Source organism: Artemia franciscana, unplaced genomic scaffold (genome assembly GCF_032884065.1).
Source record: "Artemia franciscana unplaced genomic scaffold, ASM3288406v1 Scaffold_253, whole genome shotgun sequence".
In the NCBI taxonomy this organism is placed as follows: domain Eukaryota; kingdom Metazoa; phylum Arthropoda; class Branchiopoda; order Anostraca; family Artemiidae; genus Artemia; species Artemia franciscana.
Window position 1 is genome coordinate 110,054 of NW_027063379.1, and position 72,089 is coordinate 182,142.

At 35.0% G+C, this 72,089-nt stretch overlaps 1 long non-coding RNA gene across 2 annotated transcripts; it reads left to right on the forward strand.

Annotated features, from left to right (window-relative positions):
• The first annotated feature begins 12,501 nt into the window (after positions 1-12,501).
• Positions 12,502-57,244, forward strand: LOC136042949 (uncharacterized). Of its 2 annotated transcripts, none has more exons than XR_010621504.1 (3): positions 12,502-12,814; positions 52,172-52,312; positions 57,042-57,244. It is a non-coding gene; the product is annotated as an uncharacterized LOC136042949 (long non-coding RNA). The 2 variants fall into 2 exon arrangements; XR_010621505.1 differs by lacking the exon at positions 12,502-12,814 and adding an exon at positions 36,051-36,098.
• The last annotated feature ends 14,845 nt before the right edge of the window (positions 57,245-72,089 follow it).

A 72,089-nucleotide genomic window follows, 5' to 3' on the forward strand; every position in this document is an offset into this window, starting at 1 on the left:
AGAGTGCTACAATTTTATGTTTGAAGGACTTAATTGACTTAAGCCTCCTGCCAAAGGTTTGGCGTAAAGAATGACGAGACCAGGCACCTCCAGGTTGACCTATAGCTTGCCAGGTTCGCAGTAGAAGGTTGATGGAAGTTGCCCATAAATCTTGGTGTAACTGAAAGAACTACGTTCTACCAAGAACTACGATCTACTGACGAACTGCCACGATCTATGAATTACCAAAAGATCTACGATCTTCTGGCACCATATAATACTCTGCTGCGCTTTGCATTTGGTCTGATTTTGACCCGTAGTGACGTCTCAGACTACACCAACTTAGAAATTAATACCAAAGACTCTGTAAAGCTTTTGGGTGTTCTTCTGGATAATGATCTTAAGCTTAATTTTCCCATGTCTAAGGTTAATAAACCGACAAGCCTTTTTGTTAAAATCGTTTTGTCAACTTAAAGAACTTAGAATACTGCCGAGTATTTTAAGAAGCTAAGTTTGACTCTCACTTGCATAGACTTGATTTTTCGGCATCCAAGATTCAGTTAAGATCGGCATCTAAAACTGAGGATATTCAAAAAATAACTCTAAAAATTATTATATTAGAAACATTATTATGAAAAGACAGTATTATATTAAAAACACTCTTCTTACACTTCTTATGAAGATGGCCCAAACCAGTTTCATCTGAATTCCTTGGAAATAAATGGACTTAACCTTACAGTTTGGACTGTAAAGGCTACAGTCAGACTTTCAGGGTCCCATTGTCTTTCCCTACTAAGACAACTTAGCAGCTAGATACATACATGAACGCTTTGAAAAATTATTCATCCATACCTAAACACCAGCGTACATACTGCTTAAATGCAGATTACATCATGTTTCATAACCCCCACCCTATACCCTGTGATGGTTAAGGTGAACCTCACAAGTCTGCAAATTTTAAACAATGCTTCATGTTAAAGACATATATTCGCACTTGGTTACCACAAGACAATAAGTTTTTCAAGATAGTAGAGCGACTTCACTATTAATTCTAGCTGCATTTCCAACTATCCTTCCTAAGAAACGACCTGCAATTTTGCAAACGTTTTTCCGAAAATAAAATTATTCCAGCTATTTTCTTCATTGTAAATTTCAATATCTCCAGTTTAATATTTAACTCTTTGCTTACTCCTATCTTTCCCTCCCCTATATATTCGTCTACATAGCAGATGGCACCTGCTCTTATTCTGTTTGATTCTTTCAGTATGGGCATTCCAAGTTTGGGTGAATCAATAGGTATTTTTTTTATAAATGAAAAACTCTAATAGGGACAAATCCTTTTAATAGACAGTGACAAATTGGCAGCTATTCTGCAAACTATAACGAATGCCAGTAGACTTTTTCTTCACGAGAGCTTCACTTTTGCAACAGAAAGATATCGTAGTTCCTTTGTAACAGTATGTTATTGCAGTTTTTCATTGCCTGATAGTTTAAAGCATTTTAATAAAACATTCTATAAGATTTATCTGTATATTGTAAAATTACATCCGCAGTATTTTATCAGAAAAAACAATTTATGCATTGCAATATTTTACGAGTAGTATTTTTATTACTTCACGTTCTCCAAATTGCTTACTGCGCTGGCCTTGAAAAAGTAGTTCTTTCTGCGTTTTTTTTCTTTTTTTTTTACTATTTTCGTAGCTCCTATGTATACTGAATATTCTTTTTTTAATACTAAAATGCTCTTGTTAGCTTAAAGTTATTATAGTGAATATATTTAGTTAGTATTTATTAGAATTTAGAATCGTATTTATATATTTAGCTATCTAGTGATAATCTATTCTACTAAAGATACTGAAATCATCCGGTTTCTTCCTTGTTCGTCATAGTACTCTCAAATTTTTTCAAGGGCTTTGAAAATTGTGCCTAGGTACTATTTTTGGTGCAAAAAGGAAAGTTTAAGTTATAAAATGAATTGAAATTTTGAATTCAATTTTTCTTACCAACAGCCTCGATAGAAGCCTGTTTAAGACAGGAGGACTCAAGTAACATACCCTTCTACTCAAATACAAAAACGTGCAAAATACATTTTTTGTAAACATTTAAAGACCAAAGATTAATGGAAGTAAAGACCGAAGTTTAAATTCAAAATGGACAAAAATTATTGCTTTGCCTGTAAGGGTACGCCAGATATCTAAAATACGAACTCAAATAAACTGACTCGTGATGTTTTCCAATATCTGTAGAGTTCTAAAAACTAGCAATTACTGAAAACATAAAACTGACCCCCAAAATTCTTAGGAGTAAAAACTCTATGACTAGTCTGGAAAAAACAAAGGCTTATTCATAAGTCTCTACATAAATTTTCATCAGTCATGACATTGACTACTTTCAGCATAAAATATTAATTATCTAAAAAAATCAAATAAACTCAGTTTTCAATAAAGCACTATTTTTTGGGGATTCTAAATACATTGGAGAATATCAAGAGCCGGGATATTTGAGCTAAATTTGTAAATAAATCTTGCGTAATCAGCAAAAAAAAATTAGGTTCTTTTTAAGCTTCAACCTTGTTACCTACATTCAGTATGGAAAACCTAGTCTTTTAAATTAATTTTTGTTTACTTCTAGATATGCGCGATAAGGTTTACAAAAAGATCTTTACTTAACCAGGACGATGAAACTACAGAAATCAACAAAGTTCTTTTAAGAATCAAATATGAGGTTTGATTCTGTAACCCAATAAAGTTTCGAAAAAGATATGTCAGACTTAATCACGTAAGTAAATATTTGAAAGTTAAGTCATTACTGCTACATTTAATACATAATAAAATTCAATTTTTTTCACAAAAATGGAAATAAATAAACTACATTTTATTAATTAAATAATTTTTTTCTAAAGCGTGTATTTTTATTTTTCAATTTTTAAGGGTAGGCTATAGGAAATATATGTTTCAATTCTGGTTTCAAGGGCTATAACGCGAGAAAAGATGAAATGGCTAGGACACGTTCTGCTGATAGAGGATGACTGATTGCCAAAGATTGTCCCTGTGGCAAACCGACTAGGGCCAAACAAGACGCAGGTCGTCCTCGCAGGGGATGGATGGATATCGTACGGAGAAATTAAGGGAAATGAAAACTTCCTATGAGGGTGTACAGAGGGATGGTTTGAATAGATCGATATGGTGGAGGAGCGTACGTAGCTGTGTCTGCCTCTCACGGCTTGATGCTGCAGCGAGTTGTTAGTAGCACTAGCTCGTACAAAATTTGCAAACTGTGACAGCATATCGATCGAATATTATAAGTAAAAACACATTTTCAACAACCGTGTGTTGCTTGGAAATGTACTGTAACCGAATTTGGAACTCAGCCGCACTGACCTCTAAGATTAATTCTAACATCGAAGATGGCAATCAACAAGGTTAAGTGATTAAACTGAAAGTAGGAAATTCGACCAGATTATAGGTTGGCGTTCCTCAGCAAGGAACTTTCTTATTTAAGTAAACAATACGTCAATGAAAGTAATCTTCATTAGCATTCTGAGGGTTTCAACCAAGATCTCGATTTTCTTTCTGCAGAATTCTTTCACATCAAATATATTTACAAAAAGGAAAAAAATAACAAAAGAAAAAAATATTGAAACACTCAAGGTAACAAGGGGAACCGCCAAGGTTTCAACTTTGCAAAATCATCAACAAACTGGTTGTGGTCCAATTTTTTACTAAATCCTTCTCTGCAAACATCAAAAGGAGTTGACTGAGACAATCGTTTCCTGTTTTATACCGCAGGTGGTTTTAACTATTTCTAAGTGAGAAAACAAACGCTCATTGCTCGCTGTTGTCACAGGAAGTGTGGCAGCCATACAAGGTACTTTAATTACTTCTGAGTAAGCCACTGGTAATGCCTAAAGATGATTGACAATGTCTAGGAAGTTTTCCAGTTTTTTCTCCTCATCGAGCAAGAAACGCTTGCCAATACCAGCTTGAAATTCGAAAAGAACGTAGTCGATATCCAGCCTGCCATAAAGAGCAGAGAAACGCTTGAGCAACTATGTGTCCATAAATTTTGTCGAGCTTGGATCCACGGCTTCGAGTGTGCTCGGCACTGGCAAGTTATCTGTGAACCTGCTGTCAAATTCGTAGACGATCGAAAGTCTCGGAGTGCTCTCGCTTTATTTCATTTGCCAAAAGTAATAGTACGATTTCCAAATTGTATAAAGTTCTTTCCTAGCGTCAAAGTTGTCACAAATTGTTTCAGATGCTTGATGATTTTTTGAGTTCTAATGCTAATGGCTATTAATACCTTTATATTTATCAAACTGAAAAGTTAATAGGCCTAATGATGTGAAGTCTTCTACTTCTCTCTGTGCTCTCGTCTTTAGAGTCCTATTGTAGCGTTGGCCTACATTCTGGGGTTTGACCAGTAGAGGATATCAAGCGTCTCTAACTTTCACAAGGTTTATGTGCTGAGCATAAAAATGGTTATTTACACATATGACACAGTAAATGTACATAAGACGAGGACAGAAACAGCATAAGAACTGACTCGAGTAATCCAAAACGGTGGCTTTTATTTACTAAAACAAGGAAATAAACATTGAAACATTTGACAGGAACTGACCTATTTTTATACGTCAACTTAGAGAATTTACTTTAAAAGTTCAGAATTTACAATATTAATATAATCTTCTAGGAAATGGGCATTTGACAGAAATCGAGAATTTTATTATGTTTCTAACCTACTTTCGAAGTTTACAATGATTAATAGCAGATAGCGCTATTACCCCAATGCTCTTCAAGTAATTACGCTCTTTGGCTAATAGGCGTGCAGTAATTTCAAATCAATTGCACACAATGGAATATGTTTGACATAATGGATTATTATGGCCGGTAAAGGGCCCTTTGTGGTGGAAGATTGGGCCCCCCGGTAAATCTGGGGTGGGCGTTTGCTCACCCCTGACCCCCCCTCTCAAATAGCGCCTCTGGACTTAAATTGCTAGTTTGCAACACCCTACAAATAACTAGAACTATACACGGGATATTACAACACAGTGACCATATTTTTCTTCTGTTTTCTTAAATTTGTGAACCTTAAACACCACTGATTAGCAACAACAGGGGCATACACATTTCTGGATCTTAGCCTACTCCAATGTGTAAATGAACAATCTGAAACTTTGAATTTTAGCCAGGGTCTTCAGCTTGGGGTGCTCATAAACTTACTTCAACTTATGTAAAGGATGTTGAATTATAGCAAACTAAATTTTCATGAAGGGTATAAGCAAGCTATGCTTTCCTAAAGAACAATACCATAACCCTATAATCCATGCCTATGCAGGCATAAAAGTTCAATAATAAAAATAATTTAATATCCAGGTAGGGATGGTGTATAAATTCTGCTGTAAAAGACACATTATAGGAGAAATTAAAAAGCTTGGGCTAAGGAAACAGTTTTTACAGAACCTCCTCCCTTAAAATTAGACATATCTGTTGATATCCCACTCTGTGCGCGAAGTTACTAACTTCATCCTCCCCCAGGATTTCACCAGAGTACATAGTTTAAGACTTGAGGCTTAAAAGAGTTTATTTAGAAATCGCAAGAGAAGATATATGGGCGAGTTTTCACTTGACATACAAATCTGCTGATAAAAAATATCATCTGGATTCTTATCAAAAATCCATTCAGCCAAAAAATGGTTGTAAGAAATCTATTTACCAATATTTAAAATTGTCTCCATTGTAAGACAAATATCCATAGCAATCCCAAAATCCATTCAATCAAGCATGGAAATAAAGAGTATCTTGTGCCTTGTCCCCTCTTTTGGAATAGTATATGTGGTAATCTGAATTATTATTTTTTGTTTCCCTTTGTTATATATGTTGCAAGAGCAGCACTTTGGCTTTGTCACTTTTTTCCTAGCACCTGATTTCAGCTAATTCCTAGAAAGTAGTGAGGGTCTAACCTATGCGGTTTTTATGGAAAGTGTGGACCTTAGGCTGGATTGATGAATATGACTCTGCATTTTGGTAAGCTTTGTAGAGCTCTTGCCTGGGGCCAAAAAGAATGGTCTTTGCAGGTCCTTGAGCCAGAGCCTATAGTGTACAAACTGACTTGGAGTTTTATAGCCTATGTCAGAGAAAACTAACTAAAGTTATGCAGTCAAGTTTTCATTCCATCAAACCATGTTTCTCCTTTTGAGTGGAAGGCTCTGTTTTAGCAGGCAAGTAGGCAGACATCAGTTTTAAATTGAAGATGGACTAAAATCTATAAGTGTTAAATACTACTACTACTACTAATGATAATTCACTGCAGCACAAAGCTGCCTAGGGTGAACAAAGCTACAAACGCTCCTCTTCCAGCCTAATCTATTTAAAGCCTCCCTCTTTACACCCTCCCAGGAAGTTCCCATTTCCTTTAAATCTTTATCTACGACATCCTCTCAACCCAGACAAGGGCGACCTGCTTTCCGTGTAGCCCCAGATGGTTGGCCAAAAAGGACAATCTTCAATAGTCTGTCATCCTTTATCCGTAGAACGTGGCCTAGCCATCTCAACCTTTCTTTTATTATAGCCCCAGAAAGCGGGATTGAACCACACTTTTCGTACAGCCTACTGTTTGAAATACGGTCAGTCAGCCGGGCACCCAGAACAATCCGTAGGCGATTTCTATGGAAAACATCTAGTATATTTTCATCTGCTTTTCGGAGTGCCCATGCTTCAGAGCCATATTTGACCACTGTCATCACTGTAGCTTCCAATATTCTAATCTTGGTTTGTAGACTTATCTTTCAATTCTTCCAAACTTTTTTTAAATGTGAAAAAAACACCCTGGGCCCTAGCTATTCTACTTTTAACATCTTCACTGTTCCCACCATCTTTACTAATAATACTACCAAGGTAACTGAAGGTCCCAACCTGATCAATCTTTTCGTTACCTAATGTCACCTGTTCATCTTCACTTATTCCTAGTCTTAGTGACTTAGTCTTCTTAACATTAATTTTTAAGCCTATTTTAGCACCCTGAACTCGTAAAACCTCTAAAAAGTCAATCATTTTGCTCACACTTTCATCTAATATGCTTAAGTCATCAGCATAATCTAAGTCCAGAAGCGTTCTTCCTCCCCATTTGGTTCCATGGTCTCTAATTGCCTTTCCTGTGCTCCTTAAGACGAAGTCCATCAAAAAGATCCATATAAAAGGGGGATAGAACACAACCCTGGTTAACTCCTGCTTTAAGACAAAACCAGTTGCTAACCTCATTTCCTACCTTAAAGGCAGCAGTATTATTCTCGTACATAGCGCAAATAACATTAATGTATTTTTTAGGTATACCATATAACGACAAGACCTTTGTTAACGCTGTTCTATCAACAGGATCGAAAGCTTGATCATAATCGATAAAACTGAGGACCAAAGGTGTTTGACAACGAAGGGACTTCTCAATTATTAACCTAAGAGTGAAAACATGGCCGAAACATCCTCTACCTTTTCTAAAACCGCATTGTTCTTCCCTTAAAACTTTGTCTACAGCATGTCTCCGTCTCCCCATTGCACTTCCTGGCTGAAGTGCCAAGAAACGGAGATCATCAGCGCCGAGACGGACTGTAAAGTCTAATGCCGTATCCTTTACCTTTTCCTTTTTTTGTCTCAGTCTAAAAAGTATCATATTACTCAGTAATTTGCTACCTACAGAGACCAGACTAATACCTCGCTAATTAGGACACTCACTCTTGTCACCTTTCTTATACATTGGTTTAATTAAGGTTTTCCTAAAATCCTTGGGTACTTCCCCCTTTTCAAAAATATGTTCATAATTTTCAGTAGCTTATTCCTAACCTCAGAGCTACCATATTTAAGAAACTCATTAATCATACTATCAGCACCTGGGGCCTTATTATTTTTTAATCCTTTTAGTACTGTCGCTAATTCTTCCTCACTAAACAAATCTTCCTCCACATCAAAGTTATCACAAACTTTTTCATTTTCTTTGTATATCTACAGCTTTTCCTGCAACTGTATCTCGGTTTAGCACATTCTCAAAATTTTCCCCCCATCTTTCTTTAACTTTTTCCTTATCACTAATTGTGGCCCCATTTCTATCTTTAACTGGGACTGGTCCGGATTGGCTACTCCCATTAAATTTATTAACATGCCAGTATAATATTTTACTATTATGCCGTCTAGCCGAATCTTCCAGATCCTCAGTAATTTTATCCATCGCCTCCACTTCACATCTCTTAGTTCGTATTATAATGTTTTCTCCACTTTCTTTACATTCCTTTTCTTTTCATACGACTTATCACTCAGACAATTCTTATACAAACCCCTTCTACTCTTTATTAAACCTAAAGCTTTTTTCAATAATATTCCTAGTTGCAGTCTTAGCACTCTTCCCTAGGACACCATCAGCAACTTCACAAATTGTTTTTCAGAAATTATTCCACCCATCTTCCACATTGTCAAATTATAAAATCTCAAGTTTAGTACTCAATTGTTCCTGGAATTTTTTTCTCAAATTTTCATCCTGAAGTCTACCAACATCATAACTTTCCAGGAGGCAGTTACCCTTCCGAAATTTCAGCTTTAAATTAACCTTAGACACTACTTAAGTTCAAGTTCAAGTTCAAGTTCCTTTTATTACCAATATCCATCGATTTATAAACAAAAAAATATCCCAAAAGGCTCAATGGCCCGTTATTTGGGAAAAAAAACAACAAAACAAAACATAAATAACTATTAATTACATTCACACTTAAAATATATTTAGAGTCTACTCACCAATACTCACCCGAGTACAACCGGTCTCCGCACCACCTACTTACAAAAAATAAATAAAAATAAAAAAATATATATACATCGAGGATCCAACACTCACACCACCCAAATCTAAATAAATAAATTCAATCTAAATAATTAAATAAATAAATTAAATCTTGATAACTAGACAATATAAATAACTGATCAATATTATAATTTAATTTTTTTTTTTTCGATTAAAAAATTCTTCAACCGTTTCTTGAAGGATCCTATGGTACAGGACCGTCGAATCCCAACAGGAATGGAATTCCAGGCACGTCCGACAGCAACTATCAGACCAAAGTCCGAGCGCACTGCAGGGGTGGATGGCACTAGCACATCATCCTTGTTTCTAGTTTCATAAGGACTGACATTTCGAACAATTTCAAAGAGCCCGGAAAAACTTGATGGAAGGTCTCCACGGAAATACTGAAACGCAATGAAAGAGAGGTGTAATGTATGAATATCTTTAATCTTCAGAAGTTCAACAGAAATATGGGTGGTAGACTGAAGAACTTTTGCTGCTTTCAGTTGGAGATTATGTAAAGGTGTAAGTACAGATGGAAATGTTGACATCCACACTGACGAGCAGTAGCATAAATAAGGGTAAATAAGAGAGAAATATAATAGACGAAGGATAGAGAAAGGAAAGACTCGCTTCAGCTTTCGAATAATTCCAAGGCCTCGAGAAACCTTTAATCTCATTGACTCAGTATGCCGTTTGAAAGATAGATTTTCATCCAGAAGTATCCCAAGGAATCGAATAAACCGGTCAGCTGGGCGGGATATGGATCCCTTAGATGTTTTAAGCTCTGTCACTGTAGGGCAGCTTTTGCCTATGCGGGAGAATATAAGAAAAAACGATTTTTTTACATTCAAAGCTAACAAATTTGCATCAAACCAACGATATATATTTTCTGCCATCAATTGTAGCTTGAGGATAAGAGATGATTCATCAGGTGCTGCAGCCCCCAGGGTGGTGTCGTCGGCGAATGCAAAGAGTTCTTCATGTTGACCAGGCGTATCCAAGGCTTCAACCACAGCATCTCCTTTCTGGCGCAAATGACAACAGAAATCAGATCGTGGGTTGCTAAATAGTCGATAGAGGTCGTTGACATATATGAGGAAAAGGGATGGCCCAAGAACTGAGCCTTGTGGCACTCCATATTCGACTGGAATATGCTCATCAGAAGCTTCAACTGCAATGGATCGGCCAGTTAGGAATGAAGAAAACCAGGACAGAGCTTCTCCACGAACGCCTTGATGCGACAACTTACCAATAAGTATCTCGTGTGTGAGGCTGTCAAAAGCTTTCTTCACATCAAGGAATATTGCCGCATGTATAAGGCCGAAGTCTAAAGACTGTCGTACAAAATGAAGAAGCATATTACATGCGTGTTCTGTTGAGCACTTCTCCCGAAAACCAAATTGGTGCCGATGAAAAAACTTCTTCGCGTCTAGGAAACTCAGCAAACGCTTTAGCATAGCCTTTTCAAATATTTTAGAAAAGACGGACAGAAGAGATATAGGCCTATAGTTCTCCGGGTCCTCCTGGTCACCTCCTTTAAATAGTGCTATCACTCGTGCCAACTTGAGACGCTGAGGGAATATTCCGAGCTTGAATGACTGGTTAACTAAGTGGCACAGTGGTGTAATAATAGAGGGAAGAATCTGTTTGATTAATTTGGCCGGAATTTGGTCGAATCCAGATGAAGAATTTTTCAATGACGAAATTATTGTTATCAGTTCCTGCTCCGTAACTGACTCAAGAACCATTGACTTTACACAGGAAGGACCGAGGAACTGCTTCTAAGTTCTAGAACTTGAAGAAGGAACCACACCTAACGCCGTTGTTTTCCCAACCTCAGCAAAAAATTTAGTCATCTGATGTCGTACTTGGTCTTCATCCAAGAAAAGCTGATTCTGAACACTAAGTGATTTAGGGAGCTTTCTAGGTCTTGCCGATGGTTGCGTAACTTCCTTAATTACATCCCAAGTTTTCTTAATATTTTTGCCGCAATCCGCAAACCTTCGGGAAAAATATGTAATTTTAGCTTTTCGAATCAGAGTTTTAAGCATTTTCCGGTATAGTTTAAAAGTCTCTAATTTAGCATCACTTGGTCTGTTCCTATACTCTTTCCAAAGGTTCTGTTTTCTCTTTATTGACTTTAGTATTGCAGCTGTAGTCCATGGGGCTATGGGTGTTGATCTCTTAGAAAGACTTGGTTGGGGTGTTCGGCAATGGTGGATAAATTTCTTCTTTACTGTTTCATAAAAAAAATCAAAAGCCTTATTATAATTTTCTAAGCTCACCCTCTCAGGTATTGTAAACTCCCATGACGTAGTGAATAAATCATCTTTGAGCTTTTCGATGTTTGCTGGTGTATATCGGAATCTTGGTTTATTATCAGGGACTATTCGGCGGGCAGACCGGGGGAGTGGAAGTAAAACTACTACTGGAAAATGATCCGATGTATCTGATAGTAGCACTTCATTTTTTACAGAATGTATAGATGAGAACACATTGTCAATTAAGGTTGCAGATTGGTTTGAAATTCGTGTAGGGATATTTATACAGGGAGTTAACCCAGACGAGATTACTAGTGCCAGTATATCACAAGCCTGACTCGATGACATATCCATCATGTCAGCGTTAAAATCACCCATTAAAATTATTTCTGCCTTTTCAGACAATACTTTCCCAAGAACAATCTCTAATATTTCCATAAATTGTTTCATTGATCCGCTTGGAGATCTGTATATTTCGCCAATTATTATCTTTTCATTGGAGCTAGTAGCCAATTCTATGAACAGAGATTCAAATACCCGTTCAATGTTTATAGACAGATCATCTCTTCTTACAACTGCCTGATTACTCAATACATAAAATCTTAGCCCCCCCTTTTTTGCTATCTTTCTATTTAGAAATATTGAATTATATCCGGGTATATCCATAAGTAGCTGGTTCTTTTCATTTAAAAAAGTTTCACATAATCCAATAATTCCAGGGCGAGAATTCTTACATATAAGCTGTATATCATCAAGGGAAGAATTCAGCCCTTGAGCATTCAAATGCACAACCCGGAGGACATCCTCCCACCGACCCCCAACATCCCATAGCCCAAACTCCTCCACAAAATTACTATCAATAATATTACCTAAATTTTCATCAAAATTCATATTCGGTGTTCTTCCTATCGGGTTATTCAAAATTTCATTAAAATTTACTCTACGACTTTCATATTCATCTAATTTCCTTTTCGTGAGATTAGCGTCAGTCCTCGATGAAAACTCAATTTCATACATTACTACTTACCAATATAGGTGATGAATAGAGACCACGCTGTAGTTGAGTGAACACGGGTGACGTAGACATCCTAATGACAGCAAATTCATAAGGCGAAGGCACGAACTTGAATTTTCGCTCTGGAACGGAAAAATATTTACAAGTAAAAAAGTAAAGAAAAGAGTAAATAACATGGAAAGAGAGAAATATAAGAAAATAAATATATAAGAAAAAACATAGATACGCACATTGTAAAAGAAAGCAAAAAAGGGAGTAAATAATATAGTAAATAGAGAAAAGGAAAAATAGGACAATAACTAAAAAAAACACACACAGATACGGACGGTGCAAAAAAAGAGCAGCAAAATTGCATCCCCTCACTTTACTGAGGCGAAAATACTCGATAGTTTACGTCACGCGTCAGAAGCACTATCACTAATAACTGCGGATAAAACCAAGGCGAGGGGGTCATGGCATGCATCACTGAACTTAACCCAGTTTGAGCTAGAAGTTTTTTTTGTTTCTAGCCATAGTTTAGTACCCTGTTGCATGACTTTAGTTTGAGATACTTTCTCAGCGGTTACTTTTGAATTTCGAAGCTTGTAGCGATCTATCAGTAGCGATCTAGGATTCATCAAGGCAAGATCTAGCTTGTAACTGTGAGAGTTTAATAACCGCATCTGGATTTTTCACAATTTTTGCGCTGTTTGTTACGGGGCCCCTTAGATTTTTATGCAGAAAGGGGCCCATGCCTGTAAGTCCCTTTGAAATGTCATTTTGCTAATTTCATTTACGGAGGCGAATTTTTACTGCATAATTAACGATGTCGGTCACAAAAAAGCATTTCGACGAGCGTATGGATGACTTAAAGCAAATGATCGAAAATCTTCGTATAGAGAATTCAGCTCTGAAACAAGAGAATTCGGATTTGAAAAATGCAATTATAGCGGTTAAAGAACAGTGTTTGAGTACAGAATTGTACGTAAAACGCAAAAATCTGCTGATTCACAGAATTCCTAATAAGGATAGTGAGAATATTGAAGAGACAGTCCACGACTTTTTATCAGGAATGCATCAGCATCAGTAGACCTACATCTGAGCATCAGTAATGACCTACCATCTGAACTTGCAAAGCGTCGGAAAGAACTTTTTCTTTCCAAATTTTTTAATGTAATAGATCGCTACTAGATCGCTACTAGATGGTGATCTTCAATTTTAACATCAATATCGGCACTCCTATACACCCTAGTATCTTGTATTGATCCTGCTAGTCTTCTGTTTACAATAACATAATAAATAAGGTTTGCTGTCTTACCATCACGTGAATACCATGTCAACTTATGGGTCATTTTGTGACCAAACACCGTATTGGTTTTAACTAGGTTGTTATACCTACAAAATTGCAAAAGCCTATAGCCATTACTGTTTTCTTTTCCTACACCAAATTTACCCAGGCAAGGATACCATCTATCCCTATTTCTACCAGCCTGGGCATTAAAATCTCTTAGCAAAAACACCATATTTCTACCTGGTACCCTGTTTATTTGCTCCTGTAACTGTAAGTAAAATTCATCTGAGTCACTAGTATCTATATCAGTTGGTTCAATGGGGGCATATACTACTATAACTGATACCCTAAGCTTTTTAGTCATAAAATGAGCAATTAGTGTTTTATTATTAATACCTTCCCAGCCAAAACAAGACTTAGCAGCTTCCTTATTCATCATGAGCCCTGCTCCCTTTCTATGTACCCCATCCTTCCTGCCTGAGTACACAAATTCGATGTCACCTAATTTCATGCTTCCTATCCCCGGGATATATAGCCTATAGCCATTACTGTTTTCTTTTCCTAAACCAAATTTACCTAGGCAAGGATACCATCTATCCCTATTTCTACGAGCCTGGGCATTAAAATCTCCTAGCAAAAACACCATATTTCTACCTGGTACCCTGTGTATTTGCTCCTGTAACTGTAAGTAAAATTCATCTGAGTCACTAGTATCTCCATCAGTTGGTTCAATGGGGGCATATACTACTATAACTGATACCCTAAACTTTTTAGTCATATAATGAGCAATTAGTATTCTATTATTAATACCTTCCCAGCCTAAACAAGACTTAGCAGCTTCCTTATTCAACATGAGCCCTACTCCCTGTCTATGTACCCCATCCTTCCTGCCTGAGTAAACAAATTCGATGTCACCTAATTTCATGCTTCCTATCCCCGGGATATGAGTTTCTGAAACTCCTAATAAATCCAGTTCAAACCGTCTGAATTCGTCAGTCAAAATGTCGATGCGATATTCATTTTTTAACGTCGTAACATTCCAAGTTCCAATTTTCATGTTCTTTAAATCTTTGAAGTTATTTTGGCCTCAAGAAAAGCAGTGATTCCGGTTACCAGTGCAGGATGGGGACCAACATATCTTCTCAAGTCTACACCGAAGCGCTTAAGCCGGCTTGGAACCGGTTAGCAGGAATTCCCTGGGACCTCCAGTAAGTTGGAGGCTTTGTGCAATCCTGGGCCCATCTTGGTCACAAAATGGTTTTCAGCACATGACGATGCTCTTCTATCAACAAGAGTCGAAATCCTGCACAGACAGTCCCAAGCCTATTACCTCCGACTCATTATATAATCATGCCTACAAATATTATGCTACTACGGGGAGGCAGCCCATAGTAGATAAATTAGCTAGGAAGAGGTTTTGCAGCCTGAAAACTCCCATCAAAACAAACCAAGCCCAGAAAAATATCCAATAATCAGAATCCCGTATGAGTGCTGTGTTGTTTACTAGGCTATAATTTCCTCGAGGGGTGCCACTCCTCAAATGGGAAAAATGACCGCAAGTTTCCCAGTCTTGCAGGTACCCCGAAAGAGTCGAGGCAGCCCTTTACAGAGGCCGTTGTCCATAAAACTGGATCTTATACCCTGCCGCAGTTTTCCTCCTATAGAGGATCCTCCGACGATGGTGTTCTGCTTCACCATGCAATTTACCCCATTACTGGTTTAAATATATAGTGTTAAATGTATAGTGTTAAATAGATTTCTTTGCAACAGCAGTCGATAGCTCTTGATGAGCTGATGAAAGTATATCTCATACATTTTCTGGTAGAAAAATTCCTTCATGAGATTTACCAGTTTGAAAGTTAAAGGGGTTGTCAACTTCAATAGTAAGGTACACACTGAAACCAAAAATAGGCCAATACCAATTGTGAATATAGGCCAATACCAATACCAAACTAATTTTATTTGAAATAGTTTAAGGAAACGTGGAATTATCGTTGCTAAAATATGGAAAGCGGCAAAGTAGCCACAAATGGAATCAGCTATAAATTAAGTTTTGAGAACTAAGTTCCGGGCTCCAAATTATTGATTTGACGATCGAATGTAATCAAATTCATTTTATTATCTTTTTTGAAGCTATGCATGAATAGGAAAAATATTGAATAAAAATTAAGGCAGTGTTTTAATAGGATCTTATGAGTATTTTAATACGACTTACTCAAAATAGTTCATTTACCTTCAAAACAAAGGACATTATAAAAAACAAGACCACTTCATCGTTTACTAGCATTTAAAGGAGGATTAAAAATGTTTCGTAAGCTTCTAAAGCCTCTGAATGACAGAATAACGAGCTTTGAGAAAGGCCGCAAAATATTCAGTTCAGGACGTGAAAAAAATGCTGAAACCTCTATAAAAAATCATTTAGAGACCCTAAGCCAAAAGCTTGAACAAAATATTAGTGGGAAGCTGGTATCCGACACCACCCTGGACTAGAATATAACGGTTCAAATAGGGATGATACATTTTTATCAACAGTGAAACAAATATAAAATTTTAAGTTATCTACACCCTGGAGGATTTTGTTATTAAACTAAAAAAAATTGATCGTGCAAAGACTTGCCGAAAAGCTCCATGACAAAGAAACAACAAAAATGCAAAGGCGTATTATAATAATTATAATTATGTTTTGGGATTATGAAGATGGATCTATTGGGTGAGATACTATTAATATTGGGGGGGTCCTAGATTCATACAATCTTGAAGATGAAGGTGTTACAGTTTGGTTTCTTATGTCACGTGGTCTTAGTGATATTAGTAAATTATAGGGTAGTGTTTATTTTAGGATTTTCTTTCTACTTTCATCCCTGTTTTCCTTGCCATGGAGCCTTTCTGGGTGGGGAGGGGGGCTTGATGTGCTTTTTTGCGTATTTTGTAATAGTTTATTGTTGAATAGATGAACTGTGAAATCGAGGTGAAAGGCCACTAAAACAGTTAGGCAACCAGTCAACTAGTTAAATGCCACAACCCAACTTCCTTCTTTACCTTGGTCAGCTGTGTATGGATTAAATATTTATTATCCAGATTAAAAAATAATTTTAATACTGGTGTAATGCCATTTCTACAAATTAGGTATTCGCTGTCAAAAGTTCTTTTTGCCATTTTGAGTAACCAAAAAATTGGAGGGCAAATAGGCCTCCTCCCCCACCCCTCTTTTCTCAGAATCGTCTGGTCAAAACTAAGAGAAAGCCATTTGACCAAAAAACAAGAATTAATATGCAAATTTCATTTTAACAATTTATATGCGGAGAGCCAAAATCAAACATGCATTAATGCAAAAACGTTCAGACATTAAATAAAAAAACTAGTTTCTTTTTTAACTGAAAGTAAGGAGCGACATTAAAACTTAACATAAATAACGAACATAAATAACTATGTGTATGAAAGGGGCTATTACCTTTTCAACGCCCTGCTCTTTACGCTAAAGTTTTTTACTGTTTAATAAAGTAGAATTAACAGATTTGGTGCCAACGTAAATTTTTGTTAACTATTGACATAATCTTAGCTTTTTCTGTCACATAATCAGGTCCTTCCCCCTAAACCAAATTCTGTCTACGCCCATGCTGTAATCACATATTGGATCTCATTTAACGAGACATTAGACCTAACAGTAAAGATTTTTAGTGACAAACAAAATGAAGTAATTGATTAGCCGCAAATGGCAGAGGTATTTAAGCATTAAGTCTTTATTTGGCATTGGCTGAATTTTGTTTCGCTCTGCCTCTGTGTCAAATTTGAATTGTAGAATATCGAGTAGACTGGCTAGTACATGAGTGATCTCTCTTTTAAATTAAATTAAAAAAACTAGCGTTTTTTAATTGAAAGTAAGGAGCGACATTAAAACTTAAAACGAACAGAAATCATTACGTGTATGAAAGGGGCAGTTCCCTTCTCGATGCCCCACTCTTTACGCTAAAGTGTGATTCTTTCTCTCAATTCTACTTTATTAAACAGTAAAAAAAAAACCTTTAGCGTAAAAACCGGGGCGTTGAAGATGGAGCAGCCCCTTTCGTACACGTAGTAAAACTAGTTTTTTCATTTAATTTCTGAACGTTTTTGAATTAATACATGTTTGATTTTGGGTCTCCGCATATAAATTGATAAAATGAAATTTCCATATTAACTCTTTTTTGGTTAAATGGCTTTTGTATTTTTTGGGGTAGGGTACTTAAACCCTTCAATTCTATAAGTTTTAGACCCCGGCCCTTATGTGGTGAACTCTATAGTTCAAACTTAGTGTCTTCCTCTTGGTGGCAGTCTGCCACTTCTTTTACTCTTTCAAAGTACATAATACATCCGGAAATGTCCTCTAGACAATTCAATCTAGTAGAATTTTTGTAGAAAATGGGACAACGCGAATTGACCAGTGTTTTGGCAAGCATCATGAAACTCTGCGCATCAACCATAATACTTTTTAGTGAGTCATTATTGTTTAAACAGTTATTGGTACCAAACTGTAGTAAGGAGATAATGTTGTATATCCAAAAGTTTCACATTGTTAAAATTTAGCACCTTGCCTACGTCTTGCTGTACACGTTTCGGAAAAAAAAATAACGAAGAAATTTAAAATCAAAAAATAAATAAAATAAAAACCAAAAAAGGTAAACAACTAAAAAAACTAAAAAAACAAAAAACAAAAAATCTTTTTAAACTAAAAAGAAAAAAAAAAGAAAAACTAAAAAAAATTAAAAAAAAATTGAAAAATAAGGGATTAAAAGAATTCAAAAACCTTAAAAAAGAAATCTAAAACTTTGAAGCTTAGTAAATATCATTGTTAGGAATTGGATTTGCTTTAATAATCAAATATCTTTGAAAAAACTGTAATAGAACACAAGGGACAATGAGAATCCATATATAGAAGCCTACCACATGCCGTGCTGGGGCCCAGCGGCGAACCCGCCAGGACCCAGCTAGTATATAATAAAAATATAAGAGTATAGAAGTTCGTTAAGTAAGTTAATTCTTAAGTTAAGTATATTTATTACTAATAAAAACTTTCGTTAAAACTTAAAAGTTCTAGTTAACTTTTTAAGTAGCTGAAAAATTGGAGCGCAACTAGGCTCCCCCCCACCTGTCTTTTCTCAAAATCGCTCCCTTCGCAACGCCCTGCTCTTTACACAGTGATAAACAAAATGAAGTAATTGATTAGCCGAAAGTGGCAGAAAGACTTAAGCATTAAGTCTTTATTTGGCATTGGCTGAATTTTGTTTCGCTCCGCCTCTGTATGAAATTAAATTAAAAAACAAGTTTTTTTAACTGTAAGTAAGGAGCGACATTAAAACTTAAAACGAACAGAAATTACTTCGCATATGAAAGAGGCTGCTTCCTCATCAGCGCCCTGCTCTTTACGCTAAAGTTTGACTATGTCTCTCAATTCTTCTTTTTAAAATAGTAAAAAACTTTAGCGTAAAGAGCGGGGCGTTGATGAGGAAGCAGCCTGTTTCATATACGAAGTAATTTCTGTTCGTTTTAAGTTTTAATGGCGCTCCTTACTTTCAGTTAAAAATTTTTTTTTTATTTAATTTCTGAACGTTTTTGAATCAATGCATGTTTTGACTTTGGCTCTCCGCAGAGGAATAATTAAAACGAAATTTGCATTTTTTGATTGATCGAATGATTTTGAGAAAAAAAGAGTGGGGGAGGAAGCCTATTTGCCCTCCAATTTTTTGGTTAATTAAAAAGGCAACTAGAATTTTTAACTTTTTACGAATATTTTTATTAGTAAAAGATTTACGTAACTTATAAATTACCTTACGTAAAGAACTTTTGTATTCTCATATTTTTATTACATATATGAGGGCATTCTCCCCCTTCTCAGATCCTCGCTCTTTACATTAAAGCTTAAATTTTGTCCAAATTCATTAAGAATGACCCGTAGAATAAATAAGCCGTAGAATAAATAGTTGAAATTACTAAAAATACTTTAGCGTAAAGAGCGAGGTATTATGAGGAGGTGAGCCTCTCAGATGGGTAATAATTTCTGTTTGTTTTAAGTTTTAATGCTGCTCCTGACTTCCAGCTGAAAGAACTTTTTCATATTTATTTTTTCATTGTTTTTTTTTTTAAATAGTGCTAGTAAATCCTGCGCTCCCTTCATAGAGATTTTCTTCCCCCCTGACAAATTATCGATGGAAAGCTCCTCCAGCATATCCTCCTCTTCTCAACCCCTCCCCCAAACAAAAAAGTCCTCCTAAAAACACCTGTACACTTCCCAATAACCATTACTATATGTAAGCACTGGTCAAAGTTTGTAACTTGTTGTCCCTCCCACGGGGACTTTGGGGGTGTAAGTCGTCCCCAAAGACATAGTTATAAGGTTTTTTGACTACGCTGAATAAAATGGCTATCTCAGAATTTTGATCCGTTTACTTTGGTAAAATAATTAGCGTGGGAGGGGGACTAGGTTCCCTTCAATTTTTTTGGTCACTTAAAAAGGGAACTAGAGCTTTTTATTTCCGTTAGAATCAGCCCTCTCGCAATATTCTAGGACAACTGGGTTGATACGATCAAAACCTATATTGTTGATCAAACCTATATTGTTTGACCCTATTTTCCAAAACAAGTCACATTTAGGGGGTGTATTTGGAAGGGACTAATTGCCTTTTGATCATTTTGGATATTAAAAAGAGAATTAAAATTTTAAAATTCAAATCAAATAAACCTACTCCAGAGTTTATACGAACACCGCTTCTATATGAGAATTAAATACCCCTGGGATATAACTAAGAAAACTTGTCCTGGCCTCGGAAGTCTTTTATTGACCCTGGAGTTCTGTTAGCCGACCTTTGTACTATTTTGAACAAAGCGGCTATCTCAAAATTTTCTTCAGATGTGTCTGGGAAAAGAAAGAACGGATGGGGTTTAAAATAGTTAACCTCCGATTACTTTTGACTCTTCAAACGGGCAATAGAACTTTCTATTTCCAATGAAATGAGCCCCCTTCGAAGTCTATATGATTATCCCTTCATTAAAATCCTTATATACCCTGGGGCATTACTTACAACACGTGCCCTGGTCTTTGGCGGTTTTTGCCACCCTTGGAGTTTTTTTTATCCGCTTTGGTTATCTTCAGCAAAATTGCTCTCAAAATTTCGGTCAGATGAATTTACATAAAGATTGCGTGGGGAGTCCAGTTGCCCTCCAATAACTGTTGACGCTAGGAAAGCGCACTAGAATTTCCCATTTCAATCGAATGAGCCCCCTCGGAAGTCTATATAATCATCCCTTCTATATGAAGTGCCTCTGGGAAACCAATATATAATAAATAAATAATAATAAGACACTAAAGGCGTATGGCCTATACTCTAGGGAACCCCATAGCTTTGCCTGTAATACATAGCAATATTTTATTTAAAATAATGCAATTGAAACTCAGAAGGGAATAGAGGTAATCCAGTCCAAATTTTTGAAATGAAGTTAAACTTAGTTTATAATATTATTTATTGTAACTACACGAGAAACAACTTTTTTGGGAAATTTTGATTCATTTCTAAGGATTTTTTATTTAGGGACAGGTCGAATACCTCCTTAAGCCTTAAGGCACATTTCTGTTGAGCTAGCAAAATTTTTGCAAACCTGTCCGCTTAGATGATCTTTTGTGTCAAAGCTATTTGCCTGGAGCTACTTTCTTAATTGCCACTAAATTATAGTTTTTTTTAAGCAAAGAATTGAAAATCTATTTCTCCTTTAAAAAAAACAAAACAAAAAGAAATGATACTTTTGATTATTTTTTTCCTCTCTAAACTTATTTTTTTCTTTAATTCTTGTACGGCTTTTCTGTTCAGCTCCTAAATAAGGGTTGAGGTGTCTTATCCTCCCTAGATTACAGATGATTATAAATTATATAATTTTTTTTAACTGAAACTATGGAGATGAATTAAAACTTAAAACGAACAGAAAATTTTCCTTATAAGTAAAACAGATCCTGGCATTGTTGTTGCTAAATTAAATTTTAATAAAAAGCGAGTATTTATTCGTAGAGAAGTTTATTCTGAGAGAAGTAAAGAGCGAAGTGGAAACTTAAAACGAACAATAATTATTATTTTGCTTCCTATCTAACATATAAAAATAAAACTAGTGCAAATAAATCAATTTTACTTTTCTGAAAAAAGTTACCCTTAATCTTTGGACCGGACCACCATGCACCTTGTACATCTCAGCTAAATATTTTCTGACTTCACTTGCAATGGCTTATATTTAGCAAAAAAAATTTCTAATGCATCTTCGCGACACTCTTAGTTTTTGCTTTTTCTTTTTTAAGGTGTCACAGTAAATGGTTCACGAATGATAACTGATTTCAGGCAACTAGAAGTTAGATGGCAACATTGTTTACTAAGAAGTGGTAAATCTTCGAAAGCTCCAGTAGGGGATAATGGTATATGCTTTGAATGATTAAATAAAAAAAACAAGTTTTTTTTAACTGAAAGTAAGGAGCGACATTAAAACTTAAAACGAACAGAAATTACTTCGTATATGAAAGAGGCTGCTTCCTCATCAACGCCCCGCTCTTTACGCTAAAGTTTGACTCTGTCTATCAATTCTTCTTTTTAAAGTTCTTCTTTTAAACAGTTCGTTACCACGAACTGTTTGAAATGAAAATGTCAGTCAAATTATAATCGTCTAAATATAAAAAAAACGGTTTTATCTGACGGTGGCTGGTTGGTTACCGCATGGTTGGAGGAAACATCCCTTTGAGTATAGTTTAAGGTTTTCTCCAGTGCTTTACAGTTTGGAATGTATCACCGCGAAAGGACGAAAAAAACCTTCCCCCTCTTTTGTAGACCAGGGTAAGTCGAGGGGTTATTTACTCCATCAACAACAGCCCTTATCAGATAAATATTTTAAATTGATGCTAAACGTATCTGATTTTCTTTACAGAACATATAAGATAGTGGAGGAGAAAAGTCACAATGAATTTAATGTTATCGAGATAGGCTTTTAGCTACTATAATTTTTTTTAAACATAGCCAGAGCTTACTCTGATAACACTTAAAACGAGTTGGGTATACAAGACAAAGGTTGGATGATTAGCTTACATTAAATGAATTAAAAAAACGTAAGTTAACTGACTACAGAACAATATAGCCCTTCCTCTCAACCCCTTCTGTTTCTCTTTTCCTCTCTATAATTAAAAAAAAAAGCATAAGTTAGCTGACTACAGAACTAAATCTCTCCTCCTTCCAACCCCGTCTCTTTCTGTTTTCCTCTGTACCTCTGTTTATTTTTTTTTCTCTTATGTCCTAGAATAGACTATTAGATCACCGTTTCTATATCTTTGAAGTATCGTGCACGATACTTCACTCGTTTCCAAGAATTGGAGCGTCCAGTCCACTCCGATACTCAGGAGTATCGACAAGTTGGATATATTTTCAGTTCAATTCAATTTATTTATAACCCCCCTAGAAAATAAAAGAGGGTGAAACGCCCATAAGATGGAGTAAAAGGAGAAAAAGAAAAAGAGCAAAAAGAAATAACCAAAATAGTTATTTGGTTTTTCGAATCTATTTTAACTGCAAGTTAAAATAGTTTAACTTGCTATTCTTAATAGCAATTTTTTTAACTTCAAGTAAGGAGCGATATTAAAACTTAAAACGAACAGAAATTATTCCGTATATAAAAGGGGTTGACCCCTCCTCAACGCTTGGCTCTTTACGCTAAAGCTTGACTCTTTCTAACACTTTAGTTTTTAAAAACAATAAAAAACTGTAGCGTAAAGACCGAGGCGTTGAGGAGGGGTCAGCCCCTTTTATATACGGCATAATTTCTGTTCGTTTTAAGTTTTAATGTCGATCCTTACTTGCAGTTAAAAAAATTGTTTTTTTTTAAATTTATTTTCAGAACGGTTTTTAATTAATATATGTTTTGATGTTGGCTCACTTCAGATGAATAATCAAAACGGAATTTACATATTATTTTTTGGGCTAAATAGTGTTCTCATAGTTTTGATCGGAGGATTTTGATAAGAAAAAGGAGGGTGGACGAGGAGGCCTAGTTGCCCTCCAATTTTTGTTTGCTAAGAAATGCAACTAGATTTTTTTATTTTTTACGAGCATTTTTGTTAGTAATAAACACACGTACCTTACGAAATAACTTACTTAACGAACTTGTATATTTGTGTATTTTATTACATATAATATGAAGGGGTTTGCTCCTTGTCAATACCTGGTCCATTACATTAAAGCTTGAATTTTGTCCCAAATTTTTAAGAATGACCCCTGAATCACAAAGGCCTTAGAATAAATAGTTGAAATTACTAAAAAATACTTTAGCACAAAGAGCAAGGTATTGTGGAGGAGACGAGCCCCCTTATATACGAAAGATGTTATGTTCTTTTTAAGTTTTAATGCTGCTCATTACTAACAGTAAAAAAAATTATTTATTTTCTCATTGTTTTTTCTTTACTAATGGTAGAAAATCTTGCTCCCCCGTCATGGAAATTCTCTTCCCTCATGAAAAATTCCACCAAGGAAATATCATCCCAAGTAACAACCGCCCCACGACCCATTCCACCCCAACGAAAAAAATTCCCCCTAAAAACGTCTGTACACTTCATAATTAACAATTACTATATTTAAACAATGGTCAAAGTTTGTTACTTGCAGCCCCTCCCTCGGGGACTGGGGGGATTGAGTCATCCCCAAAGATATAGTTATCAGGTTTTCGACTAAGCTGAACACATTGGCTATCTCAAAATTTTGATCCAGTAACTTTGGGGGGAATATATTTGTGGGAGGGGGTCTAGGCACCCTTCAATTATTTTGTCACGTAAAGAGGGCACTAGTAATAACGTGAGAGGGCTCATTGGAACGGAAGTCAAAAGTTCTAGTGCCCTTTTTAAGTGAACAAAGTGATGGAGGGCAACCTGGCCCCTCACCCACCCTTTTTTCCAAAAGTCGTCAGACAAACATTTTGAGGCCATTTTGCTCATCATAGTGGACATGCCCAATACCTATAACTATGATTATAAGAAGAAACTCCCACAACCCTGGGGGAAAAATCTTTAAGCATTAAAAATTGCCCGTTTTTTTACAGATAGTATTTATCATTGTGTAGTATATATACATTTTCGGGCTTGGGACAAATTTTTTGCTGGGGGTTTTTACACCGGGAAATTTTCTTTCCCGATGATGAGAAAGCAAATGAGAAAGCAAGAACTTTTTACGAGTGATTTTCATTTTTGAAACTTTGATATAAGAAATTAACTTGAATATGCGCAACGGTAGATCGGACAATAAGCAACGAACAACCGAATAGTGCAATAGTGTTGCCAACCCATCTCTGGGGGGGGAAAACCGGCCATTTTGACGCGTCTTCCCCTTGACGCGTTATATTGTTTTTGTTTTTTTGTTTTTTTTTGCATTAGTAGTAAACTAGTCTTGATTTGATAAATCTTAGTGACTTCAAATCTTTGAATTTGGAATAATCTTTAGGACAAATCTTTGGATTAATCTTTGTGATTTGGGGTAAGTTTTGGTAAAATTCTAGTTAATTGACTTCTTGTTATATCGGAAAGAGTTTAGGCTAAAAAAATGAATGTTTCAGGGGTGGGCCTACAGGCTAAATTATGTCCCGGGAAGGTATTTTAAAGTACCCACCTCCACTCCTTTTCCCTCTAGAGGGCCCTGAAATTTGCCTACATGACAGGTTTATATGCCTATTGAAATTTTGACAAAACAGCATTTTAACTTAAATTTCAGTTACTAGTTGTTTTTCCCCTGCCTATATTTCTGAGAATGTAATTCCTGTTATTTGAGTAGAATTTTAGCCATATCAATGCTTTTTTCAAAATTTAAGAAATGTATTTTCATGTCTTTAAAACCTTATAAAATGGAATTGAGCAAAGTTATGAAGCTGAAAATAATTTGTTTGTACTTCAATTAAGCAGACAATCTATTTTGCCAGGTTTCATATTTTTAAAGGTCATTAAAGGTCAGGGTCCTCTAGAGGGAGAAGGAGTGGAGGTATTTGCTTCAAAATACCTTCCTGGGACATACTTTAGTATATAGATTCATCCCTGAAAGTTTCATTTTCCTAACCTAAACCCTTTCTGAAATAGCAAGAAGTCAATTAACTAGAATTTTACCGTAAGTTTTTTTGTTCAAGCATTCTTGTGAGTTTTTCAATCTTCAATTCAAAAAAAGGGGTTTTGAGCTTAATTCTTTAATCAAAATTTGAAAATATATATATAAATATAAATTTTGTAATATGTGATAAATTTGTAAAATTGTAAAAATATGTAAAGACTGTAACTTGCATCAAGCTTTTATCAAATTCTCTTTAAGCAAGATGATCACACGTCAGGATTTGACAAGCTTTGATGTTATTTTTAACCACTTTTTAACCCTGTCTGGTTAGTCAATTTAACCCCTCTGGCAATAAAAAAATATTTGGAAATGAACAAACAAAGTTATAATCCTTATATAACATAATTCATAGTAATTCAAAGCTTAAAATAATAATAATAAAAAAAATTCCAGACAATAAAAGTTTAGAAAACTAAATATACAATTTTTATATTTTGTATAAATAACAAGGACTCAAAAATAATACAAAATAGTAATTGTATAGGGGGTGGCAAGAAGGGGATGCTACAGAAAAAGGGGATATTCAAGCGGTAGTGAAGAAAAGATCTATTTAACAAATACTCTACTTGGTAAATTAAAAAAAAAAAATATACAATGCACCACAAGCAATAGACTTACATAAGGCAATCATGAATATAATTGCCGGTACTCGACTTCTAATAAAGTTGTCAGCAATGAGCTGCTACAGACGACAGTAGTATAGGGTAAACAAACATTTGGGTAGACGAAGTTGAATGCTTTTATGTTTTAGCCAGATTCACCGCTAATGCTGTATTAGATGTCCCCCCTCCACTTCTCCCAATCCACACGCCCAGCACATGATGCTAGACCTCATAATTGAACCAAGATCTATTCTAATAGGCCTGTGTATCGTGCTATTCATTTGCTACTAATTTTCAATGGATTTTGACTCTGTAAGATTTAATTTGTTGTACTGGGCTTATGATATACGTGATTTATTGAAATGATGTTTATGATTTTTTAGTGAATTGATTTGTTTGTGGGTTCGCCAATTTATTTTAATAAATATCATTGATATCAGCGGGCCAAAGCAGAAACAAAAATTATAGGCATCGCAGTAGCGTTGTCTGAGTAAAGATAAGTCAAAGTATTAACACAGATTGTGAAACATTATATTGTGACATATTACCCACATTTAAATAATGGCTGCATTTTAAATTTAGAAGTATTCAAACATAGAACTAGAATAATTAACTTATCCGTTAGGAATTGTTTGAGAAAGAACATTCAGAAGATCTGAACAATTCTTGGCATCATTGCGACAGAAATCTTAAATTCATTAAAAATTGTCAGGGATACCAATTGGAAGGGACAACTGACTCTTAGAGTTTGAAATTATTTTCCCCTTTGTATCTCTGTTTAAAGAAAAACGAACTCTATATAAATTACACAAAAAATTCATCTTTTTTAAATCAGGATGTAGGGGGCTCACATTTCCGGAGGGACAAGTACAATTTGAAAAAAAAAACTGTTTCTATCTTTAAGTGTCAAGTGCAAACTATGATGAGAAAACGACAGAGACATTAGACACTGTTCATATAGTCTGTCTACCATAGAACGAGGAATAACCAAATAAGCCTTAGAACAGGTCCACGCAAAAATTGCAGCTTAAGGTCATTTATCAAGCCAATATCGCGTTCCTTTGCAAATATGATTAATTTAAAAAAACTTTTTCCACAAGATAAGTTTTTCAAATAAAAATTAAAAACTCCAGTAAACCAAGAAGGAGCAAAAACCAAGTCAAATTTACTTTCCAAGCGTAAAACTAATCTAAAATCTGGTCTGAGTTAAAATTCTAATAAATCTGTTGAAATTAATATGATGCAGAAATATTGATACAAAAACGATATTTAATATTTTCTGCATACTTTTTTGCCTCTGTACTTCTGACCACTATAGCTTTTTATTAGTATTTCCTCTTCTATGCATCCTAAAATGTTCGAATAAAGACCAAAATCGACATAAAAATATGAACTCTAACAAAGATGCATGTAGGTATATGCTTCAAACTGAGTATATGAGTTGTATTTGATAGGTTTTCTGGGTTTCAATTCAATTCAAATGTTTAAATCTCGATATATCGGTTGAGCAGAAAAATACAAATTGGAAATTCTTTTAACATTAAGTAAGAAAATTGTCCTGTAAAGATTTTGATTTTCTAACAACCATTCATGGAAACCTGATTGGATGGCATGTATCAAAATAAGTATAACTATCCTAAGCTGTATATATAGAAGTTTATTCATTTTTATGGACAAATATATGCAACTCCTATGCAAAAACATAGCTATATATTGTGACTGGTTGTTATTGAAAAGGCGATAAATTCTGAAATAATACTCTCGTTGCATGCCGTTTCTATGGTCAACTCAAGAGGTGTGAATTTCCACCTTTTTCCATCATTTCGTTTGTAAATGTTAGTACAAATGTAAGTGTAAATTTTTCACAGTTCATATAATTACCAATAAAATGAACATACCCCTCGATGCCATATTTATAATAATCGCTTCGATGCCATTATAATATAATAATCGCTTCTACTGCAAATTCCAATTAAAGCACTTTTTAACCTAGCCTAAACTAAACTTATTATAAATAATTTTTGCACTGAGCAAAACTTAGTATTATTTTGCCGAAAACAACAGATAGCTCGTACTTTAATTGAAAATTCGTCATTTCTATAGAGCTCAAAAATTTGTGGCAAAAGTGATTATACGATTGATTATATTATAGTGATAAAGTGATATATTATAGTGATTATATTAAAGTGATTAAAGTAGATTATATATAACATGAAAAAGACATCGAGTGGTATTTTCGCTTTATTGGCAAGTTAATCATATGAACTACAAAAAATCCGTTAATATACATTTAGAACCCTTTTAATTTTTGTTAGAATGAGCCCTCTTGCGATGTTTTAGGAACGATTAGTCGATCCGATCACCCCTGGAAAAAAACAAACAAACAAATAAACACGCACCCGTGATCGGTCTTCTGGCAAAAAATACTAAGTTCCACATTGTTTTAGATAAGAGCTTGAAACTTCTACATTAGGGTTCTCTGATACGCTGAATGCAATGGTGTGATTTTTGTTAAGATCCTATAGTATTAAGGGGGTGTTTCCCCCTATTTTACAAAACAACTCACATTTAGGGGGTGTATTTGGGAGGGACTAATTACCTTTTGATCATTTTGGATATTAAAAAGAGAATTAGAATTTTCTAATTCCAATCAAATAAACCTACTCCAGAATTTATACGAATACTGCTTCTATATGAGCATTAAATACCCCTGCGATATAACTAACAAAACTTGTCCTGGGCTGGGTAGTCTTTTATTGACCCTGGAGTTCTGTTAGCCGACCATTGTACTATTTTGAACAAAGTGGCTATCTCAAAATTTTCTTCAGATGTTTCTGGGAAAAGAAGGCACGGAGGGGGTTTGAGATAGTTTACCTCCGATCACTTTTGACTCTTCAAACGGGCACTAGAACTTTCTATTTCCAATGAAATGAGCCCCCTTCGAAGTTTATGTGATTATCCCTTTATTAAAATCCTTATTTACCCTCAGGGCATTACTTACAACACTTGCCCTGGTCTTTGGCGGTTTTTGCCACCCTTGGATTTTTTTTTATCCGCTTTGGTTATTTTCAGCAAAATTGCTCTCAAAATTTCGGTCGGATGAATTTACAGAAAAGTTGACGAGGGGAGTCCAGTTACCCTCTTCGTCTTTTCGGTCTTTTCTTTTCTTTTCTTTTTTTATTTTCTTTCTCGTAGTCACCCCCTTTTTTCTCTTTTTTTTTCTTTTTTGATAAATCCAGTTGATTCGTTGTTTCTGTTAGTTGATTGTTTAATTATTCTTTAGTTAAGTTTCTTCCCTAGTCAAGCACTTTTGTGCTTTCCTGGCAGATTATGTACATGGAATTATGTGTTTTTATTTAAATATATATGATTGAATTGAATTGAAGAATTCCTGAAACAAAACTCTAGCACAGCTTGCATCCAACAATAAGTGCGTAATTGGTAATTTGATGTGTGTGTGTAGACTTGTTCCTTTGTTTGCGTATGTTCGTGTGTTTTTGTGCTCCTCAATCTCATACTGCTAAGACTAATCCGCCATTCCATCATAAATTTACTATGAAAAAGTTGCATATAAACAGAATTAATGGAAACAAAACTAATTTATTAGGAAGATAACAAGAGGAAAAGTTTGTGTAAACGAATAACTCAATGCATACCCGTACTAATGAACTTATTTTGGAAGAAATATAGCCTCTCAGGCGCATACGGGTTAAAGCACATAAAAAAGAATTTTTATTGAAATAGAAGAAAAGCGATAACAGTAAAAAGTTCGGGATTTCCCAGAAGGAATTTAAAAACCCTCGTCCATCCTATCTGCCCCCATTAAAATACAACAACGAAAACAAACAGTCCGCACATGCAAAAGTAAACTACCCAAAGAAAAAGGATGAATGTTTCAGAGGTTTTTCACTCTCAGAAATCATATACCTCAGGTGGCTAGCACCAAGCTTGGCAGAAGTGTGCAAAGCATAGCGGAACTGTGAGAACAGTACTAAGAGTGAATGATCTGTGCCAAGCATGACATAAGTATCCCAAGCATGGCAGATGTGTGCTAAGTCTGGTACAAGATCGTGGTTTCATAGCAATCTGGGAATGCACATTATACAATTAGGCTAGTGAGTTAAGTAATCGAAAATTAAAGAGCCATTTGAAACAGACGGACAGAAAATAAAATCCTTCAATGATCTAAATGTGAAACGGTCAAACATTACTGTCTATGCATAATTGACTGAAAATGAACAGAAATAAAAATAAATAATTATACCAAACATAAAAGAAATGGATACTTCTAAATACAAATAATTAAATCCTAAACGATTGAAAATTGAAATGAGTGCTAAAGTTAAACAAAAAAGGACACAAATTATTGCCCATAGGAGTTGGGCTAGAGTTCCCCTTCTAACCGTAAACAAAAAAAAAATTATCGCTAAATAGAATCTATAAATTTAATTGTTGATGCTCCCTGTAATTAGTCTATTAAACACTAAATAATTATACATTACACATTAAGTTCATTTTCAATATCTTCCCAGTCACCTTTATTTTTATAGGGATTTTTTTTGTCAGTATTTTGGAATTAACAAGATGAAAGCTATTTTCCTTGTAATAAGATTAGGGCATACCTAATACCTAACCTAACGTTATTTTGTGTTAGGGCGAGATGCACAAGATTTTCGGAAAGAAACTTAATGACGCTTTAATTAAATACCAAAAATGAACGAATTGTACAGAAAACGTAATAATTGTAGGAAAAACTATAAAAATCACAACTATTAAGCCCAAGTAACATACAAGAAATTTATAAAAACTAAAATTGTTTGTATTGAATATATTTAATATACTTCAGACCAGATAAGAAACTTCATTATTTTGGACATTGACGAAGAATGAGCCAGAAATTTATGGAGGAAAAAAGAATTTTCCTTACCAACATTTTTAAACACATTTTTTCTTATCAAACATGAATATTTATCTATTCCAAATCAGACCAAATTATTTCTTCAAAATCACTGTTTTCATGCACAGAGTTCCTGGTAAATTCACTGTTCTCCCCCGATCCCTTCTGTGCATTTTTTTTCTTGCTGTTCACTTCAACTCGACTCAACCTTCTTTTTTTTCCTCTTTTTATTTCTTGAAACAAGCTTGAGTCCTTCGGTTGGTGGGCTTTTGTACATTTTACATACACAGGTTCTCTGATTTCCATATTCCTTGCAACCCTTGAGTCTAAAATTTCAGGAAGTAAGGATTCATTCCAGAATTCTTCAAGCTTCGGAAATATTTGTCCCCCATTATTCTTTCGATCAGTGAACTGTAATTATTTCCCAATCCCCAATAGAGTTATAAACTATTAAGTGGCATACCATTTTATCCAGTATCTCGAGTTGGATAATTCAAGAAAAAATACTTTAACTAAATTTTTTGACTGGGCCACATCATAAATGGTTTTGAACTCTGGTTAGTGGTTAGTTATCTGGTTAGTTATTATTCTAATAAAAGAGTGGTGAATGTACTATACGCACAGATTTCATCTCTATAGGTGTGCCATTAGGGAGCAGTCCATCTACAGATGCAGCAAGACACTGATACCGTGGATGCACACTGAGTCCTATTTGATCTCCCTTTACGACTTTTAAGTTGAATTTGTTTTCATATGCTTCTAGTGCCACTACTTTTGATCTAAGCCCTTTTTCATTGGGGCAGAGCAGAAACTAGGTCCCAAGTTTCGAATTTGCTTAACAATTGGGGAAACTCTGGTGCTGTTTTTTCTGGTTGCAATTCTGTGGAAGTAACTACTAGTTATACTCTTAGATCTTTTTTCAACCCAAGTGTCATTTTTGGATTGGCCCCTGGTACAGTTGAACAAATAGTTTATACTGGCAAAATCCAATTTTAAATACTCGTCAGTATATTTTTGTATGGCCAAATTCATTTCATGAGAAGTCATGTCTGGCTTATTGCAATTTGGTCCATAGTCACGATTACCATAGTTATAGTTTCTATTTTTTTAACTTAGCAACGTGTTTTCCTCCAAGAGTACTATAATAACTGGTCAAATTACGTTTAGATCTTACACGGAGTTTAGCCGTTTTATTTTTTTGTTACGCTAGAAGGGCTAAGACCAAAAATATTTTTCCAAGCTAATTGATGCCATTTTGGACCTAAATTATAAGCAAGACTTGCTCCATGAGCTCTTGCATGATATGAACCTCGTTTAGACCGGCTTATTTGCTTTCCTTCGATGAATTTAGCAACAACTGACATGTAGCTTTCAGATAAGTTTGTAGCTGCGTCATTTCGAAGCTGCTCTGCTTTTCGACACACAATATTGACCTCTGTCATAAAATCTTCAAACACGTACAGGGGAAAAGTATTCCACAGAACTTCTATTTTACTATTCACGGTCAATTCAGCAATCTTAGGACAGCCAGAATCACATTTTGTGTGATTTCCGAAAACATGGTACGGACCACTTTTTAACAAGATTTTCAATTCTTCTTCTGTTCCATTATTTTCAGAATTTATTTTTATCGCACCCCTTAAATTTTTTGTCAGTTGCTGGATAATTCCTCGGGGAAGACATTTTGTGTACAAGCCTTTTTTTTATTTTCGCACAAATTATATAGATGGGCTGTAGACTGTATAGTTTTTTGTGACGTGACTTGCACATTCATGTTTCCATATGTCGGAATCGTAGGAAACACTTTGTTTTAGCTTATAAAAAATACTAGAATCACCGTCACCGATAAACTCTAAAAGCTGTAATCCGTGCATCTCCTCACTGGAACGAAAGCCTTCAACTAGAATATCTGTTTACATGCTCCTTGAATTTCCGTTATAATTCAGAAAGCATAATTGATCTTTGGGAATTACTTTGGCCTTTGCAGAAGAAAAATATATATAACAGTATTTATTTTTTATGCCAACATATAACAGTTTTTTTCGTAAATGCATCTATGATAACTGCTACACATCCTTTGGCCGAATAATCGTGTCCTTTGCTACGCTTATTCCAGCCTCTATCACACATCACTTTTGCCCAGTATGAGTCCTCCTTATACCTATCATCATGAATGGCTGATTTTAAGGCCTCTCGTCCGTTTTCTAGCAAAATTTCCGATAAACTATTCATCCAAGCATTACCAAGCTGCCTTTCAATACGGGAATAAACTATTTGTGACATTGGTTTCACTCCAAGTACTCTGAAGAATTCACACAGTGTAGAATACCCTCCTCCACTACCCATGGCTCCCCAAACAGCCTTCGAATTCAAACAGCCTTTAAGACTTGATGTTTTTTTTCGGAAAAAGCAACCTGTGTCTGGTCCATAAAACTCGAAAGATATTCTTTTAAGCTTGTTGGTGGACATTCTGGTTCACCTTTAATCCTCTTTTCCCAGTTACACTTATTACACTCAACTTTCAGTTCAGTTTTCAGGCCTTTCTTTTCCTATTGCTTTACAATCAATTTTCCTTGATCGCAAATGATTGTGTGTCTGAATGCTGAAATTACTTCAGTAAGGAAATACCTTAGATTCACAATGCAGTTTCCATCTGGAATTCCAGATAAGTCTATCTCAGTATTCGTATCGGGGCAATCAACACCGTAAGAACCACCACCCTTTCCCAATTTATTTGAATCGTCTATGAGAGGATTCGCTGAAAATTCTTCTGAAATTTTTGATCCATTTGACAAATTATCTTTATATTGTTCTCCAAGCAGGACCTTCCTAAAAAAAAAATGAAAAGAACCATAGAGAAAAAGCAGCGACCCGTCTCAATAGTAAACGAAAGTCTAAAAAACGGAATTTTGATACTAATAAATACGTCAAAAAATCGGATTTTAATTAAATTTATTCCTACCCATCAAAAGATAGAAGCCTGAGAAAATATTTCTTATTTTGGAAAATAGGGGAAAACACGCCCTATAAGTCATAGAATTTTTTGCCAGAAGACTGATCAAGGGTGCGTGTTTACTTGTTTTTGTATTCTTTTTCCCATGGGTGATCGTATCGACCCATTGGTCCTAGGGTGTCGCAAGAGGGCTCATTTTAATGAAAATAAAAAGTTCCAGTGCCCTTTTAAGTGACCAAAAAATTGGAGGGCACCTAGGCCCCCTCCCACTTTCATTTTTTCTCAAAGTCAACAGATCAAAATTTTGAGAAAGCCATTTTCTTAAGCATAGTCGAAAAACATAACAAGATGTTTTTGGGGACGACTTACTCTCCCATAGTTCCCTGGGGAGGGCTACAAGTTATAAACTTTGACCAGTGTTTACCTTGACCTGATGCCCACTTAATTGGACAATCTGTCTTGGCTTTTTCTACAATTGGCCATGACTTGACTTTTCCCAAAACTATTCCCTTTTTTAATTAAAAGTCAACAGTTGAGGGGTTTTGGGTGAGGAGGGGGGTTGAGGGGAGGGAGCTACGTTGAAAGATTGTTACTTAGAGGAATTTGTCACGGGGGAAAAGAAATTCAATGAAGGGGCATAGGATTTAAAAAAAAAACACACTGAAAAAATAATAATGAAGAAGTTTTTCAATTTTTAATAAAAATTATTACGCATATGAGGAGTTTACCTCCTCGTTATACCTCACTCTTTCCGCTAAAGTATTTTTAGTAATTTCAGCTATTTATTCTACGGTCTTTGTGATTCTGAGCTTATTCTTAAGAAATTGAGACATAATTTAAGCTTTAGGGTAATGAGCAAGGTATCGACGAGGGTTGAACTCCCTCATACACGCTATAAAAACATACGAAATAGAAGTTCGTTACGTAAATTAATTCGTAAGTTCCGTATATTTCTTACTAAAGAAAACGTTTGTAAAAAAAATTTAAAGTTCTAGTTGCTTTTTTAAGTAATCAAAAAATTGGAGGGCAACTAGGCCTCCTCCCTCTCTGCTTTTTCCTCAATATCTTCCGATTAATTGTAATTGAGTAATAGGCAAATTTCTTTTTTATTATTTATGTGCAGAGAGCCAAGATCAAAACGTGCATAAATTCAAAAACGTCCAGAAATTAAATAAAAAAACAAATTTTTAAATGAAAGTAAGGAGCAACGTTAAAATTAAAAACGAACAGAAATTACTCCGTATATGAAAGGGGCTTTTCCTCATCAACAACCCGCTCTTTACGCTAAAGTTTCTTGCTATTTTAAAAATAGAGTTAAGAGAAAGAGTCAAACTTTAGCGTAAAGAGCGGAGTGTTGAGGAGACAAAAAGCTCCTTTCATATACGAAGTAATTTCTGTCCGTTTCAAGTTTTATTGTTGCTCCTTACTTTCATTTAAGAAACTTAATTAAAAACTTTTTTTATTTAATTTAAGGCTAATGGTCTTAATTTGTGTCCAATGCTGTTTTTCCTATGATAGAAAATCTTGAATAACTTCTGCGATTTAAGCGATTTTTTTTTTTGATGAATCTCGAGTTAAAAAGGAAAAAAATGTTGGTTTCCCTTTTTCTGTATATGCTTTACCTTTTGTGCAAAAAAAGAAATCAAGTTATTTTAGTTTGGTGAATAAAAATTTAGTGGATGGGAAATGACAGTTTTTTTTTTTTTTTAGTTCATTTTGCCAATATTTAAAAAAAATGTTGGTTGCAGAATCGTTATATTTTTATTTTTAACGGTGCAAAAACTTATTTTAATTTTCAACATTTTTCTTGCTAGAAGGTATGAAATTGGCTCCAGAGGGTAGAATTTTGGATTGTAGGTAGATTTTATAATCTACAACCATTACAGAAAATTTCTGATGCAAAATTTTTGAAAGCAAAATCAGAAAAATACAATTTCAAAATTTGCCTACTTTTTACTTATTTTATCCCTGTTTCCGGTTTAATAGTGTTGTTCATCAGCCAATAGAAAAAAAGGTTGGATTCTTATCCAATTTTAGGCATTATGCCTAAAAGGCATTTTGTCTCTGATTAAAACTGTTGACTTGTCAACTGAAGTCAATAAGACATTTGAGCTATGAGGAAGAAAATTATCAACAAAAGCTGGCTGAATTTAAAATACCGGTAAGTAAAAGTTACATATACAAGTTTCATTCCCTCTTGTCCATTAAATAATAAAACAAGTTTTTTTAACTGCAGGTAAGGAGCGACATTAAAACGAACAAAAATTATTCCGTTTATGAAAGGGGTAGCCCCCTCCTTAACGTCCACTCTCTATGCTAAAGTTTGACTCTTTCTCACAACTATACTTATTAAAACAATAAGAAACTTTAGCGTAAAGAGCGAGGCGTTAAGGTGGGGACTACCCCTTTCATATACGGAATAGTTTCTGTTCGTTTTAAGTTTTAATGTCGCTCTTTACTTGAAGTTAAAAAAACTTCTTTTTTTATGTAATTTCTGAACGTTTTTAAATTAGCGCATGTTTTGATTTTGGCTCACCGCACAACGAAATTTGCATGTTTTTTTTTGTCCAAATGGCTTTCTCATTTTTTTTCTTACGATTTTGATATAAAATGGGGTGGGGGAGGAGGCCTAGTCGCCCTCCAATTTTTGGTAACTTATAAAAGCACCTAGAAAGTTTTAGTTGTTTTTTTACGAACATTTTGTTAGTAATAAATATAAGTAAATTACAAATTAACTTGTGTAACGAACTTCTATATTTGTATATTTTTATTCAATATATAAGGGGGTTTGCCCCTTCGTCAATACCTTGCTCTTTACACTAGAGCTTAAATTTTGTCCCGGTTCTTTAAGAATGACATTAGAATCACCGATTCCGTAGAATATATAGTTGAAATTACTTTAGCGGAAAGAGCGAGGTATTTAGGAGGACATGAACCCCTCATATGCGTAATAATTTCTGTTCGTTTTAAGTTTTAATGCTGCTCCGTACTTTCAGTAGAAAAACGTTTCATATTTATTTTTTCATTGTTTTTTCAAATAATGGGGGCAGGAAAAATCCTGCCCCCCCTTCATTGAAATTCTCATCCCCCATGACAAGTTTCTCCGTGGAAATATCCTCCCACCAACCCCCCCCTCATATCTCCCCCCGAAACAAAAAGATCACCCTGAAAACGTATGTAAACTTCCTAGTAACCATTACTACATGTAAACTTAGGTCAAAGTTTGTAACTTGCAGCCCCTCCCATGGGGACTGCGGGGGAGTAAGTCGTCCCTAAAGACATAGTTATTAGGTTTTTTGACTATGGTGAATAAAATGGCTATCTCAGAATTTTGATCTGGTGACTTTGGGGAAAAATTAGCGTAGGAGGGGGGCTAGGTGCCCTCCAATTTTTTGTGTCACTTAAAAGGGGCACTAGAACTTCTAATTTCCGTTAAAACTAGCCTATTGTGGCATTCTAGGACCACTCAGTCGATAAGATCACTCCTGGGGAGAAAAAACCCCAAAAAACAACAAAAACAAATAAACACGCATCCGTGATCTGTCTTCTGACAAAAAATGCGAAATTCTACACTTTTGTAGATAGGAGCTTGAAACTTCTACAACACGGTTCTCTGATACGCTCAATCTGATGTTGTGATTTTCGTTAAGGAAATCACACCATAGGGGGTGTATCCCCCTATTTTCTAAAATGAAGCAAATTTTCTCAGGCTCGTAACTTTTGATGGGTAATTTAAGATATATATATTATATATTTAAAATCAAAATTATAATGCGATTCTTTTGATGTAACTATTGCTATCAAAATTCCATTTTTTTTAGAGTTTTGGTTACTATTGAGCCGGGCTGCTCCTTACCACAGTTCGTTACCACGAACTGTTTGCTATATCGCTCTTTATGATAAATATTTAGATAAATATTTATTGCAACAAAAGCCGCTTAGGGGCCATGGCAAAAAGTAACAAATGCTACAAAATAGTACCACGTGATACTAACATAACAATATATGTAATAATAACTATGAAAAAGAATAACCATTGTAAAAAGAAAACAAAAATAAAAGGGCATATAATCCTATAAAACTTACACTTACACAAAATGTCACATATATGATCTTTAATGTTAAATATTTAACTCTGATACGTATTCGTTAAGGGGGGGGGGGGTAATTTTAATTATTCTTTTGGCAGGTTTTTCATTGAAGGGAATTGGGAATTTCCGGCGGCTTCTCGTTATGCAAATAAAAGGAATATTTTTTAGAATGGGATATTTTCATATTCTTGTAGCATGTTCAAGAGTCGGTAAACCTGACAAATCTATTAAAAAGCAGAGACAATGGGACAGCGAAGTTTTACGTAGTTAAAAACTTATATATATATATATATATATATATATATATATATATATATATATATATATATATATATATATATATATATATATATATATATATATATATCACAGGTGGGACACAGGGACGCAACTGCAATGGCGCGTAACAAATATGGTGCGTAACGACTTACTTAGCCTAAATTTATGTTAAAGTCATTGTAGAGCAAAAGTTTTTTAGCCTGATGCCCTAATCTTACGCTTCACATTTCCATAGTATGGAAAGTTTCATCAAATTTAGTCTCTTCCCTCCTCAAATCCTCGGCTTAAAACGAACAGAAATTACACCGTATATAAAAGGGGCTCTTCCCTCCTCAACACCCCGCTCTTTACGCTAAAGGTTGTCAATATTTTAAAAAGTATTTTTGAGAGAAACCGTCAAGTGCAAACAGTTTAGTGTAAAGAGTGGGGGTTTGAAGAGGGAACAGCCCTTTCATTGACGGAGTAATTTCTGTTCGTTTTAAGTTTTAATGTCGCTCCGTACTTTCAGTTAAAAAGAACTTGTTTTTTAATTTAACTAATTAGCACATGTGTACGCATAACTTTTACACCATTTATTTAAATATTGATAAATAAATCATATTTCTTGTCAATTTACCCTAAAACCTTGATTAAAGCACCGTAAATGGTCGAATACATTGGTTCACTTCATCAACCTATATTTTGAATTGTCAAATTATAGCTAAGGGATGGTTAGGAAACCCGCAATGCGGCAAACCTTCAGCCAATCAGCAGCCACCTTTTAGAGGTGGTCATTAAAACTTAAAACGAACAGAAATTACCCCGTATATGAAAGGGGCTGCTCCTTCTTCAACGCCTTGCTCTTTGCACTAAAGTTTGACTCTTTCTCTACTCTACTTTTTAAAACAGTATAAACTTTAGCGTAAAGAGCAGGGCGTTGATGAAGGAGCAGCCCCTTTCATATACGGGGTAATTTCTGTTCTTTTTAAGTTTTAATGTCGCTCCTTACTTTCAGTTAAAAAAACTTGTTTTTTATTTGATTTCTGAATGTTTTTTAGTTAATCCATGTTTTGATTTCGGCTCTCCGCAAATGAATAATTAAAGCGAAATTTGCCTATTTATTTATTGGGCTAAATGGCTTTCCCATAATTTTGATCGAATGATTTTGCAAAAAAAGGAGGGGAAGGAGGCTCTCCAATGTTTTGGATACTTAAAAAGGCAACTAGAACTTTTAGTTTTTACGAACGTTTTCATTAGTAAAAGATATACGTAACATACGAATTAGCTTACGTAACAAACTTCTATTTTCGTATGGTTTTATTACGTATATAAGAAGGTTCGCCCACTCGTCAATACCTCGTCAATAACTCTTTGCATTACGGCTCAAATTTTGTCCCCTGAATCACAAAGGCCGTAGAATAAATAGTTGAAATTACTAAGAATCTTTTAGCGTAAAGAGTGAGGTATTAGGAGGAGGTAAACCCCTTATATGCGTAATATTTTCTGTTTATTTTAAGTTTTAATGCTACTCCATACTTTCAGTTAAAAAAAAACTTTTTCATATTTATTTTCTCATTGTTTTTTTAAATATTGCCAGAAAATGCTACGCCCCCTTTATGGAAATCTTCTTCCCCCATGACCAATTCCTCCATGGAAAATTTCCCCCACATAACCCCCTCTTCTCAACCCCCCTCCCAACCAAAAAATCCCATTGAAAACGTCTCTACACTTCCCAATAACCTTTAATATATGCAAACACTGGTCAAAATTTGCAACTTGCAGCCCCTCCCACGGGGACTGTGGGGGAATAAGTCGTCCCCAAAGACATAGTTATAAAGTTTTTCGACTGTGTTGAAAAAAATGGCTATCTTAGAATTTTAATCCGACTACTTTGGGAAAAAAATGAGCGTGGTAGGGGGCCTACGTGCCCTCCGATTTTTTTGGTCACTTAAATAAGGCACTAGAACTTTTCATTACCGTTCGAATGAACCCTCTTGCAAAATTCTAGGAAAACTTGGTTGCTACGATCACCCCTGGAAAAAAGAAAAAAAAAACAAAACAAACAAACAAATAAACACGCATCCGTTATTTGTCTTCTGGCAAAAAATAAAAAATTCTACACTTTTGTAGATAAGATATTGGAACTTATACAATAGGGTTCTCTGATACGCTGAATCTAATGGTGTGATTTTCATTCAGATGCTATGACTTTTAGAGGGTGATTCACCCTATTTTCTAAAATAGGGCAGATTTTCTCAGGCTCGTAACTTTTGATGGGTAAGACTAAACTTGATGAAAGTTATATATTTAAAATCAACACTAAAATGTTGGTATCATTTTATACCAACTATTGGTATCAAAACTCCACTTTTAGAGTTTTGGTTACTATTGAGATGGGTCGCTCCTTACTACAGTTCGTTACCACGAACTGTTTGATATTGTATATCTAAGCAGTGCGCAACACTCGTAGCTAACAAAAAACACAACTGTGATTTTGTGATTGAAAGAAATAATATTTGCTAAAAGGAGAGCCACAATTAAGGAAAGTGACGAAAAAAGGCAATTTGTGGCAAAAAAGGACAGTTTTCTAGCAAACGGGGGGGGGGGGAAGTTGAGCTTGCTCTGCACATAAAAATGGCCAGCCTTTTCCTTCTATATGATTGTTTTCTTCCATTTTCTCGTTCCTTTTTCCAAAAATACGCTATTAAGTTGATATACTATCTGTTCGTTGCCTCATCATGCCTTAATCCGTTGCTTTCATTAAAATTATCTATTTAATGTTATTGTCATTTAATTTTCCTAAGATTTGTAATAAGGATAACTGATTATATTTACCTATTAATTTTACTTGTAAGCAGATTGAAGATATTAATTTACCAGAAATTTTAAATCAGCGGCATGTGAAACAGGCCCTTCCTAGTAATTTGAATTATAATGATAGTCCAGTTTTAACTTATAAATTTCCAAAAACTATTGGGCAAATCATTTTTAATTATAATTTAATACTTAAAAGATTAGATAGTGATATAAATTGGAAACCGGTTTGTAATTGTAAGCAACTTGGCCCATTTGTAAATCCTACTTTCAAACATGTTATAACAGGGGACTTATCAATAATAAAGCAAGATGATCTTCAAATTATAATGAATAAAGGGGCTAATTTCCGTCTTTCTCATCATCTGAGACCATCGAGTGTTCTTGATGGCTTGGAAATTGATTTTGATTTATTTATGGATAACTGGTGTAAGAAAGAGAATAAAAATAAGGAGAGTTTTCAAAGTTGGAAGAATTTAATTATTAGTAGAATAAGAAATAAAATATATTCTTACTTAAAAAATAGTAACACTAAATCATTATTTTATAATGCGAAGATTAAACAAGCAATTCCTAATCTACAGAATGAATTTGTAATTGTGCCAGTGGATAAAGCTAATAATAATTTTGCCATAATTTGTCAGAAGCTGTATTGTAATATCTTAAAAATGGAGTTATACACAACTAATGTTTACGAAAAGGTAAATTTAGAGGATGAGAATTTAATTGAAAAGACTGAAGAAATACTTTTTAAAAATTTTAATATTAAAATAAATGACAATGATAAAAAGTTTTCTTTCCTATATTGGACTGTAAAATTTCATAAGAATCCCCCTAAACCACGGTTTATTGCTGGAGCAGCTAAATGTCCAACCCGCATTCCTGCTACTGAACTTTCTTTAATTTTAAAGGAAATTGTAAATAAACTTAAAACCTATTGTTCTGGTATTAAAAATTTTTCGAATTTTAATCCATATTGGAGTATTAATAATTCACTGTAGGTGATAGATTCTTTAACATTGGTTTTAGCTAAAAGAATTGAGTCTTTCGATTTTGCGACAATGTATACTAATTTATCACTTAATGTAGTGTTAGATAATTTAAAAACTGTTATCAAGAAATCTTTCCTCTTATCTAGTAAAAGGTTCTTAAAAATAGACAATTATAATAAAAAAGCTATATGGACAAATTGCTTTAATACCACAGTTAACTTGAGATGTTACCGCTTGGCTATGATTTTTGAGTTATTAGAATTAGTTTTATACAATACTTATATAAGATTTGGTGGTGATTTGTACAAGCAAATCGTGGGAATTCCCATGGGGGGGGGGAATGCCAGACCATTTATAGCTGACTTGTTTTTTAGTCAACTAAAATATAAATATATGATGGATAAGAATAATCCAAATAATTTAAAACATGTTTTGTCAAATAATAAAAGATATTTAGATGATATTTTGGTCTTAAATTGTAGGATTTCATTGATGTTTCTAAAAATATATATCTATCAGAGCTTACTCTTGAACCTAGTCATGGCGCTGGTCATGAAGATCATTCCTTAGATTTAAATATTAATATTTGCGATAATAATAAATTAAGTTTTAAAATGTATAATAAAATGGATGATTTTGATTTTGAAAGTATTAGTTTCCCATTCCCTGAAAGTAATATACACTCAAATATCACATATTTGGCGTTTTTCTCACAGTTATTGCGTTATGCAAGGATTTGTAGTAATTATACTGATCTTAAAAATAGATGTAAAATCTTAAGCCAAAAATTGATATTAAGAGGTTTTTCTGCAAATAAATTAACTTGGTAATTCAAAAAATTTAGTTTTCATTATAACGAACTTTTAAATAAATATCAAAAGAATTATCTGGAAATACTTAAAGAAATTTTCAACTAATTTTGGAGGTTCGACAAATGATGATGCAGCGCCATTTATTTTGAATTGTGTTTCTAATAGAGGGATTTTTTTTTAAATAGCCACATGGTAAAGCTGAATTCTATAATTGTTTAGTTCATTAATTTTTTTTTTGCAATGTGTTAATATTTGTGATTTGGTAAAATTTATCATATTTAGTTTACCTATTGTTGCTAAAACCTATATATATATATATATATATATATATATATATATATATATATATATATATATATATATATATATATATATATATATATATACCATGTTTTGATTTTATACCGGCAAAGTAAAATTTACCTCTTTCATAACAGGACAGTTCTAACCCTGAATTTAAATCCCTTATATAGTCAGACATTTAAAAAACTAGAATAGCAAAAAAAAAAGAATTTCCCCCACATAATCCCCTCTTCTCAACCCCCCTCCCAACCAAAAAATCCCCCTGAAAACGTCTCTACATTTCCCAATAACCATTAATATATGCAAACACTGGTCAAAATTTGCGACTTGCAGCCCCTCCCACGGGGACTGTCGGGGAGTAAGTCGTCCCCAAAGACATAGTTATAACGTTTTTCGACTATGCTGAATAAAATGGCTATCTCAGAATTTTGATCCGACTACTTTGGGAAAAAAATAAGCGTGAGAAGGGGCCTAGGTCCCTCCGATTTTTTTTTGTCACTTAAAAAGGACACTAGAAATTTTCATTTCCGTTCGAATGAGTCCTCTCGCAAAATTCCAGGAGGACTGGGTCGATACGATTACCCCTGGGGAAAAAAATAAACACACATCCGTGATTTGTCTTTTGGAAAAAAATACAAAATTCCACATTTTTGTAGATAGGATATTAGAACTTGTACAATAGGGTTTTCTGATACTCTGAATCTGATGGTGTGATTTTCATTAAGATGCTATGACTCTTAGGGGGTGTTTCACCCTATTTTCTAAAATAGGGCAGATATTCTCAGGCTCGTAACTTTTGATGGGTAAGACTAAACTTGATGAAACTTATATTTTTAAAATCAGCATTAAAATGCAATTCTTTTGATGTAACTATTGGTATCAAAACTTCTTTTTTTTTAGAGTTTTGGTTACTATTGAGCCGGGTCGCTCCTTACTACAGTTCGTTACATATTGTATATCTAAGGTGTGCGCAACACTCGTAGGTAACAAAAAACACAACAGTGATTTTGTAATTGAAAGAAATAATATTTGCTACCTCTTTCATAACAGGACAGTTCTAACCTTGAACTTAAATCCCTTGTATAGTCAGACATTTAAAAAATTAGAATAGCAAAAAAAAGAATTTAATCTTAACTATCCAGCTATTCAATTAAATCAAATGAACAGGAACCTTTAATATCTGTTCAAATGAGCCCTCCCGTGATATCTTAGGACCACTGAGTCGATACGATCACTCTTGGAAAAAAAAAGTTATGATAAACACGCATCCCTGTGTCTTCTGGCAAAAAATTCAAAATTCCACATTTTTGCAGAAAGGAGCTTGAAACATTTACATCAGGGTTCCTTGATAGGCTGAATTTGATTGTGTGATTTTCGTTAAGATTCGATGACTTTAAGAGGGTGTTATCCCCCATTTTCTAAAATAAAGCAAACATTTTCAGGCTCGTAACTTTTGATGGGTAAGATTAAACTTGATGAAACTTGTATATTTAAAATAAGCATTAAAATGTAATTCTTTTGGTGCAACTATTTGTATCAAAATTCCATTTTTTTTAGTTTCGGTTACTATTGGGTTTCCCTACTTTAGAAGCAATTATAGAGTTCCCTACTTTATAAGCAAACTTGGGCTATAGATTTGTACATTGAGGAGGGGGATTAAAGTATAGCAGGTCTGCATTTAAAATGTCTTAGGTGGAATTATGCTCCATATTATGAATGGAGATGACCATATTGGTCTTTTTTAAGAGGTCAAAAAGTGCTTAAATCGGAATTTCCGATAGAAGCGATTATTATATTTGTAAAGACCATAAAAAAAGACATCAAGGGGTATATTCATTTTACACAAAAGCCAGTAATACTGTTTCCTATAAATTTACCCACATTTTATTTCTTCAAAGAGTAGGAATACTCCAAACTTTCCAACTGTTTAAAAATTTTAATTTTTACTTAAAAATAAAAATAGGTTTAAAAAATATGTTGACTAGAAAAAGCGTTTTTCTCAGAATGGACGAATATGTTTTCTGGTGTACTAAGGCGTCTGCAATTGCCTTTTTGGGACCTGATTTGCCACTGATATGACTGAGCTACCTACTACATGAAAGAATTCTGCTTCACAGATGAAATCAGTTGGCGCACTGGAGTTGTCTTACTCGGCCTGTCCATAAAATTGAGGAATTGTAACTGATTAGGGACCTGTTGTAATTAAAAGTAATAGTTATCAAATAAAACTTTCAAAATTATTCCTCATTTTCTTCTTCCGAGAATTTCAAATGGGGCAAGGTCAGACTCCCTGCATGCCTTCATAGTTCCGCGGCAGCAGCATAAGCTGCAGCATCCTTTCATTTTGAGCAGGTATAGTCTTTCCTGCATATTCCACTTTTGCATGTGAAGCAAGATTCAAGGCTTGATGCTTCTTTACAGCTTGAGACGACTACCTCTACTCCCCCTTCAGCCATCTTTCATCCATAGAGGAGTGAATCTGGAATACTCGGCCGAGCCTGTATTGACGACAAGATTATCCATGTAGCGAATATGGCTCGAATGTATCGTCAGAAGATGGCAGTCTTCTCACATCTCGTTTCTGGCACCAAATATAAGCCCTTACACTGGCCGGTGAATTGAATCCGGCCTGTTTACCGTACATTTCAATGACCTGGGATTTTGATTGGTCTTAAACTTCTCTAAACCCGTCGAGTGAAAACTTCCTTACTGCATCCTTGATCCGCTCCGTCACAGACACCATTTTTGAGGCAAAAGTTGGAGACACCGCAGTGCTTAAGAGATAAGCTTTTCCGACGCAGAAGAAAATGTTTGTTGTGTCACATCCTGACAGACAGTGCATGAAAAGTAGCATAGTTTGCTCCTCTTTGGACAAGTGGACTCCACCCGCCAGCTCGTGCACTAGGATAATGTAAGTCGGGAACTTCAAGAAAAGTTTGCTTAGTCCTTCCACTTGAACCTCTTCAAAAAAATGAACACAGGCAATTGCCACGTTTGTGTCGTTGGCATGCACAACGATGCTTCAAGCGTAACGGCTAGCGTACCTGGCATGTGTCATACGGCGTTGGTCAGCCTCTTCGTGGCTGGAGGACAAGCATTCCTCGTAGTCACAGTGTTCTGGTAAAGTTGGACTGTAGCCACCCTTGACCAGAGACACTTTAAATTTCTCCTTGTACCCACCTGAGAGAAAAAAGTTGAGTGCGTTCGGAAGCTGATCACTCATATGCTCCCAGGTTTCATACAAAATTTCGAGGAGCCGGCTTTTAGACGCCGAGCTTGCAAGTACGGCATCCCACTCTTCCATTGTGCTAAAAGCGGAGATCTGGAGGTTTTTCCCTTTCCCTTTTCACAGTCTGTATGCTGATTTCAAGAATATCGACTCTCCTGTGTCCGTGAGCTTCCCAAACGGCCCGTCTTTCTGATCTGCGACAATGTGGACTTCAGGAATACCCACCGGAAGATTATTTAGCAACGATAGAAGCAATCTTTCCGCGAAGGATTTGACTGTTTCAAACCTGGTGGGCTGATATGACCTTATCTTGGACATTAGGTCAATGATGTGTACTGTAGCTGATGATGTTTCTTTGGATTTGAAAGTCGTAGGCCAAGCTGCAAGTCCTCCTTTTTTTCCTTAGCCTGTTCAACAGCACAGATTTGTTCCCGGTCCTCATTTTCCAGCCAGAGGATGTCTTGGTTGATTGTTGTGTAAGATATTCAAAAATAGATGTGGGAAAGGAAGAATCTCTTTTGTGAGGATCTTTGCAACTACTTTCTCCTTTTCTTCGCCGTAGCTCAACTGAGCAGTAATGATTCTCTTCAAGGCTGTTACTTCAGAGTTCAGGAGATCGATTCTAGGGATAACCTTCATTTTCTGAGTCTTTCTCTCTGAAAGGAAAGTTCGACGCGCAAGCTTTTTCACATCGTCTTTCCTGTTGCACAGAAAGTCCTCAACCACCTCTTTTCCTTTTGTGGCTACGCAAGTAATATCAGAAACAATCTTCTCATCATCCACAACGTCTGACGTCACAATATTCACTAGGTCGAAGTCCACTCTGCTGAACGGATTACCACATGTAGTGAAAATGACTCGAACCCTATGTTGCAAAAGTTGTAATCACGTTGTTGTCGACTGATTGTCTTCGTGATGTATCAATGTCTCTGTGGATACGTTGACTACTTGCAGGAAACCATTGCTGATGGCAGCAGAAATCGGTAAGGTAAGAATCCAAGCTTCAGTCTGTCTCTCATCCTTTTGTTCTCCTATTATTCTGGCCATCATCTTTGCATCCTTGTTCACTACACATTCCAGTATCGGATCGGACCAGTTGGCCGTGCACCTGGTGTGCGTTCTCTTCAATGCGAATTATCCTTTCATGAACTTCCTGTGTACATCAGGAAAGGTTTGTGGTAAACTTCGCGTGTCTGATAGGTACTGTTTGAGACATCTTGTATACTGAGTATGGTCAGCCGCCGCCAAGTATGGCAACATCCGAGCAATTGCTGTCAAATGAGACTCCCAATCACAGTCTCGTTCAGCATGAATGAATTGCATCGCTATTTCAAGTATTTCCAAGAACTGCCGCCAGAAAACAAACTTAGGCGACGCATTTCACAGGGTTTCAAAGGCATTTGTTATGGGAGCCAAAGTGATTAAGGTATTGTTTGCCTCCTGAAGTGCAGTTTGCGCGTCAGCACCGTTTGTCAATGAAGTCCTGAATAACTCAATGGTACTACCCAGATGGTCTAGACGGGATAAGTCTTCTTGTGCTTCGGAGTAATAGTCTTCCAAGGACTTCCATTAGAGGGCTAGTAAGGGCTTGAGATAGTTGAGCAGGAGGTGGAAGCTCCCATCCGTAGTACTATGTTTTTGAAGTCATCTGGGTATTTACTTTTCGCTCTTTGTGCTAGCTGATAAATGAAGTGATCTTGCGTGACCACCATATCGTCCCATCCGACAGCTTTACATATCGCCATGGACATTCGCAGAGATTTTTAGACTGTTACATGGTTCCTTGGTGCTTCATGAAGGAAAGGTAAGTAAAACATGTTGCTTTTAGGAACATTTTCCTTCGAGACTTTACTGCAAATCGTTCGATAGCTTGGTAACTACGGGGGACTTTCTTTTGTCGCCACAAGCTGTGTTGGGCATTCTCTAGCCAGCATTATTGCTTTGTACTGGTGTCTAATTTCATCAGAATCACATGTTGAATCAGGCTCAAGTAACTGTTTTTTTTTTATCTTGGTCTACCTGACTCACTTTTTTTTCATGTTCTGCTTATCAATTTCTTCTGCTTAGTTTATCAATCAAATTTCCGCTAGGTAGCAGGCTACTAAACAAAATTCCTATTATTATTATTATTTTTATTATTATTATTATTATTATTATTATTATTATTATTATTATTATTAATATTATTAATAATTTATTACGCGTCAAAAACGAAAAACACGGAGTATACAAAATAAAAAGAAAAAAAAGCCCAAAAATTTAAATACTCTTCCACTACAAATATTATAAAATAACACTAGTCCAGGGGTGGTTGGCTCTTAAAACATTGGTACTGAATTTGCATATTCATCTCTCTATGGCCATGGTAGGGTTGGTGACCTTATATATCCTAGAGATGTCGCCATTGCTATGCCACAAAGGGAGACGCTGGAGAAACATATCTGTAGAATGCGCTGCAAATGGCTTTCTTTTCAGTAGCTTTTTTATTTTCCAGAAGGGAACCAGAGCAAGCAGAGGGGGGGGGGTAGTAAAAGCATTGTATAGCCGGGCAAGGAGAGGACTCGCAAAAAAGGTGGAAACCCCCCAGATACAATAATTTAAACTTTTTTCTTTGCTCAATTTCAGTTCAGTTCATTCGGGTTTATTAGAAAAAATTACAACAGTCATAACATACATAATCTCTCATCTCTATGCAAAAACTGCATGCTGAGTCCCATATCACCTCAAAAATAAATACGGACTATGGGTCTCCCTCCACTTCTGGATACAACCATGGCCCCTACAAAAAAACATCCTTACAGGTCCCCACCTCTTCATCCAGGAGCAAACCACTCCAACCCCCACGAAAAGACTCAATAATAACTAAAATCACTATTCTAATTGGATTCTTTATTCAAATTAAACTAATTTAAAACAAGATAATTTTTTATTCCAAGGGACCAAGGGAGCTCCTACCTCTCAGTTCAAGTGGTAGGGTATTGTAAGCCTTAGCACAGACGATGTCAGGCAAAAAATCCGACCTCACTGTTGGCGTATGTCGAATATGTATCTGTGCAGATAGTCCTTGTAATTGGAAGACTCTGTTCGGATACCAAACAGAATAGATTCCTAAAAGGCGGTGGAAATGTGTTCTACCGCCAATGTGTTCGGAATTGAAGGGGCTTTCTTTTTCAATACAAAAAAAGCTTAATTTTAATATGTAATGAAGGTATAAAAGCTATTAAGTATAAGTATGGATGTAAATCCAATCAAGGCACTAAGGCCAATGGACATTAAAAAAAAAAATTGGCCTTTTCTACCCTTAATTGCTGGCACATATCTGTCATGATAATTGCAGCTCCACCATGCCTAGGGCTCGTGGCTCGTTCCACCTCCCAACTATGCTGAAATCTCTTGCTTGGGTCTTTTCTCTTGCTTGCGGACAGCAGAGATACTTACAAGCAAGTTTTGCTAGTCTTTGAAACAAATTCTGCTTCTTCACCATCATTCTAACGGACGGTCTTTTTTTATTCTTTTTTTTCTGTCAATGACATCCTCACTCAGATATCTTTTTAGTCTCTGATAAATATTATCTGCTGAATCTTCTTCATCACTTGTCGAAATTACAAGTCTGTTAGAAACCATGCTGTCAATCAAACCTGCTGTGCCTCCTCTCCTTCGTTTGGATACAGGAGTGCAGCTAGCATTATAAGTTTGAAGATTGGATTTCAACATTGTCTCGAAAAAATCGTCAAACATGTTGACAAATTTCAACACACAAGCTAGATTTCCAAAAATAAATGGTTACATTTTTATCCCCATTTAGCGACATCCCCTCTGTTAGCTGCGGCCCTGACTGGATGTCATGGTTTGAATTGATTGATTCTTGGATTTCTTACCCACGCATGTGAACATTCTTTAAATCAAAATTTATGGTTTATTTTATTCTTTTTAGTTCTTTTGGTAAAAGTTGTACGTTCTTGAACTCAACATGCATTTCAAATATTGATGCACCACTTATAATTTGACAAGTAGGTGTGTATTGACAAGTATTTAAAACAAATATGCTTTGACTTCATTTGACGCATTTCTGCTGATCTCTCCAACATGGTCAGACTTAGCTGGTTGCTTCATTTCCAAGGAGTGGACAAGCAAAACCATAAGAAATCGGACACCATTTTCTTGATTAGTTGCGCATGAAAAAAAAATCGGCTGATATCTGGTATTTTTTTATTTTTTGCTGATCTTCGATTATGACACTGACCCCAACATCGGTATGATGTACCGGTCAGCCGTTATATAGGTCGGGCTCTAAACCCTTTAGTAGACCCTACGTTCTCCTTAAATATCCGCTTAAGTAGCGAAAAGTATCTCCCAGACATGTAGATAGGTTTTAAATATTGTGTGGACAAAATCGTCCAACATGCTGAAAAATTTTGACTCACAAGCTAGATTTCCTAGCAAGTTTCTGACCCATAATGAAGACTTGCAACTTCTTTGATCTGAAGTTGTCTTTTCTGAATTTTCAAATCAACTAAATGACCTAAATTACTTCTCAACGGGATATTTATTTGTCTATTACCCTTTCAATTACAATCCTCTACGTGCTTAGTCATTCCCATTAGCGTACTGACTTTGCACCCAAATAAACAGGTTATTGATCAACCTCTAACATTTGTCCTTCAAAATTAGCATTAGTCCCAGATGAAACCTCTGATTTATTCCTAAACTAAATGAAAAAACATGTTTATCTACTGAAAGTAAGTAGCACCCTTAAGATTCAAAACGAACACAAAGCAATCCGTATGTGAAGGGGTTACCCCTCTCTTCCTTAATATCTTGCTCTTTGAGCTGAAGTTTGACCGTTTTTTTTTTCATTTTTTTTAAACGACTGAACACAATGGCAGTTTAAATAGAACACGAAGCTTTTTCTAAAAATACTAAAAACTTTACCATGAAGATTGAAGGGTGTTGAGGAAGGGGATGGAGGAAACCCCTTCATATACGGAATAATTTGTGTTCGCTTTGAGTTTTGAGGTTAGTCCTTATTTTCAGTCGGAAAAATTTTGCTGTTGGTATTATTTAATGATAACAAGGACCTACTACGTCGTGACGCATATCTGAAAAAGTGCACATTCTGTCAAAAATATGGCTTCTTAGGCATGTAGTATCTATTCATATTTAATTTAAATAATTTTTTCACAACAATTCAAATAATGACAAGCAGGACAATGTTAAGGATATATCTAAAGCAACAACAAAAAATGACAGTTCAGCGTAAAAATTTCAATTCTGTGACCTTTTACGTCTTAATCACCTCAAAATCATTTTTTTTCGTTTTTGTTTTTTGTCTTGATAAACTTCATTTTTTCAGGGTGCAACGAAAAAAAAATCCTTTTTAATTTAGAGCCCGTTTAGACATAAGAATGTTTTAAGTTTTTCGTTACTATTTTTCTTTAGTTCAGTACGCTAGTCATGATCGACCTGTGCTTCTAATGATAAAGAGAAAGAAAATACAAAAGAGCCTGCCGTTTAGATCAATTTTTAGAGGTTGTTATCGTTTATTAGAGCAGCTAGTTATTAGGGTCAATGTAAGGACAATACTTTGAAATGTTTAATGCCTCGTAAAAAATGATAATAAAACAGAAGCTCGTGAACATTATCATTCTAATATCTGTTTCCAGTATTAATGTTCAAATTCTTATTTCTTATTTCTACCTTCATCATGTCATATGTATAGGTTTTTTTTGTTTCAGCTTCACTTCTGGTTTGATCCTCCTTTGTTTTCATGGATTGCTAAATTTTTAGCCATTATACCTCCATTTTATCGCCAATCTCCTATTCACTAGCATGTCTTGGAAAATATTGTTCATGGTTCTTTCAAGGAGTTTCGCAAAGTAAGTGTTTTCAATCTGATAAGATATTGTTTCTTCTTTCATCTAACAGTTTATCTGAGCCAGTTATTTACGAAAATAATATGACCACGCGCATGGCCACACTTGAATTGTTAAAAGTTGGAAGGAGTGGCGCTGAAACAAAATACTTAGAAAAAAAGTTTCTGAGCTATTTGTCATATCTCCATCCTTATAAATTATGATTTGGACTGCGTATATGCTATTCTTTGAATTTGACGAAAATATGTAAAACCTCAATAATAATTTGCCGAAACGGATTGTAAGGAAAAAAGAGTTAATTTTTCCCCCTGGCTTTGATTGTTGCTAATTTCCAAATAAAATATAACTTCTTATTTAAAATAAAATTTATTAGCTGTTTTAAGAATATTATTGACTTAAGAATATGGTATATTAGCTTTAAAATATTATATAGACAATAATTCTTTTACCAACTTGTCTGCTAAAAGTGACAATAAATCAGTCGAACATAAGAGATTCTACAATCAGTTAATTATACCAACACGATGAGCAAATTGGATATTTAGCTCCATGCATCTGTTGAAGTTGGATCCCTTTTACTACAAGTTTATAGGCTTTAAAAAAAATTGATATGGAGCAATTTAAAAAAAAATGAAAAATCCCAGCCCTTTAATCAGCGTTTTATTGCTTGCCACATGTATAGCTAATTTATTTGACTTGTTAAATAAACTGGACTTGTTGTTAAATTTGACAAAAATAATTTGAGATACTTTACCAGGTTTGAATTCTTCTACCTACAGTCCTGGTTCTTTATGGATTAAATAAAAAAAACAAGTTTTTTGAAACGAAAGTAAGGAGCGACATTAAAACTTAAAACGAACAGAAATTATTCCGTATATAAAAGAGGCTTTTCCTCCTCGACGCCCCGCTCTTTACGCTAAAGGTTTTTATTGTTTTAAAAAGTAGAGTTGCGAGAAAGAATCAAACTTTAGCGCAAGGAGCGGAATGTTAAATCAAACTTGAGAATTGTTTGATTGCATACCTTCAAGGGACAGACATTATTACAAAAATATGCCCTAGGTGATAAGAAAAATGTTAAGTGTTGTTGGATATATGATAAATAAAGTATATTTTACTGAAAAAAAATCTAGTTTTACCCAAAGATAGTATTTATAATACATAAAAGGTTTTGAAGAATAAATTTACTTATAAAAGCAATTGTTCAGCAAAAAAGGTCCGAAAGTAAGCAAAGAGTGATTTCCCTTATTATATATTTTGCAAAGCCGTAAGGCGTCCTGTATCCCTCACAAGGTTTGAAAATTAAAAATTTCCAGATTTTATGCTAAATCTGATTACTTTTACATATTTAGAACTAAAAAAAGAAACAATTGTCAAGGATGCAACGAAATTGTTCTAGGAATTATAGAATAAATACTTGGAAAATCTGTGTTGCTTCTTATCAACCTAAGAAAGAAAAACAAATAGAAATTTGTCTTGACAATTACTAGTTTTTAGTATTTTTTGACTCCCTTGTCATTTATCCAAAAATGTAAAAATTGTATGTTTAGTTTTCTAAACTTTTATTTTCTGGATTTTTTTTTATTATTGTTTTAAGCTTTGAATTACTATGAATCATGTTATATAAGGATTATAACTTTGTTTGTTCATTTTCACACATTTTTTTATTGCCTGAGGGGTTAATATGACTACCCAGCCAGGGTTAATAAGTGGTTAAAAATAACATCGAAGCTGGTCATATCCTGACCTGTGATTATCTTGCTGAAACAAATGAATTTCATATTTGACTGCCATATTAAATTTTGTCGCAAAAAAGGGTTCCATAATAATGGTATTTTGTTGCAAACCAGTATAGACAAAAAGTAATTTTTGATCCATCCCCTTACCTCTTATGCCCGACCACACTATCGTCAAACTTTTTGATGAGAAAAACCAAGATTTTTTTTATGAATTTTTCAATAATTCGGTTCAAAGTCTCTTACATAAAATAATATCGAGTGGTTCTTTGTGTAGCTACTAGGAGCGAAATAGGTAAAAACGTATGTAAAGTTATAAAAAGTTAAAAACTCGATGAAATTGTCTTAAAAACTTAATTTGTAAAAAAAAAAATTGTCATTAAATAAAAAAAAAAAAACTTTTTCAACTGAATATAAGGAGCGACATTAAAACTTTAAAAGAGCAGAAATTACTCCTTATATAAAAAATGGTGTCCCCTCTTCAACACCCTGCTTTTTACGCTAAAATTCAACTCTTTCTCACAGCTCTACTTTTTAAAACAATAAACAAACTTTAGCGTAAAGAGTGGGGCTTTGAGGAGCGAACAGCCCTCTTCATATACGGAGTAATTTTCCGTCCGTTTTAAGTTTTGATGTCGCTCCATACTTTCAGTTGAAAAAACTTTTGTTTTTATTTAGTTTCTGAACGTTTTAGAATTAATACAGGGTTTGATTTTGGCTCTCCAAACATAAATAGCTAAAACAAAACTTGCGATAAAAGGATGGGGGAGGAGGTCAAGCTGCCCTTCAATTTTTTTGGCTACTTAAAAAGACAACTAAAGAACCTTTAAATGTTTTACAAACGTTTTTACTATTAATAGATATGACTATGCATAACTTACCAATTAGCTTAAAATATTTTGGCTATTCAAAAAGGCAACTAGGACTTTTAGTTTTTTTTTACGAACGTTTTTATTTGTAATAAATATGACTATACGTAACATACAAATTAACATACAATTAAGTAAAGCTTAAATTTGTATCCTAATTCTTTAAGAATGACGCGTGAATCCCTAAGGCCGTAGAATAAATAGTTGGAATTACTATAAAAAATGTAGTGTAAAAAGCAGATATTTAGGAAGAGATGAGCCTCCACATATGTGTAATAATTTATGTTTGTTTTAAGTTTTAATGCTGTGTTAAGATACTATGGCTTTTAGGGGGGGTTTCTCCCTATTTTCCAAAATAAGGCACATTTTCTCAGGCTTTTAATTTTTACTGGGTAGTACTAAATTTGATGAAACTTTTGAGCCAGGTCGCTCCTTACTACAGTTCGTTGCCACGAACTGTTTGATTAGTTGAAAAACAAAACACAAATGACCGTGGATTGTCAGTTTAATTTTCATGAACTGATATTTATTCCTTAAAGTTTTAATAATTTTATATTTATTACAGTAAAAATTGACAACATTTAAAACGTATTCTTTTTTCATTTAAGTGCAAATTGTGCTCTGGTATTGAGAGTAGGTAGGAGAGTTATCAGCCTTATGTTAATATTGGCTGGTTTTTAGTTTCACTTGGCCATTTATTGTAATATCTGTTTGTTTCGAGTTTCATTATTTATTGATTTTTGAACAAATGTTTATCTCAAAATTTCTATTGGGCACATTTGGGGAAAACACGACGTGGGGAGGGTGGCTACCCTCTGATCACTTTAACTCTTAAAATGGGTACTGAAACTTATGATTTCTAATTCAATGAGCCCCCTCTAAAGCTTATATGATCACTTTCCATAAAAACCTTTAACGTTTGCTGTTGGCTCTTGGGGGGAGGGTTCCATCCTTAAATGCATAATTGCCAGACCATTCATCTATGCTGAACAAATTGGGTATCTCTACATTTAATTTGAATGTTTTTGTATCATGGCCGTGCGGTAGGGGGAAGGGGTTCCCCCGAAGGACTTTTGACTATCAAAAGGGGCACTAGCTCTGACAATTTTAAATCGAATAAACCCTTTTGGAAATTTCTACGACAACAAATGGTCATATCAAAATTTCTACCAAATGTATTTTGGGAAAATTCGACGCTTAGGGAGGCGATGCGATATCTGTCCTCTGATCACTTTGAATTTTAAAAAGGGCAATATAACTTCTGACTACTAATCCAATAAGCCCCTCCTGCGACCACCCTTTGTATAAGAGACATAACACAGCCTTCTTAAGATCTAATTGGTTTTAAAACTACCTGTGTAAAATCTTTAGCCAATCTAAAAAAAAATAAGCTCTCTCTCTCTCTCTCTCTCTCTCTCTCTCTCTCTCTCTCTCTCTCTCTCTCTCTCGCTCGCTCTCTCTCTCTGCCTCTCTCTCTGCCTCTATCTCTTTCTCTTCCTTGTTTTATCCATTATAATGAATATATAGGATGCTTATAATGCATTTAACAATAAGCAGTGGCTATTGATACAGAGCAAATATTAAAATAGAACATGTTTGTTATAAAAGCCCCTGAAGTAGTCATTTTACTTTCAACATGTTAAAACGGAAGAATAAATGGATTTTAGATTATCCTAGGTAAAGAGAGATGGCGTTTTTTTTCTTCTAATAGATAAACTTCAGTTTTGAGTCTTAATGTCTTCTATGCCCTCCTCGTATTTGTGCTAAGATATATTCATTTTAAGTTTTGTTTCATAATTCATTATGTTTTGTATTGGTATTACTCTTCATGCACTTACTAATGTATTTTTTTCCAAATCGTGATGATATGCGTAATCAGCCAGAGGTTCCCTAAGGCCTGGGGGGGGGGGGTTAAAAGAGACGTACGAGAGGTATAGCTGGGGCAAATTTATCCCAAATCCTAAATTTCTTGGCACTTGCAGAAAATAGTCCGGGTACTATTATAAAATTTTAGGTGTTTCTATTGTCACCCCCACCCCAGAAAAAATCCTGTGTATGTCTCATTATGGTAGATGTGTAACATATAACAAACTCTTTTTGGTTGACTTTTTTAGCTGATTTTTTTTTTAGTCCCTTAAATCAAAATTGAAAGAGACAGTACAAAGTTGCAGTACGTGTTGCACACGGAAGAAGGTGCTGCAAGAAGGTGAATATTCCACGGAAAATGGTGTTTCAGGAGGAACCGAGTCGGGTGTGTAACGTAGTAATTTATTGGATTCGTTTGAATATGCAAATTTTTGTACTTGGTTTTTAAAATTGTATGAATATAGTGATTCAATTGTGGTGCATGATTTAAATCACAACCTCAAATAGTGCATGGTATCTTATTATAAGCTAATGATGATCCGTGTCAATAATAATCAATCACACAAAGATGCTATTAAGCGCAAAAAGAGAATATTCATTTTATTGGGATTCTAAGTAACTAAGGTTCATTGAAAGGGCACGAGGCTGAAAGCCGGAGAGAAGTCATTCATCCCCAGAAGTAAATTTTTATGTGCGAGACTTTTATAACGAAAGAATGTTTTTCTTCCTTTTTTCTCTCATCGGACTCTACAAAGTCAGAGACTCACCATAGAATCTACGAAGAGGTCTATTTCAACCCCTCGTAAGATCAGAGTAGGGCTAAATGGGAAACTCTCCCGTTGTTGAGGAAATCGTTATTTCCATACGAATGGTCGGTGAAGATGGATTCAACTGACATTGTCATGAAGATGAGCTGTTAGATCTTAAAATAAAATTTGAAATACAGTTTTTTTATCGAATCTGCTTTGAAAATCCTGTAAACACCTGATTTCTCCAACTAAGATACCACTACAAAATGAGAACATTTCCATAAACCGGACTTTCTATAAAACGAAAGGTTTTTGCTGCTGTGGTTTTGGTGGCTTTGAAAATGTTCTTCGGATTTGTTTTTTGAATGGATTAAATTTTTTCTGTCTCTTCTCGGAGGATTTAAGGACGTCAAACTGAGCAAGAATATTGTAAATACGAGTAGACAAGGGAAATATAGTTCCTTAAAGAATGGAAAAGAAGATGCTAACTTTGTTTAGGAACGTAAAGATGGAAATAGACACATTAGCCTTTATAATAAGAATCTATACCTGCACACATTACGCAGGTCACAATAAAATCGGACTGCACTTACAGTAGAGTCTGGATACGGTTACAGAGTTCTTATGTATGTGCTCTAGCTATTAAGTGAGCTAGTGTATATTTTTGTGTGAGAGGGGGTGCCTGAAGCTTCAAAAAGTGCATTTTTAGGACGAAAGATTTCAACTTTTCTAAAGAGGTCATTCAGATCAAGGGACACATAATGTTTGGATGTGTTATTTTGCAAAAGTCAGCCTTTACCGTGTAAAATAGTTCTATGTATGAGATATGGTTCATAGTAAGTAGTAATAGTTCATAGAAATATAGTAAATAGTTCTATGTTAATTGTTAGGATAGTGTTTTTAGGTTTCTTTTACGCAAAACTATTCCTCCGCCATCTAAAAACAATAATTTATCTGTCTGTCTTATATATGCAAAACTTAGTAGAACTTCCCATTTCCCACTTGCATCTCATAACTGCAGTAATAACTGCAAACTAGTAAAAAAAACAACCGAGGCTCATAGTAGCCAAGAGCTTAAAAACACGCTTAAAAAGTCTCTCTCTTGTAACATAATTTTGGCGTTATTTAATTTAGATTAATTTTTAGATTAATTCGGCGCATTAAGATGGGGTTGAATTAGATGGAGATATAGCTGAACGAAGATTCAGCAGGATCCCTCTCATCCGTTGTGGTTAAACCTATATCACACAGAATAAGTTCACATAAGGACAAATCAGAAAAAAATTGTGAATTGATGCATTGTTTTATTTCAGAGACGACGAGTCATTCGTCGTCAGATTCCACAGATTCGTCTTCGGACCAAACTATTCTGGATGATTTTTTGCAGATTTCTTGCATGTGGAAACAAATAATAGAAGATGGGAATAAAAGAGAATTTAAGTTTTATTATTTTTTAAATAGTGTAGATATAATAAAATGGTTATGCCTACTGTATAGTAATATAATTATAGCATAAGTATATATTACTATTTTAGCTCAGCTGCGGAAATACAGAAGACTTTAGTTGAAGATTTGTTTCAAGTTGACATTTATTTCATACGTCTCAATATACTGAGTTCTGAGTTCTCTATTTAACATTAAAATCCATACACAAAAAAAATTACTTCAAGAAAATCTCCCCCATAAGGCTCCATGGCCGGGAAGAACAGGGGAGAAAAAAATACCAACAACAAAAAAATATAAACAAAAACCAAAAATTGAGTCGCCCACCTTAATAATCTCCAAAAAATGACAAGCTAGGCAGGGAGTAGTACATGATTTCACCAACTCAATTAAATATCCAACTCAATCCAGAGACATCAACTCCAAGGGAAACCGGAATAAAAAATAAAGACAAAAAAAGAAACAACAAACAAACAAAATTATTTACTAGCTAGAAAATCTCTAACATAATTTTTGAACATACCAAACGAGTGGCAGCTTCGTACGAACTCTGGGAGCGTGTTCCAGATCCTGTTGCAAGCTGTCAGAGGGTTGAAGTCAGACCTCACTGACGGTGTGTGAAGAACCAGTAAATTGTTGGAACTGCGGAGATGATAAGTCGATTGATCAGAAACAAAAGATATATTATTACATAGAACAGCAGGAAGGTGGCCGTACAACTGTAAAAAAACGAAAGATGAACAAGAACGAAAATAGAGAGACTTCAAATCAAGCAAGGGTATAAGTGAAAAACGGCTAGTTTCCTGAATAAGAGTCCTTGCTTTATCATAAAGTTTTGAAAGTGGCTTCAGAGACGAGGGAAAAGTTGACATCCAAATAACAGAACAATATGAAACATAAGACTGAACTAGGCTGCAGAACAAGAGTCTAAGAATCGACCCTGGAAATATATATTTGAGCTTTCTAAGGATTCCAAGACTCCTGGAGACTTTCATTTTAATCAGGTCAATATGATACTTGAACGAAAGATTTTCGTCAAACAAGATGCATAGGAATCGAACGCAACGATCCTTAGGTCTACTTAGAGAACCTCTTGATACATTTATTTCATTTAAATCAGGGCAAGCCTTTGAGACTCTGGAGAAAATGAGAAAACATGACTTTTCGACATTTAAGGCAAGATAATTCACATCAAACCACTCGATAACTCTTTCAAAAAGGGCTATCATCCTTGAACGAAGATCAGACTCAGTTCTACAAGTTGTGCCAAGAGTACTGCCATCAGCAAAAGCAATAAGTGTATCCGGTTAGGACAAACTCTTGTCACAGCCAGCAACGGATACTGGTTGACAAAGACGACAGCAAATGGTAGGTTTTAAATTTTTAACCGCATTAATAAGATCATTGACGTAGATTAAAAAGAGTATTGGCCCAATGACAGATCCTTGTGGAACACCAAACTCTATTCCAGAAGGATTAGAAAAGTCCGGATGAACCGAGATGATTCGACCTGATAAATATGATAGAAACCATGAATAAGCATTCCCTCTTATTCCAATATGGGACATTTTCAGAAGAAGAATCTTGTGTGTTAATGAGTCAAACGCTTTTCGAACATCAAGAAAAAGAGCAGCAGGCATCAAACCAGAATCAAGAGCTGAGTTTAAATAATTCAAGAGAGTTGCACATGCATGCTCAGTTGAATGTTTGGCCCTAAAACCAAACTGAAAATCATGAAAAAAGCGTTTAGAATTAAGAAAATCAAGAAGTCGAGAGAGCATAGCTTTTTCAAAAATTTTACTAAACACTGATAAAAGAGATATGGGATGATAATTTGCAGGATCATTCCTTGATTCACCTTTAAAAAGGATGATAACACGAGCACGCTTTAGAGCACTTGGGAAGACACCATTTTCAAAAGAAAGATTGACAAGTCTCGTGAGGGCACACACAATGACAGGAAGAATGAACTTGACAACCTTTGTCGGAATACGGTCTGGGCCAGAGGATGAAGAACCCCTCAAACAATTGACAATTCTGGCTATTTCAGCTTCAGAGACATGTTCCAGTGCCATTGATTTAGGACAAGGTGGTTCTAGATAAGACCTAAAATCAGGTAGAGAAGAAGAAGGACTTACAGAAGAGGCTGTAGTTTTGCCGATATTAGAAAAATAGGAAGTAAACGCATCTTGAACTTTTAGCTCACCCTCTACATTTTTCCCGTTAATCACAACACTTGAAGGGACAGAAGGAGGCAGAAAAGATGGCCTGATAACAGAATTGATTACTTGCCATGTCTTCCTAATGTCTTTACCCCACGCAGAGAATTTTCTATGATAAAATAACGATTTAGCCCTTCGGCAAAGCGAATTGTAAACTCTTCTATAAGCTTTGAAAAGTTGAAGCCGACAATCACGCGAAAATGGCTTAGAGCACCTGTAAGCCTTCCAAAGATAATTTTTCTTCCTCCAACTTTTAAGAAGTCCAGGGGTCATCCAAGGATTCAAAGGGGTTGTTCTTTTCGATGCTGGATTCGACTGGGGTGCATTACATGTATCAAAGATAACTTCTTTCAAAGAATCATAAAACGAATTAAACAAAGAATCTATGTCAGATCCATTTTTAGAAATACTCCACGAACGACCTGCCAACCGTGACCTAAGAATATGCAAGCCCTGATCATTAAAATTTAAAGAGGAAAAACCAGCTTCTTGGCTCCTCCTTGGCAACGAATCGGAAAAATCATACATTGAAAAAACAGGAAAATGGTCTGAGATATCACTCATCAATATAGAATTTAGCATGAACGTCAAAGATGAAAAAATATTATCAAGCAAAGAAGCGGTAGTGTTAGTTATGCGAGTTGGAATGCATGCAGAAGGTAGTGTTCCACAAGCGAGAATTGTCGAAAGAAAATCCAAGGATAAAGATGACCTCCGGTCACACAAATTAAGGTTGAAGTCGCCCATAATTACAAGTTTACATGAATGAAGTTGGATTATTTCCAAGACCTCATCAAGAATCTGAAGGAAGAGGGAACAGACCCACTAGGAGACCAGTATATATTACCAACAATCAAAGCTTTAGCTTGGGTTTTAATCTTAATAAATATGGATTCAAAAATTCCTTCTTCATTTCTTGACAGGTCATGTCTAACAGAGTACGGAAGACATAAACATAAATAAATTTCTCTTATCTATTATGTTCTCTTATCTCCATTTCTTATTGTGTTACCTAGATTTTGTGAGATCTTTGGTTTGTCTCTAATGTACCATGCATTAATTTCCACTTTGCTGCCTAGCCATAGCCTAGGTTCCCACCCATAACGCGTTCCTGTCTTCCCCATCGAAGATTTTTGGGATGTAACATATGTTGTGTATTTATCCTTGATTCTACTTTCGAGCGTGCGCAATGACGAATCTATGTATTTTCGCTCTGCTTTGAAAGGTGTTTGAAAATTTCTCAGTAGTTCAGTCCCCTGACCACCGTACATTTGTGGTGCTGTTATCTGTCTCGTTTTTGAAATAAACTCGTATGACCTAAAGTGGGCTGCATAACTTTGAAAATCCTGCTTTTGATACTAGAACTGTTCTAACCGTGTCTTAATGGAAAAATCAGACGCTAACGCTAAAAGATCAGCAATTCAGATTCATGTTTTAGTTTCTTTCCTTCCCTGTGAAGGTCTGTCTTAGTTCCTTTTGAATTATTGCAGTGCTTTTAGTTCTCTAGGGATCTAGAGCTCTTGGAAATAGGGTATATATTCCTTCGGAACTCTCCTAATAAGATTCCAAACCTTATAAAAACATAACTTAATCTGCATCATTAAACAAATTTATTCCACATATATTTCTTTTAATTTTATGGAAGCAATTTGATTAATACTATAAATGCTTGCCAACAAATAAAATAGATTTTATTCTGTTTTGTTTCGTTTAGTCGTTGTCATAACAATTTAGTTTTAGATATTGTTTATGCTTAAGTTTCTGATGGGCTTTAACTCGCTAAGCATCTGGATGATATTCGTTAATTCCGTGTGCTCTAATTCCGTTGGTGAAGTGCTTTCTCACATAACATATATCCACCTTGTTGTTCTAAAAAAAGAGCGCATACTTTATTTAAAAGCTTTTGTTATATCTTGTATCTTTTTTTACCAACTACCTGACAGACCCTCATCTTTAGCATTCAGTCCAGTTAATTTGTACAAGCTCAAAGAATTTCGCTTTTCCGACGATTTTAGGAACTTCGTTGAAGTTCTTTCTGTTGTTTTTGAAGCATGTCACCTTTTTGCTAAATATTATATTGCTATTACTAGTACTACTACAACTCAATGCAGCATTAGATTATATTCAAATGGTATAAGCTGTTAGACTCCTTATCCTCGAACCCGTTATTAGTATTAGCTTACAGATTTACTTGAGTGTCTTAACTATAATAAATTAATAGTAATAATAAAAATAAATAGCTTCCAATAGAAAAAAACCTTTGATGCCAGAAGAGACAAAACCGAGCGGTAAAAATCCTCGTCTACTGGGTGACTCAGGTAACTTAAAGCAGTCTGTTTATTTTTGTCAATGGCAAAACAGTTTTGGCAATTTTAAGTTATCAATTGTTATTTTTGGAAGTTGTTTAATATGCCCCTTCATATGCGAAAAAAGTAAACTATACTGAACTTGATCATTTTTGATAGGTAACACAACGGACTTTTGAAATAAGATTCGGGCCAAAGATTATCACAAAAAGAATATATTCAGGCTCGAAAACAGACGTGAGTAGTAACTGGTCGAAATAATCCATTTTATTTTTGTTCTGTCAATATTGTCTAATGTTCACCTTTGTATCACCAATCACCACTTTCCGGCTATTCTAAGCGTGAAAATCGTATTTCAAGCCGTAACTTAGGCAAATTCATAAATGAAATTTCATTTGAGGATTTTATGCAACTCCCCCTTCCGCCAGTGAAAATCACTCTGCCCCGAACAAAATTTTAGAAACGCCTTACCACAGGCTATATTGCCTAAAATCTAAAGGAAATTTCATTTAACCCTAATGATTTATCACAGCTACTTAAGATGTGTGCTCTTTCCTAATATTTAGGGGTCATTACTTAGTGAGATGTGGATAAAGGAACTAGGAGAATTGATTCCTCAATTACTTTCCTAAATTCAGGTCATGTTTTTATAAGCCCAGGTCTTGGGTAAGCAACACGTTTTTACCAGTTAGATGTCTGTTGTTTTGTTTTTTCCCTCAATCTAACTAATATTTCAGTTATGAAACTTCTTAAACCAAACTGGCCAGACATGACAACAAACAACAAAGAGAGATAGACTCCACAAAAGAAGAAAAAAAACCTCCAACGCGACTGCGGCCAGTATAGAGAAACAAGATGAAAGATTAAAATTACGCGGATATTTCCCCTGTATCTAAACTAGGCGTCCTCAGCACTCGATAAAAGAAAAAGAAAAAACACTAAACTAAAAACAAGTAAACCATCACCAACAATAATAAATACAATTGTCGCTATCAAAATAAAGATAATATTCATGTGTAGAGGTGAATTTTACAAACAGGTGTTTGTCAAACATCTCTCTCTCTCCTTTGTTGGCAAATATATTCATGGACTCTATTGAAACCTCGATTTCCAATCAGTGAGACCCTTAGGTATTTTCCCTTAATTCTGGGAAGGGTTTAACCCGGGGAGAGTTAGTTAGTGGGGTGATAATAATTCCTTGTTCTTGTAAGAAGTTATATATTGGTAGAACTCACCAACAATTTATTGAAAGTTTTATTGAGCATCGCGACTCAATAGAAAATACCCTACAATTAAGAAAGCCTCCTGAAACTTTTGTTTCGGGTCTGGCTGAACATACATTCTTTCATCCTGAACATTTTATCCAATATGATGAATCTGTAGCTATTTCTGACATGAGGCTATAGCTATTGACAAAAGCTGTTTGCATAGAGTAATTTTGTTAATAGTCCTAATAAAAGGGTAAATTCAAACCTAGTGCCTTTTTTCCATTTAAATCTGACGACCAGAAATGTTTTAACGCAAATCTACAGATGTTGCCATAGTGAGTGGTTGCAATTTCAAAGTATTGGTTATAATTTCTCCTGTTTAAGAAAGTTAGTGTAGATCTTCCAAACCATTCATGTGGCTGCACTACTTTGGTAGTTACTTCTGTGCCTTTTGCTTCTATTTTTGTATTTTTTTTCGGATTCATTTTCTTTTTTTCGAATTAACCTTAGTGTGTGGCATGAGCACGCAGCACCTAACCTTGGGAGCTTTAATGCATGTGATGTCACTAATCTGTCTTGATAATACAGCTTTTCTGAACAGTTTTTGTGTAATTTTCAAAATTTGTCAAAAAACACGAAAAAAATCTTGATCAAAAGATTTTGAGTGTTGTTGTTTGTGTCAGGTTTTCTTCGAATTTATTTTTGCCATCACTAATAGGAGCCCTCAGACTCTTAAAGGGCTCTAGCAGACACATCTGCTTGATCATATTTAAACGTTACGCTTCTAGGGGGGATGTGTGTGAAAAGATTTGAAATTCCTTTCTAATAAAAAAAAATTGCCGTCAGCCACCTTCACACTCCCACGCTCCCAAAAAATCAGCTTTTCACCGCCGCAAAGAAAACTAAGATGGTATTGGGTCTAGACAAGGGATAGGATAATGACCCGGTGCCTGGATCTTTTCAGGCCCTCTAATCACAGGCAAGGAAATTTCTGTTTGAAAGACTAATATGCATATTCACAAATTTTAAAAGATTTGATTAATGTATTTTTACCCCCCCACCCCCCTTTAAACCCCCTTACAGACATTGATATCCTCATTTTGCTAAGTTGGGTTCTGATGTATTTAAATCAAAGGAATGTCACTCACTGCACTGTTCGCCAGCATATGTTGGAGTGCATATGCTTTGGACATCCCATGAAGCTTTGGACTTTTATGGAATTTCTTAAAGTTCGAATACGACAATTTATTGAGCACCTAAGCACCATGTTCATCTCCTGAATGTTATCTGCTAGGCTTTCGTGTTGGTAATGCTCTCGATTCCTCACATATAAATTGTAACCAGGGATATCTAGTAAATGCGAGGTATTATCTTTTAGCCACGTTTCAGTTAAAGCAATCACCTGAAATACATAAGTATTTATTAATTTCGATAAAAAATTATGCGCAGAATGCGGTCCCTTGCAACCCAAACGAAAAATATTAAGGCCAAAGCGGTCCTTATTATAATGCAAGGGTAGTATCACTGGTAAGCTACTCGTACGTAACTCAGTAAAGATACATTTAGGATGATCTTCATCCTAAAAAAGAATGCATTCCATGCAACCACATTATTTTTGTTAGGCTGATACTCTGAAGCCGTAAGCTTATCAGACATATACATTTTTTTTTCTTTCAGAAATAAAGAAAAATGAAGTATCTTTCAGGTACTTCATGTTTTACTGCGGATCAAAATTATCATTTCTAACAAAGAAACATTATTATCAACACCATTTACACAAGACCTTATCCCGGAGAATTCAGACCGTAAGGCTATTTGCTCAAAATCAATTGCTTTTATTCAATTTTCTACTACAATAAATTGCTTTACAATTGATTTGATGATTTGACTGAGCTGCGAGTTTCACTAAAAATGTCCATCATTTTCGCAAAGTCTTCTAATAGTGCCAGTAACAAAACCTGAGTTGTCACTGGCTTCCGAATATTCGGGTTTCCTGAAGTATTTGGGGTGTTATAGCAATATCCTAGCTAGAATTAATATCTGGACAATTGCTTTTACTTTTTTTCTTGCTCATCTTAACATACTAATAGCTAAAATTGACTTAGTGGAAAAAAAAGATACTACCAGTCCTTTAGCAGTTCTCATTTTCACTGTTTCTTTTTTCCACTGTACTGTTACTTTAATCTCATGTCAAGAATAGTTTCAGCTTTAAATCACTTTTGAGGAATAATAAATATTGATTTCTGTTCTTGAGCTTCGTTTGGGAAAAGGCTTGTATTTTCAGAATAGCTTTTTCAGCTTATATAAAGTATTCGTGGTATCACGGCATGCAAACAATTTTGTAATGATCAAATTTAATTCATGTCATTACGTCATTCATACAGAAGGCAGTAGCAAGCACAACGGTTTGAACCAGTTGAGAATGAATCATGATTGAATTGGATGACATCATGAAATCGGTTGAACATGACGGGTGACGCAGAAAACATGGCATATCGAATAGTTATGTTGAATAGGCTATTTCACCTTTTTCACAATTTTTTTTTACTGATGTCGCTCGTCTGTTTTGCAGATGAAGGATGACAAATTGCAAAATATCATCCTTTTCGGCCATCCATCTATGGTCAAACGAAAAGCAGGTTTGTCTCCAGACTCGAAAAGATATAAAAAGGATATTAAAACAATATGATATACATAGCTCTAAAACATGGTTTTATTACTTCTAACTGATTTTTTTTTAATTGATGATGTGCTTAGTATCCTAAAATACTTTATTCTTGAATCAAAATTACTGGTGATTTGACTTTTTTTTTTTTTTTTTTGTTAACTTGATGGAAAGTATCTTACGTTACTTCTAAGGATTCTTGGAGGATTTTATAAGCGACCATAATTCAAATTCTGTTCTAAAAGAACATGAACTAGGGATTCAATGTGAAAAATTATCCTTAATCCTTAATCTAGGGGGCTTTTGTTCTATGAACTCAAACTAGTGTAATGAATATATGCTAATTCTGGTGTGTTCAAAGCTACTGCCAAACCTAAGGCATTGCATCGAGAAACACTGGTGTACGCAGGTCCCAGTAATGGAGGCTATTCGAAGATTTATCTTTTCTAATGGAAAGAATGGTTGAAAACGCTAAGAAATATATTTTTAGCTCACAATTTTTTCAGTGTTTCTGAGGAGAAGTACCACCCTCCCTATTTTTACTCAATATACTGGTAAATTACAAGTCCTTGTATATCACTGAGTCCCATCACTGAGTAAGCCACTGAGTATGGATATACAAGTTCCTGTATATCCTATTTATATAGTCTTGACTAGAATTGTTTTACTGGTTGTTTCAGAGACGAATGAGCTAACCTTAATTTGAGTCTTCTGTCTGTTGCTTCGATCTGAGCGTAATAGAGATTTGTTCTATTGGATTCTTTAAGCCAAATACCAATCGATAATATGCCAATATAAAGTAATTTTAACGAAACCAAAGAAAAAAGAAGAAGAACAGGAGGAAGCCATGGAGAAAGTGTATGTTGTCCCATTGTTGGCTGCCTGCTAATAGATTTTGACCCTAAATAAGGCAAATTTAAGCTCTGCTTTGTGAGAGAGTGACCCCTTTCCAGTTTTGGACAATCATGTTTCCTATATGATTTGGTTGAAGCAACACAAAAAAAATCTATTCCTTCATGGTAATCAATGGTAAATAAATAACGATACTTGTCAATAGCGAAAGTGTAATAGCCTAACTATTGATAACATTCAATCAAAGAATCAGCTTTTTATGGTGACCCTAAATATGTATTTGTTTATTAGTATTAGTAATTTGTTTATTAGTGCAGTTATTTAGTAGACAAAAAAGTTCGTAAAATTAAGATGAACACAAGGAAAATAACTTAATAAGGGGCAATTTTGGTAAAAATATGCCGTCAATCTTTGCTTGCCTTGTAAGAGTACCCATAAGCTGATATATGAAACCACTATAATCAAAAATATTTCTCCTGAACGGAAGGCTGGGATTTTTTTTTTATTTTCCCCCTGAACAGATACGTTTTTTTTGTTTTTTTTTATAATCATTTTTTTTTCAGGACTGATTGTATTTATCTAGCTGTTACTTTAAAAAATGTTTAATTTCTTACAGTTATGAAGTATAAAGTCGTCGAATATTTTGTTTTTTAGTATTCAAAACTGCATTAAAAATATTTAATTAAAAATTTTTATTTTATTTTTTAAATTTTAGTTTTAATGGTTTACTTTGAACAAAGTACTTGCATAATGCGTCGCTTTTTATCAACAATTGAATCCAAAGGCATTAAATATTTTGGTGTTTGATAACCAAGTTCAAAACTGTCGACATTGTTAAAAAAAATAATCTGATCTTTACTTTCGTTTGAAAAGTTCTTTTATTTAATTTCTGATTGGTTTCCAAATCATACCCAGACCTAGCCATGATATTATTTAAGGTACTGGTCCCTTATATCCCTGGCTAATTGCTTTTGAAATATATGAATAATAATTGTACGTTGATTAGTACCTTACTACGTTTCAGTTTACAATTTCAATTTTGGATAAAATTTGAATATACTTAAAAAAGTGGTGAATAGTAACTTCGGTAAAAGGTGATTTTTAATATTACTTCTCAAGAATTTTGGTTGAATAAATAAGGAATTGGGTTGGATGAAATTGGTAATGACACTTGTAAGGAGTATTATTGTTTATATGGATGGAAAATCTGTGAGATTTTTGGTTTTCTATATAACTGAAGCCATCACAACCTCTACAATAGGATTTTCTTGTCGATAAATACATTACTTGTATTTCTTTAAATACATTAAAGTACTTCATATAAATAGAAAAAGAAAATAACACCATTTAGAATTGCTGAAAACTAAGTTCCTAACAGCATTTGCCATCCCCAAGAAGTTTCCTGGCGGGGTGATGATGACCTGCCTTGCCTTTTTCACCTCTGTGCTGGTAAACATAGAAATGTAACATTTTAGCTGTATAGAGAAACAATTTAATTAATTCCTACTCCTACCGTACCTCTTTCGACATTTATGGGAAACAGCATGAAGAGTAAGCAGTTTGTCCATTAAAATGTACTCTTTGGGAATCTACCCTACCCAATCTAAACAATGACTCCCCCCCTCCCCCCCTCATTATAGCTGATACGTTATTACAGATTATTAAACGTAGCCTAATTTCATTATAAATAAAGCGAATTAACTTGGTTGAATCCAGTACTGCCTCCGTGTGGCATTACTTCTTTTGCAACTGGGAAGCCTAAAATATATTTATTGATACTTTTAAATCAATTACTTCATCAGAATTTGAAATTGATTGCAAATTCCTCCTCTTTGGGGTAAAGTCATAGTTTGATACCCTAAAATAACAAAAAAACAAGACTTTCCCCCGACGCAATCTGTATGGTCGCTTGAAGAAGAGCTTTAAATTTACGTTTGAATGAGCTTCCTCCCAATATCTTGGACCTTTGGTTTGATACACCTCGGATAAAAAACAAATAAATATGTATGGACGATGTTTCTTCTAAAAAAATCCGAAATATCCACATTTTGAAGATTGGAGCTTGAAACCTCTAGGGTAGGGTTCTCTGATATGATGGATCAAATAAAGGGATTTTTAGTAAGATCGCTCGCTTTTTGGGGGTGTTACCCCTTTTTTAAAAATCGGGCAAATTTTTTAAAATTTTTGGTTTTGGATGGGTAACAATAAACTGAAAGAATTTTATATATTTAAATTCAACACAAAAAGCCAATACTGCCAATATAGCAATAGTCAGGAGAATTATATTTTCAGTTTTGGTGTAATATTGGTACTTGTCACTTTTTACTTCCAGTTTTTTAATCACAAACTATTTGACAAGTTTCTCTGGTGACAAAAATTTTTTTGAAGCTGTTCATTTTATTTAGTTGATTATGACAGTAAAAAGAAAGAGGGTTAATTTGGGAACTGGATGGTAAGTTAAAATTTGTTTCTCTTTCGCTAAGCCATTTGTTTACTGTCTGACTATGTAAGGGATTTAGGTTTGAGGGGGAGCATTGTCCTGTTATGAAAGAGGTAGGGAAGAGTGGTATATGCGGGGACGGATTTTGGAAAACCTCCAAAATGTATGGTTAACATTGTAGTAGAAAAATGGTTTATGGCTTAAATTAAAGCCCCAGAACTGCCCCATAAACTGTGATTTTTCCAGATTTTTCATGTATAGCTAGAAGGAAAACAAGGGGGGTTGTCCCAGCTTATACAATTATCCCACTAAGTACCGGGGGTGGTATATCCTGGGATATGAGGTGGTATACTGTGGGATATAGTAAAAAGATTCTTGTATTGGTAGAAAACTTCAACTATTCATTTTATAAAAACTACAATAAAAATTTGATTTTAAAAGAAAAATATTTTATGCACAAGACTGGACTACCAGTCAGCAAACACGAAGTATGACGCTGCTCTGGAAGCTGTACCAGGTGCTGGGGTAGCAGGCAACAAATTTTCCAAAATGTTTTCCATTGGATAAATGTTGAGTCTGCTTGGTGTGGCCACTTCCACTATCTTAGACCAGCCATGCACATGAAACTCATTCTGACACTGTTTTTGTTTTTCTCCTGGACAGACCCAGGAAAACACTCTCCTTCGTAAACAACTTTAACAAAATCTCCTGTAGAGACACTGTCAAAGATCTCTTCCTCTTTCTCACTTTCGTCTTCCGATTCACCTAGTTTCTAGGAGCCATCACTATCATCGTCAAGAATCATTTTTTCATCATCACTTCCTTCTGAACCCACAAATATATTTTTTGTTGTCTGGTCTTGGTTTGCTTTTCCAGCTCTTCCAACAGTTCCAACTTTTCTTCTAGTCCTACCACGCTGTGCTTTCTTATCTTTTCCTTTGGTTTCATGTTCGTCAATCCGTCTTTTCAAAGGAGTGTCAGTAAGAATATTTATAGAGCCTTTCTTCCTGCTTCTGCCACTCAGTACACGTGACTTGGCTTTAGGGTATGGCCGAACTTGTTCTGGTGTCCTAGGAATTGAAATGAGTTTAGAGGATTGTTCAGGTTCATATGTACTTGGGGTTTTGGCCAGGCTGTTTCCAAGTTAAACTGGATCTGAAGCATCAGGTGCAGGTCTGTCAGTTATAGCAGAGGTTAGAAAATCCTTTTCTGTAAAGATGTCTGGCTTATAAGGCCATATCCCTGTCTTCTCGAAGCCCCTCATTATGTTGCTTGGCGTGAAATACACGGGGAAGCTTTTGCCAACAAGGGATGCAATGTCGTATGTCGTCACTGTCTTCCCTGGGTTGGACAGCGTCCAGTTGTCCATAGCCTTGTTGTATTGGAATTTGAAGGGAAAATACACGCGAATGTCCAATGGCTGCAAC